This window comes from Leuciscus leuciscus (assembly GCF_965113295.1).
Source record: "Leuciscus leuciscus genome assembly, chromosome: 12".
Taxonomy (NCBI): domain Eukaryota; kingdom Metazoa; phylum Chordata; class Actinopteri; order Cypriniformes; family Leuciscidae; genus Leuciscus; species Leuciscus leuciscus.
Genome location: NC_138736.1, coordinates 27,865,192 through 27,937,280, shown reverse-complemented (window position 1 = coordinate 27,937,280; position 72,089 = coordinate 27,865,192). Strand labels below are relative to the sequence as shown.

Genomic DNA, 72,089 nt, shown 5'->3' with positions numbered 1-72,089 from the left:
TGAGAAGCAACTCTGACAATTAAGAGACATTTGTTAATGAAGAAGATTAAAGGGTGATATTAAAGATTTAGAAAGAAGAAAGAGAACGAGCATTCAGACGTTTCTGAGAGCCGACTGAGGAACGAGTGCACTGTCTTTGCGAGACATATTAGATATACGTTCCACTGAATACGCAGTTTATAAAGACAAAATGAGAATGACCTACGAGAGACGGAGGGCTGAAAACGAGAACAGGCTAGGACATGTTCGACATCAATGCTTCAGAAAAAAAGAGCGATTTCCATTTTAATGTGTCGATGGTCGTGTCCTGAGGAAGACTGGAAGACCTACCACGGGCTATCATTCAGGAACAATCTCCTGCGCTGCTACGCCATGTAAATCATTGCACAGGGCTTAAGGATATCTGCAAATAAAGGCTATCAAAAGAGATTGATAACAGCTAATGTAGCCCTCAGGAATCAAAAGACAAGTCATATGCTATATTTCCTGGCCTGAGGGCCGGGCTATTATTGTACACCCATGCTGCGTATGGAAAAGGCTCAATGCAATTCAACATCCACTTCATTCTCAGTGCCATGTGTTGGTCCAGGCTGTCATAATTGATGTACATTTTATATAAATGCCTTTGGACTACGGTAAAGTGGGGGATGTGTCTTGGGTTTCAAAAGCAGTATTTTTCAGCACTAAAGTCACACAGAGCCGGATTGCATGCGTGCCCACTGATGCCACACATCCTCTTGAAATGGATAGCAGACATGCCCACATAATTAAACGTATCAGATAAGCTGGGCTATTATGGTAATTAGGAGATGTTATTACTGTGGATGTTGATATGAGATTTGCCTTTAGGCCTGAGTTACCCCTCTCCCCCCCTCCCCACCCATGCCCCCCAAATGTGATACACAGACCCGCCCTTTGACCCACTTACAGACACTCACAAACTGACAGCACATTCATTCACATTCACTATTGATTGACTGTATATGTTAAAACGTGTGAAAGTTTTCAATGTTAAAATATATTTTCTCATATCCAAGTTTGTATAATATACAGTAGCCAAAAGATTGAGATTGGAAGCACATTTTTGCCTCAGATTAAGAGAAACAAAAAGGTAATTGTTGGTCATTATGAGAAAATGAAATCACATCTCCCAAATGTGAATTTTTAATCTTATCATATGAATGTGTTTCCATTATTTCAACTTTATAACTTGTCATTAGTGTTGTTATTGTTAACTAAAACTAAAGAAATAAAACTGAAATAAAATATAAATATTAGTATCACGGCTGGCAAAGGATGAAGATGTGGTGAGCCGAAGTGGATCTAAAATAGCAGCATAACTTTATTTAACAAAACAAAAGAGTGAATCCAAAAAAATCCAAAGAGTAGGCAATGCAACAGTGTGCACGATACACAAACAACACCAGACAATGAAGGAAATAAACTGAAGGCATTATTTACACGGGAACTAAATGAGGAACAGGTGTGAGTAATCAATGAAACTATGAGTAAATATGACAACAGAACGAAAACAGAAAGGAAACTCAGGAAATTACGAATATCAAACTAAAAGTCCATGAAAATGAAACGGGATCAACAGACACAACAGATTGTGACAATTAGATGAAAAACATAAATAAAAAATAAATAAAAATAAAAAGTTGCAACTACTGAGAAAAATAAGTTTAGAATGACTGAAACAACAAATAAAAATAAATGAAAGCTAAATAGGAATGTTAAAAATGACAAAACCACCAAAAAATTCTCATTTTTTTACAATTAAAACTGAAAATATAATTTTTTTAAAATTACTCAAAATATTAATGAATACTATAATAGTGCATTCAGTAAATAATACTGATTTGCCATTGTGACTATATATCACAATTGCAGCTTCTTCTTATTTTAAACTTTATCTCAAAATTATCATTTTTTTCCTTTTTTTCCATTTTTGACTTGAAACAGGCTTCCACATGGGAGAGACTACTTGTTGGTTAACCAATGAATGATGGGAAGAGTATTTTCAAATGTTGTTTGGTGCCACAAGTGACACGTGCAGCTTTAAAAACATTCATATATTAAAATGCAAAACGTTTACTGTTTTTAGCTTTGTGAATTAATGACTAGGATGCTGTCGTTTTATTTGATGCATTGATCAACACAAGTTATAGGGCTGAAAGCTACTTTATTTTACATTTGCCAAAGTTTTAAATCCCCCCCACCCCACAGAACTATAACAAATCAGTCCATATGTTAGTTAGCGGCGTTTGCTATGGCACCATCTCCCCTGCATTCTATAAATACCCTGTACTATCTGTGTGCCAGCGTCCCTCCCCTTGTCGCTCGAAAAGGAAGTGCTGTTCTGTCCACCAAGCCTTGCACTGTGTGCCACTTTGCCTTTCCCCGTGAGTCCTGGCTGCTCTCCCGCCTCACCCACTGTGCCCTTCAAAATGCCAACCCTCTCTCACACCTGCAACGCTGTCACACTGGCACTCGTCAGTCCTTGCAGTCGCCCAGAAGCGCCATGCCCAATAAAACTGAGAGGCATGTGATCCACTGTGATTTTTGAGCTAAAACACCATTTTTTTATCAATATTAATTCATAATAATATACATTTTAATATTATTTGTTAAACATGATATATATATTTTCTGATATTTCAGAAACTGCTGATATACTGGGATTTTCACGCACAACCATCTCAAGGGTTTACGAAAAAGAGAAAATGTCCAGTCAGGGCTCGCCAAAATTGGACAATAGAAGATGGGTAAAGTCTCGATTTCTGAAGCAACATTCAGATGGTCGGGTCAGAATTTGGCTTAAACAACATGAAAGCATGGATCCATCTTGCCTTGTATCAACGGTTCAGGCTGCTGCTGCTGGTGGTGTAATGGTGTGGATATTTTCTTGGCACACTTTGAGCCCCTTAGTACCAATTGAGCATTGTTTAAGTCTAACTGAGTATTATAGCTGACCATGTCCATCCCTTTATGACCACTGTGTACCCATCTTCTGATGGCTATTTCCAGCAGGATAACACACCATGTCACAGAGCTCAAATCATCTCAAACTGGTTTCTTGAACATGACAATGAGTTCACTATACTCAACCAGCCTCCATAGTCACCAGATCTCAATCTAATAGAGCACCTTTGGGATGTGATGGAACGGGAGATTCGCATCATGAATGTGCAGCTGACAAATCTGCAGCAACTTCGTGATGCTATCATGTCAATATGGACCAAAATCTCTGAAAAATGATTCTAGCACCTTGTTGAATCTATGCAATTAAGAATTAAGGCAGTTCTGAAGGCAAAAGAGGGTCCTAGCAAGATATACTTAATAAACGTCTACCTATAGTTGTATTATAATATATCATTTATCATTTGATTTATTGATTTATTTTTATTTTTGAATTTATCAAACTGATTTTATCAACATAAAAAATAAAATAAAATAGTTTTGGAAAAAATCATTACATTTTAACCAAAGATAACACCCTTGTTTTTCATTGTTCACAATAGGACCAAGAATGTGTATTTAGAAAGTAAACATCATCATTTTAATTTCATGCTGACTTTGAAAATTGTCATGGCATTAAACAGACAAACACCACGACTCCATATCCAGAGAGCTTTAAAGTCGTCTATGAATGATTCGCTGAAACAAACATCCAGGTAAAAACTATAAAACTGTTATGTTGAATGGCAAGTGGTAAATGCATGTGACATTGCAAGACTATAAGCTCCTTATTGTTAATTCCAGCCTGGGCTCGTATTGTTCATTATCATTATTCGACCAGCTGAGAAAAATGGCAAACAGTAAAAACAGAGGGCTGATAGGAGGAGAGGGTAGAAATAAATAAATATATAACCAACAGGAGACGTAAAGATATCGTATGGGTAGCGAAAAGCGAGAGACAAAGCATGAATGAAAATTGATTTCTGAGTTTTGTTTGTTTCAATAAAGGCAGCATTACCTCAAAGCTCCGTCTTCAGAAAGACTTCTCAGAACAAAATGTGCTATTAAGACAATAATAGGATTATTATTCCTGTTTGTTTGTTATGGTGGATCAACTAAATCAGGGTTAAAAGAGAGGAGATTAACTCGGCCTTGTTATCGTCGCTTCATGAAATTAGCACCAGACGTAAGACTCATCTGCATATTCATTTATTGTTGTGAGAATCTATCCCTTTAATTAGACATTGAGACGAGATAGGCACTTGTTTTCGATAAACACACAGTGAAAAGCACATATCCGAGCCTTGACTACTAGCAGACTTTTTTTCATATTCTCTAATTGCATTAAAAAGTGTTTACACCACCTATATGAAATGGCAAGAGAAAGAAGTGGGAGGTGATTTCTTTTTAAGTTGCATCAAAGTTGAAAAGCAGACGGCATGTAGCGGAATGTGAGCCAGACGCACGAGTGTGTGTGTGTGTCTGTGCACGCATATGCTCATGCAAAACTACTAAGGTACTGTGCCTATATTTGTGTTTACACGCCATTGAATGTAGCTACCTGCGTGCATTTCTGCGAAGTTTGCTCTAAACGAGCAATTAAACAGTCAAATGAAATTGTCATTTGATTTTAATTACCGTGTACAAATTGAGACAGCCCTTGAAGTCAGCTGTGTTTCTTTCCATTTCTGATGATATGTTGTTCAATGTGAGAGGATAATAAGACAGGCTGTTAATTAAAATCCCTCGTTATTGTCAGACGGAGTGACTAAACATTGTCTATACCTTCTCTGAGTAAAGCTGTTGACACACAATATCACGCAGACTAAATGCATTAAATCACACCTGCGGTAATTAGAAGCACTCCACTCATTCACAGCTTAATACATCTGACCTGAGATCAGATTCCTGCTTCTCAAACGCTAATCAGGGCAATACAGGTCACACTGTTTACAAAACACATGTTGATGAGTATTAACCAAAACAAAAGGGATTCAAATAGAAGATATTGAAACATCTGTTTCAGGCTGACCGGTAAGCCAGATGTGAATTGAATATTAATAGTCGATACAAAAACCATAGAATCACATTGAAATCGTGCACCTAACTATTTAGGAGTAAATAAGGTACAAACATTTCTCTTTGAGGGCACTGGCCCAGTTGTACCTCTAAAGATAAAATTTGTGCACTTTTTTTCCCTGAGAATGTATCTTAAAAAGGGTTAGTTCACCCTAAAATAAAAAATTAAGTTAATATTTACTCAGCCTGGTGTTCTAATATCGTATGCCCTTCTTTCTTTTATGGACCACAAAATGTTTTTTTGTTTTTTTTTAAATGTCCCACTCGCGCTCATCCATATCATGGCAGTAAATAGCGATCAGCATCAAGCTTTTTAAAAAAAAAAAAGATGCAAATGCATCTAAGAATGATCCCATGCGACACGTGCCATATATCCCAAGTTTTCGGGGGGTATAAGATAGGGTTTGGTGAAAAACAAAACAATTTTATGTATTATTTAACGAAATTCTTGTGCATGTACATTCGTTAAACTCTATTAGCACCTCAGTTCACTCCGACTCGCCCAGAAAAAGCACACAAGCTGTGAGAAATCAAGATTAACAAAAACATTAAAACACATTAAATACAACACAAATCACAAAATAGTATGCACTTCCTTCACGGAGTCCAATATCACCAGAGCAGAACTCTGTTTGTCTGATGACAGTCAGAATGACAGATGTGAATGTGATAACTTCTTGTTAAGCCGAACACAACGGATATATTCAAGATTAATCTTGATTTCTCACAACTTGTGTGGTTTTTCTGGGCTAGTTGGAGTGAACTGCAGCACTAATAGATTCTCACGAATGCACGCGTTGAGCAGCTGTGCAGAGAAGACCAATGACCAAGTCAAGAATTTTGCTAAATAACATATTCAATTTATTTTATGGCCCATAAAAGAAAGAAGGGCATCCGACATTAGAAAAATACCAGGGTGAGTGAATGATGACTTCATTTTCTGAACTATGCCTTTAATAAATCGGCAACATTTTACAATAAGGTCTCATTTGTTAATATTAGTTAATGTATTTACCAACAAACAATGAGCAATACATTTGTTACAGTATTTATTCAGTATTTATCTGTTAATGTTAGTTAAAGGGATAGTTCACCCAAAAATGAAAATTCTGTCATCATTTACTCACCCTCAAGTTGTATGAGTTTCTTTGTTCTGCTGAACACAAAGGAAGATATTTGGAAGAATGACAGAATCAAACAGATCTCGGTCCCCATTGACTACCATAGTAGGAAAAAATATATACTATGGTAGTCAATGGGGACCGAAATCTGTTTGGTTACAAACATTCTTCCAAATATCTTCCTTTGTGTTCAGCAGAACAAAGAAACTCATACAGGTTTGGAACAACTTGAGGGTGAGTAAACAATGATAGAATTTTCATTTTTGGGTGAACTATCCCTTTAAAGCAGGGCTCAGTAGTTTCGGGATTTCTTCGCTGTATTCTCGCTTTTTGCTCGCAGGTTTCTCTCTAGAGCTCCCCCCACAGCTTCGGAATAGATATTTGACAACACTGTTGTAAAAACTCGTTGGCGATTCTCAGACACCAGAGGCTAGTAGATCAACGACATCAAAGCAGACGGGACGTTCTTTAAAACGTCTTCATTCGGGTTCGAACAGCGTGAGGGAGCGCAATAATGACAGCATTTTAGCAGATTTCTTTTGGCCGTAAAGCAATTGTTTACATCGCGAGACCTGATATCACGCGATACTTCCTGACGCGGCGGCCGGCGGCCCGCCGGCTCAAAGTTGCAAGTGCGGATTTTCCGCTCACGGGCACCAGGGGGGTGCGAAACGACCACCATTCAATCCGAAATAAGTAATATAACCATTCCAATGACTCCGAAGCTGTTCAGTTAAGGTAAAAAAAGTTACTTAGTTCACCTTTAATAAAAATCCAGCTGTTCATTGTTTGTTCATAAGGGTTTCCACGGGTCCTTGAAAGTTTGTGAATCTAAAAAAAAAAGTCAAGGCCCTGGAAAGTTCTTGAAAATAAACACGCATAGATATAGGCCCTTGAAAGTGCTTGAATTTATTTTGTGCAATAAGTTTTCTGGCAAAAAATCCATATTCCCTCCGGTTTGCTAATGTTATTTCGCCAACACTTCGTGGCCTATGCTAGCTTGCTTTATTTACGTTAGTTACGGGTATTTACGCATTACCGGTACGTTAGGTGTTTCCCGCGTGAGGTACTTTGTGTTGTATGTTGCCATGATGTTCACGCACGCAAAACTGTAACAATGTATCTTACAAGATAACACGATGTAACCTTGCTCTCACTTGAAATGTATCCCCACATTAAGTCCTTGAATTTAAGGGTATTGGACCTGGAAAATCCTTGAAAGGTCCTTGAATTTGAAGTTAACCAAGGTGTGGGAACCCTGGTTCATGTTAGTTCACAGTTCGTTAAGTAATGTACAACATTTGTATATAGATGTTGAAATTTTGCATTAACTAAGATTAATAAATGCTGTAGAAGAATTGTTCATTCTTCATGTAAACTAAAGTAGTTAACTAATGTTAACAAATGAAACCTTATTGTAAAGTGTTATCAATAAAATCAATATGGGATCACCTTTAAAGCCGCCATCACACTTTGCGTTCTGTTTACTTCCATTAAAGAAGTCGTTCACCCAAAAATTACAAAATCCCATAAAAAAAATTCTGGGGAACACAAAAGATATTTAGCAAAATGTCTCCGTTTTTTTATCCATTCAATAAAAGCCATTGCAGTCCAAACAACAACATCTTTTGTGTTCCAAGAATTTAAAAAGTCACACGTTTGAACTGCGAGTAAATGATGACAAACATGGAAGTTTGGTGAACTCTGACTGGCTAATTCATATAACACAAAGAGACTGTATGTGAGCAATATAGGATCTCAACACCACAGACTGACCTCTTAAAACTTAAAAGCTGTTGGAGAGAGTGGTTATGTGTATTAGCTGCTGGCTCAAGGGGACCTGAGAAAGATTCTGGACCTCTGCAAGTCATGTCCCAATTTCCTTCTCACATCTCTCTTGTCTGCCTTCCTGTTTCTCCACATGTTTCTGTAAGAAAACAAATGAAACTGAAAAATGAAACCCTATACAGTTTGCAGGTATAGAGGTATACATAACGATCCTGGTTGTGAGTCTTGTGAGGACTTTTATGTTGAGATGTATTCTTAGTTCCCATTGTTTCAGTGCTTCCTTCCTGTGTTTGGTTCCTGTTTCCCTTGTTGTCTTGCCTGCCTTATTTGTCACCATAGTTACCCTCATTAGTTCTCATGACTTCTAATCACTGACACTTGTCCCTCATCAGTCCCTTGTTAACCTGTCTATTTAATCCTCAGTTGTTGTTTGTCGGTCGCTGATCATGTATGTGTGTTCCTGTTGTTGCTCTCCTGCCTTCTCTGTGTGGATTTATACTCTTGTTCTGGAATTATTCTGCATTTGTGTTTCTCTAATAAACTTGTGCTTGCATCTGGATTCTCGCTGTCTGCTTCATCCCTGCTCACACGTTACAAGTGTATGTGAAAATCAGTCTGAATACACAGTATTCATCAAACATTAGTTGAAAAATGACCTGAATGACCTACTGCATTCACTAAGGCGTGCAACCGATGGCCACTTTACTAGAGGCCATGGGAGTTAATGAAAAATAATAAAATGGCATAAAACTGAGACAAACTGTTCTTTTCAAGTCTAAATGTACTTGTTTAACATCTCAAGTAAATCATTTTTGAGTCAAAGGACCAAATGCAGTAAATACAGGATTCACACTACACACTTGCAGACCTAAAGAATTTATAATCATTAATTTATATGCAGATGCTTTCATCCAAAGTGACAAAATGACAAAAAGATCCCAAAAGATTCTAAAGAACACACTTCATTAACACTAATGAGGCAAATCCTTATTTGAAAAAAGGGCAATTACACTATCTCAGACACCACTACTGAGGAAGAACTGTTCCGTCATTTTGTGGTTAATTTTCGATTGGCAGTGATGGCTAACTGTGGCACCTATAGTATTCCGCAGGGAACTTGTCCCAAATAACATGGAATACATTATGCACTTTTCCTATGCACTATTTACTCAACCGTTCAGTATATGAATTTTAGATGGTTATTTTGACATACAGCATGTCTACACTGAAAAATAAATAAACAAATAAATTAATATATATATATACTTTATTCCTCAGTATTGTTGTCTTGTTATCCAGTAAAAATATCTAAACATTCTTAAATCAAGATACAATTATACTTGAGATGCAAAATTACATAAGATAACAAGTCTTGTTTTCTGACTTTATGCTTAAAACAAGAAAAAATGTCTGCCATTGTGGTAAGAAATTTGTTTTCCCTTTAAGTTTTTTTATTTTTTTATTGACACATTTTTAAGCATGAAATGTTAATGTTTTAAGCATAAAATCACTTCATTTTGATCAGTTTTTCAGAAAAATAAAAAAAATAAAAAAAATCATAAATTATTTTCCGCTCAAGTAAATGAACCTTGATTTAAGAATGTTTAGAAAATACTGAGAAAGAACATACATTTTTGCAGTGTAATAGCCCCTGCCCCCAAGGAAAGCTGCATGTGTCAAATGCATGAAGTGTCCAACATTTCACACTTTGTTTTTAATCGGTAAAACATCGTAAGTGCATCATCCAGATATCTCAAGTGCACTTCTTCTTGTTGGACTTTTCAGCATGATCACACTTCTCTCAATATTTATATTATAAAATGGCATAGATTAGTGCATAAGTATGCGAATTGGGACGCACCTTTTGATTACCAAAAGCAAACTGTAAGAGCAATTTGTTAGCAATATTCTCATTGCATATTCTAATAACCCCTGAATTTATTTTCTGAGCACGAGACGCCGGAGAGGTGTGCGTCTACAACCAAACGATTCATTTTTAGCCCTAAAAACTATTTATAAAATGAAGAGTCCTTTTAGCAAGCCTCTAGTGTATGCAGCACTACATTAGATTTGGCTTGTTTCATTCCCACTGCTTTACTGCCGGTCTCTGTGTAATGTAATGACCACTTTAGGCTCATTTTGGGATAGGGCTCTGTTCACATGGCTGCACAGAACGAGCTGGTGCAGCATCCCCCCTTCCCTTCCACCTGCTCTCCAGAGAGAAAAATCACACGCCGACAATCTCACACAACACTCGGCAGACAGAGCGCTGGAACATCAGAAGATGGACAAGATGCCATGCTGTACGTCTTTCTCCCTCTCTATCTCTCTCTCTCGTTACATGCTGTGCCCTGGTGCCGTTGGATGTCTGTCCATCACACAGATCAAAAAGCTGCTCCCCTGCCCCGCAGCTTCATGGGCAGACTGTTCAAATTAACCCTGTCACTGCTGGGGTTAACAACACAGGAATCTTCTCCCACCTTGGTTAAAATTCATGACACAAACTCATATTTCCAGCACTTTGGCTAATGCTAATTCCCAGCAATAGCAACTTGCTAACATGTTTAAGCAACAACGGTGTAACAGAACAACCTTTGCAACTCATCTACAGTCATGACATGTGGTCCACATAAGACATCATTTTCTGATTTTACTAAGCCCTTGGTACAGCCAGCTGTGGTAAATTTGGATTGTAAATCTTGATGGTTTGAATGATGCTTTGAATGATTTATAGACAGATCGGGATACCAATGAGGGCGAGGTCATGTGATCATCACCTGGTCTGAGTTCTCCTGCAGCATCTTTGCTCTGCATAAGACAATTATGATTAGAGAGAGTTCAAATGCAGCTGCCTTGCCTAGCTAAAAAAAAGAAAAGAAAAAAAGACTGTCTTACAGAAACCGGATGCAGACAGGTTTCTGAGGCACATAACATCATGTCTAATGAACTACAATTTAAGTGAATTTTAGACAAAACCAAGCAAATGTTTAATGACTCAATGTTTCTTTTCAGCAAAAATACTAAACTTAATTTAAAAGATAAGAAAAAGCCAGTGAGATTTTTTTTTATTAACTTAAAAATTTTACTTTTTTTAATCAGCAAGGATGCATTGAATTGATCAAAAGTGACACATTAAACAAAAGTGACAGCAATTTTTATAAAATGTATTTAAATCTATTAATACACAGTATAACTAATCAATTAATATATGTACATACATTATTTTATTATTTATATGCTGCTCCTTTGAACTTTCTATCCATCAAAGAATTCTGAGAAAAAATGGATCATGCTTTCTACAAAAATATTAAGCAACATTAATGTTTCTTGAGCTGCAAAACAACATATTAGAATGATTTCTGGAGGATTGTGTGACACTGAAGACTTTGCCTTCACATGAATAAATCACATTCTAAAATACATTAAACAGAAACAGTTCTTTTAAATTAAAACATTTCACAATATTACTGTTTTACTGCATTTTTTATCAAATAAATGCAGCCCTGGTGAGCATCAGAGACTTCTTTCAAAGTCTTTTAAAGTCTTACCGACCCCAAACTTTTGAATATAAAATATTAATAAAATAGTTTTTATATTATAATATTTCACAATATTGCCATTTCTCCAACTTAGCCACTGAATTATCCTCTAAACATGATATTCATTCAGTGTGGCAATTTCATGTACCATACTTTTTTTTTAAATGAATTTATTGCTATTTATTTCTGTGTGGGAGAGTTTTGCAGTTTACTTGAGAGAGTTTTACAGTTCTTTGAGGGGCAAAATTAAAAATGTGCTACACACATTTAAAATACATTGCAAAACTTGCTCAAACAGAAACACGTGTAGCATACAATTCAGAAATTCATTGACATCTGTAGGAACAAAACACTCCTCTAAACTCCCTGCGCCTCGGTACGTCTGTAACACTCACTCTGGGTGGCACATGGCTCTTCTGACATGTTTGATTTGCTGCCTTCCAACACAGCAGTGTGTGTATAAATAACAAAAGTGACTCTCCCGGCAGTGCTGTATGGGGAGGAAGGTGAGGATTGCCAGTCCTCGGCTCATCTCCCAACTGTCTCACCACTGGCAGCTCTGATCACAGAGTGATGACAGCCTATGATTGTCAAAATACGTGTCACTGACTGGCAGCCCCAGCTTTGGCATGTGCTGAAGCTCAATTTTCCCTTTCTTTTTTTATTTTGTCATCTCCCTTTCTGCTTTCTCCACAATCCATGGGTTTGGTTAACACCAGCCGGATGTGGAAGAAGAAACATACGCAGGTGGGAATTAACTCAGTGTGTGTGTGTGGAAGAAGTCGCACTCAGTGTCACATGTTCTGGTTGGTGTGTGTGTGTGTACGTGTGTGAGGTGACAGGGAACAGCATTGGGACGTGTCAGCCCCGGAGTAGAGACCGTGGTGTCTGAGACAGCTTTCAGATAGAGCTAGATCTACCTCTCCAAACTCCAGAGAGCGACGAGAGTGCATGATTGACAACTTGCCTTGTGGTTGTTGTTTTTCAAAGAGTGTCAATAGAAACAGTAGCAGACCACAAAGAGGTGCTATGAAAGAGGCCTCAAAAATGAACATTCTGTCATCATTTAAGGCCCGGTCACACCAAGAACGATAATTAATAACTATATTAGCAACCACGCCAATGCACGATAACGTTCTGTTTATTATAAGCACGTGCTGCAGTTCTGTAATGATCTGCTTTAAAGGCCCACTGAAGTGCCTTGGAACGCACAGCTTTGTATGATGCGTTGACGTCATTTCCACGGAAGCAGGAACATATTGAATGGCTCCTCCCCCTTTTCAAATAGCCAATAGCGTTTAGTTTACCTCACAGACTGCAAGTCGTACCTGACACCATGGAAGCGAATCCAAGCGCTGATGATACGTTGGATTTAACAGTAGAGGTGTGAATAAATTCTAGCCATTTCATTCTTAACCAATGTACAGTTGGAAAACGGATTAAAACTCGAGCGTTTGAGCAACCGAACACACATCTCCAACCCATATTGCTCCGTGACGTGTCAACGGTCGCTTTGGCCGGGTAGTAATTATAGCATAGGGAGCGGGAAGCTTTAGATTCAAGAGAGCATTTGATTGGACAGAAGATGTGATGAGAAGCTGAAGTCTGCGGTGATGTCATAAAAATCCGTGATCCATTTTAGCGGAAGTGAGAGACATTCATCGTCTTGAAAAATAATCACTTTAAAAGCGATTCCAACGATACTGTTCCTCTGTGCCATTGTCATTATAGTTGTGGTGTGGACTCAATTTAGAATGTTTATTTATATCTATATCTTATCTTTATCGTTACAGTTATTGTCCTTTTTGAAAAATGAACATGGACTGAGGTTTCAAACATCTTCAAAAAGGTCACAAAAACACCATCCGCTTGCTAAGCCGTGACGTATCTAAAACTGCTTTCAAGTAAGAATACTATTTCAACAGCCAGTTTTGAGGGCTATTCGTTAATAGCGAAGCTTTTAAAAACTCATGGTGTACACTACAAAGTCTGCGCTCATGGTGTCACAATATTTTAACGATTCATAAACTGTGAATCACTGTCTGGCCAACTAAGATTTCACTATGGAGATAAGGGTTAGAATATAATAAATAGCACCGTCAGTATGACTCATGCGATCGATATAAAAGTGATCAATATGACTCGTGTATTGTATTCCAACCAAGTCTTCTGAAGCCATACAGATGCTTTGTTTGATGAAATTTATTATAACCTGAAAATCTTGACGTCCACACTGGCTCTCAAATGAGTCTTTCCAATAAATCAGTTGACTGAGTTCACAAAAAAACTGTCTGAATGATTTGTTAATGAATCGAGTACAACTCACTGACTCAAAAGATTTACTGTAGTAAATGCCTACTGCCTACAGACTTACTGTAACTTTGACTTTAAATTTGATTCACACACAAAACTATGATTTGGCTTGATGCAATTAGATAAAAATAGCACTTTTTGGGTTCCACAGAAAGTCATACAGGTTTGGAACGACATGAGGGTGAATAAATGATGACAGAATTATCATATTTGGGTGAATTGTTCCTTTAAAGATGACATACTAGCTAACTCTGCTGATGTGCCTGAATAATTATTTATATGCATTGCTCCTCATTTTTCTACACACAATAAGCTTCAACAATTATTATTTTGAGTTACAATGAATTAGGAATCGTTATGTGCTTCACAGTAGGTGCAAACCCTCAGGAGACCACATGCTGAAAAAATCAAAGATAAGACACGTCTTGTAATCGGCCGCCATAGCGTGTTGCAGCTGATACGTCTGTCCCATGAGAATCTCACGAGGGAGATACATTTGATAGGTTGCGTGATAAAAAAACAAACCAAAACAACGCTACTTCCCAAGGTTTGTGTCAAGTCCCACTGACTCGTGTAGCTTGGCAAGGCATGCTTTTAGCGGAGATGATTAGGAAGTTTGAAGTGACAGCCACCCGATCTATCTGCTCTTCAACTTTCCTATTTATATAGCCATTCATATTCATGAAGGATGAAGCGCCAGTGCATTTAACGTTATTGCAAAGATGAACTTCACCCTGGCTGGCAGCTGACGGGGAGAGATTACTCTGGCCGACTGACAGTCAAGTGGCAGGCTAGCGTGCTAAATCAGAGTACGGACAGCGTCCATGAAAGCGAGGCTCATCTACAGACTTGTAAAAACGCCTCTTCACTTCACTTTGGGCATTAAGTGGATTGTTTGCCAGATAATACATCTCATACAGAAGTATACACCCGAGCAGGCCTGTTAAAGCAGCGGAGAGAGACGCGCAGGCCCGATACACCTTTAATGGGCTTTGCTGCTTGACGTGCACGGTGTACTGCGGTAAAACTTGCGATGATGGTAATGTTCTTACGTGTGTTAAGCTTGAGTGTGTGTGAGAAATGTACTCTTCACAAGCAAGAAGGCAGTTAACCTTTAAACAGATGGATAATTCCAAACAGCACTGTAAAATTAATAGACTCTAAACATTGCCGCTCAAAGCAGCCAGCCATGTCATCCAGAGCATTCATACATCATTCCAAGCAAGCATCTGTCTGTGACAGTTATGGGACGTGTGCTTTTGAGGAATAAAAATTGCTAACGGTGAAAATGTTTATGAATCTCAAGTACATGTCGGGCATACCTGAGTGTGAATAAGGCCATCATGGCACTGAGCGATGCTCCGTTCATGAAGGCCTAATGGGGAACGCCAGGAAGAACTCTCAAAGCACAGCACATGGATGACTCTGTGGAGGGGGAAGAGGGCGATTCCTTAGCCAGAAATTAAAAAAAGGTTCATATGCATACAAAAATACACTTATGTCACGTTGCATTAGATACACATATCAAAACAAGTGGCATCAGCAATCAAGGTTTGCAATTCACTAGAAAGAACCAGCTCATAAGCCTCTTTCGCTCAGGAATCACACTTCATTGGTCGCTCAATGTTTGTGATTCACTAAAAAGAACAGGTATGTGTCATGTATCGGACTTCGTTTATGCACTTCACGTTTTTGCTTCACAAAAGCCTACTCGCATATGGGAATATGACTTCATTAAAAAAAGCTTCTTTTTATGAACTGTTTTGATTTAACCCTCTAAAGCACAGCGTTGCCCTAAGGCATCGGAAAGTTTTCTTAAGCCTTGTGTTCAGTAAATGTTTCTTTAAATGATTGCAACCAATTACAATGGTCAAAAAAGTATCAAAGAACAGTCCACTATCAAGGACCATTTGAAAGCAGGACTTTCTTTTCTAAAACATGGTCACAGGAGCAGATGGTGTGAGAAGAAGGTAAGATTATTTGCTTTAGTAATCTTATTTAAAATTACATGAAATGTACAGTACATAAAAATAGGTGTGAGTAAGAAGGTGTAGAGATGCCTTTTGTCAGGTTTTATAAAGTTTTTTTTTTATTATTATTATTATGCATGTTCCAAGGAATTGTGCAATAAGGTGTACTTTCCAAGGATGTCTGCTAACAATGTGACAAACATTATCACATACTATCACATGTATTAGTGCACAATATAAGCTCTACATATAGCTAAATAAGATTTGTAATTTTGTATTGCTCTCTAAGCATTATCTTATGATATGTGAATTAATAATTTTCTCTATGATTCTTTACCATTGTTGCGCAACGTTGCCTTAGAACGAAAATATTTTTTTGGGTGGGGTCAAAATTTTTTTCCCAAATGAAAATAAGTGGAATACTTTTTTATCATGTACTATCAAAATGTGTGGAGTAGGGTTGAATGTGCTATAATTCTTTAAAATAAATGCCACTTGGTTTAATATTTACTGATGCTTCTTTGTGTTTTTAACGAGAGAAAATACTCTCAGCCATGGTCCAAAATTTTGTGCAAATCCTTCCCTTAAAGCTGTTATCGCAGCAAAGAGAAATTGATTCCCATGATTTTAAAATGAAACGTTCAACAAGCACACACGGGTGTAGTCTTCGATTGTCCACATTCTTTTGCCCATATAATGGAGTTCAAATTAATAGGATACTGAAAAACATAGCTGGCGACATTGAACATCCACGGAGGAGAATTATCTTAGGCACCATAAACCTTTATGACTATACCGAGCTGATGTGAGCTGCCTAAAGCATCACTTCTATCCCAGCTTGTCCAAGTAAATTCCACTCAGCACCACTAGCGTGACATTAGCCCATTCCCTGTGAAGCTAACTACCGTTTAACAGATGGACTCCATACACTGCGTCAAACACAACCCCGGGCCAATTTAGTAAGTTAAAGTAATCAATGAGCTCCGTTGGCCCAATATGCAGGATTTCCCCATCGGTTCGGCCTTGTCAACCCCACTGCGGTCAGAGCAGGACCCCCAGCTGCCCCAATAAGCCCCTCGGCCTGCCTAATCTTGTTATTACAGCTAAGATAAGGATTAACGCCTCTGCAGGGGAGGCAGCCGCCAATATGACCTCTGATATGCATAATGCATGGATGGACTGATGGATGAGGCCTGTGAAATACCTACAGAGCAGTACAGCTGCATATATTAGCACTGAGCTGGAAAACAGGAATAGTATCTTTGACCTTTGATCGATTGTGCATAGATGCAACTTGAAAGGTAATGTACTGTTCGTAAAAGCAGGACTCTGGTTTCTTGCGAAGACATGACTCAAGTACAATTGAGTTTGATTGTCGGTAATAGAATTATGGATCACTCATGATGGGTCCCAATCGTGCACCGGAGTGGTTGCTTTTCTGTCTCAATTCTCACTGAGCTTCCACCAGGGGGTCAAGGTTTTGTTGGTTAGCTTCGCTCTGTTAGCCTCTTCTGGTAGATATCGTAACTAAACCTCCCTTATGAAAAATAAGTTTATTCAAGTGTGCTATTATTAGTATTCTTCTTTTAAACTAAAAATAAGATGTTCACTTAAAGAAAACTCACAAGTATACTTGCAGTATAAAACAAGTAGTTTACTGAGTGTATACTTTAAAAAAAAGTCCTATAAGTATTTGACTAGTAAACTATCAGTATACCTTTAAGTTCACATGTAGTTTAGTTGCAGTACAAACGAAAAACTTAGTTTGAAACTAGTTGTGTACTCAGTTTACTACTGTTATATTTAAAGTATACTTAAAAGTTTACTTTTACACACTAAAAAGTGGACCAAGTTAGTCCCAAGTAGTATTAAAACAGTGCACTTAGAAGTATACTACTAGTACATAGATATTAGTATACTTACTACATAAAGTATACTTAAAAATACACTTGAATTTTACTTAAGTATAATGAATAAAATGAACTTTCCAGTCAGTAAACTTATGAATGAAGAATGAAGGATACTTATTTTTCGTAAGCGCTGTCAGCAAAAAAACATCTTTCCCCATTGATGGCCATTCATAATTTCACATGTATTCTGATGAAAAATGTTGTACAACCTGTCACTCACATGAGATCACAGCAATAGCAAACCACAACGATTTAATCAATTCTCGATTAACAAAATCATGTCCCTCCGTAATTTTTTTCTACACCTACTTTTAATTAAAATATACACCAAATATAGTATAAAATGTTGCTGTTCTAAAAGTGCTGATGTTTGGTCCAACAGTGTTGATATAATGGTGGGTATTTTACAGTGACTCATTCTGCATTTTACACTAGTAGGTTAGCCTGGCTAACATCAGACCTCTTCTCATTGAGACGTGGTCTGGGAACCACATGTTCATTTTCTCGTATTTGAGGCGTGGTTTACGAATGCCCAGAGCCGTTTATTGGGCGCTACGGATGTCTATCAAATGCGCCTGTACGTAGCTCATAGCCAATCGTTTCAATTATACCAATTATGACGTGTGTAGAGCGACAAAAATTCGACGAGGAAGAAGACGAAATACTCTTGCGTTCTAAACTACTTATAACACTATCTAAGGCTGCATCGAAAGGTAACTTCGCGTCTGCTGCCATGTTGGATCCATATATATAAACAAACTGCTTCGGTGTGTCGCATAGACGTCGTCATCGTCTTGCTGCTCCCTCCCCGTTCTGTGATTGGTTCCCTTTTTGAGGGGAAAATCTGGTCCATGGTGTCCAGGCTGCCTAGTAGCGTGAATAAAATCGCGCTGCGCGCAAGGCAGCATGGGGAAACCCAGACTACCAGTAGGTGGCAACAAGTGACATTTTCTATGAGTCATCAGATATTCATTCCATTCATTCAAAACATTGAGTCATTAAAAAAACAAAACAAGTGAGAGTCAGTAAATCACTAATTTATGCAGTTCCGAATTCAGCAACTGATCTTCCAGGAATTAAACAATTGGCTGTTTTTATGAGTGAGACATTGAGTCATTCATTCAGTTAATTCTGATTTTTTATTTTTTTATTCTTCACTATTTAGTTGGCAGAGAAAAATAGCCCAAGTAACTACAAACTTTCCACGGAACCCTGAGAACTCTCTTCCGGCCCTTGTTTGAAAAACCCTCATATCATTAATGTTTTACCAGTGTTCCATTTATTTTCAGAGAGCTCATAACAGTGTGAAATAGACGTTTGTTTTTTTGGAGAGCCTTTAATGTCATAACTCAGGATAGCTGCTAGAGAAGCACTTGGAACTGTGCGTATTCTTTTGTGGTGGCATCAGCCAATCAACACTGTCATGATGTCATTTTTTTTAGCTCAGGTGACAACAACCTGGCAGCAGAACTGAGCAAAAGATGGATGACTTCAAATCGCTTACCGAGCAAGCGCTGTAAAGATGATTGGGAATGCTAATGGTTAGCTTTTTATTAACATGGCATTATAGGCTTTCATGGTTCCCATTAACCCCAACTTTAGGATTTCTCATAGAGTGGCATTTAAAAAAGTAGCATATTTGAAAACAATGTCAGTTTATAAAAAATAAGGGAAGAAAGAAAAGAATCAGCTGTGGTTGACATTCGAAACTCTGACTTGTCAGATTGTGAACTATGTTCAAGCCGTGTTAGAAGAAGCAGCGCACAGGTTTTTATCCAGAAGGAGAAGCAAAAATAAGGAAGACCACTACAGCTCTCTGGATACATTTCTTCCCTGTCTCTCCTTGCCTACCCCCCCCCCCCCCACACCCCAGTGTCCCCTGTTCTCCGTGGACCACTGACAGCATGCCTGCACAGAAATGCGGCGTTACCTTCAAATTATGCAGGAGCGACTCGTGCTCGTCCGTGGGTTGGCTGCACGCCGCTCGACATGTGTCAGAGCCGCCACGTCTCCGCTGAGCTAATGATGCTACACCGGACAGCCCACTGTCCTTCTGAGCGTGCATGTGTGTGAACCCAGACGTGACATCGTCAGTAGAGACCCTCCATCTGATTAAAACAAAACAAAACCAAACCAAACCAGAAAAAGCAGGTAGGGAAAAAAACACAGCACAGACGCGTGTCAGGTTAAGCTGGCGATGGGGTGGACATGCTCGCGTTGTTTGTAAAGGTGGGAAGGTGGATGGTGTGGAACACAGTTTTGAGTGTCTGACTTGCAAGGGTGGGGGACACTACTGGACATCTTTTAAGGCAGGACATGTGTAAACTTTTCTGGATTTTGTCAAAAAAAAAAAGAAAAAAGAAGAAGACTGGACTGTATACAGGACTTTTTTTTAAGTCACCATGAAATCAAAATTGACAATTCTTCTTATTTTTTAATGGAATATCGCAGTACTTAAAAATTATTTATCCGTGCACATCATTATTATTAATTTTTTTTTTTTTATGTGCCTTCATCATAAGCCAGCACCTGCATTTTTGATCATTTTCACAAAATTCTCATGACCCCAGACTCTTTTGTTGTATGAATCTCTGAACAAACAATACATCAAAAGAGAGCATCTGCTTTTAAACAAAACAAACAAAAACATTTATTCTAGTTCATGCAGTAGTATTTCATCAACACTTGAATGTAGGTAAGTAGGTAAAAGTAAGGTAAGGTAAAAAGTCTATATTTTGAACAAAAAGCTGAGAAAATCGTGTTTGTGTCAAAGGATACGTCTGGATCGGATTCAGATAATCAAAACCTAGATGGAGTAGAACGTTTTACAGTCCTACAATACCTCTCCCTGGGTTTGACATTTCATTCGGTAACGTTGAATTTTGATGATCAGGAAAGCTTTCATGAGCGTAAGCAATGCTGCCATAGTGCCATCACTCGATTCTGCTTCTTCTTCGCCTGTGTTTTGAACCAGAAATGCTGTACTCTTTCAGAAGATGCGTAATAGCGCCCCGCTACGGTATAATAGGGAAAACATGGATTAGTGGAAAATTCCCGGGGAAGCGTTGTGTCATAAACATGGTCATAAATGACAGAAAATTCCGTCAATGGCAGGACAACCTGTCACTCACATGAGTTCTGGAACGGTCAAAGCCGGTGAGTCCGTTAACATTCGAGAGCAAGTTGATGCGTCTTGCAACCTTAGTTACATGCATTTATGAATATACAGGATTTCTGTGCAATAGACTTCCACATATTTTTTTGCTATATAAAATACAACAAGAAAAAGGTGTTAGAGATAAAACAACATTTAAACATTACCATAGTTTTAAAACATATAATATTGAGTTTATACATATAAAAACACAAACCAACACATTCTCACCTGTGAAGTTATCCCATTTCTTCAGGAATTAAAATCTGTGTGTGTGTGTGTGTGTGTGTGTGTGTGTGTGAAGCATAGACTGTAAAAAAAAGATGGACGACGCCCCTTCGCTCTCTTCCATTGATGAGAACTGAAGCCACCAGCGTCCATAGACAGTGCCAGCGTCCCGATATGGCGCTGACATATTGGAACTTGAGTCTGCGCAGTAGCGATCTCGGGACCAGACCTGCGCAGTAGTGAGCAGGAAGTAAAGCCGCGAAATCAGCGCTCCTGCACACTTTTTTAAAAATTGATTGCAGTACAAGAGGCTTGTTAAAATAAAGTAAATACAATCTCCTCAGTCCTCCGAAGATCCCGAAAAAAATGTCCGTTGGTGCTTCAGTGACTACTTCGCTCAGAGAACCTGTCAATCACAGCTGTCAATCATGACGTTACACCACCGCATCACGTAACTAACTAAAAAAAAAAAACTTATTTTTGAAACAGACACTTGAACTTACATCAGCATGATAAAAACGACAGCAAATGAAAGAAACCACCTTTGGAAAAAAAGATATTTGAAGTGTAATTTAATTGTTTAGTTGGTCTCACGTCCCGTTGAATAACACGGGGAGGCGGGACTTATGACCTATACTAGGACCAGTCACCGGGGGGCGATCGAGACGTTTTGGCTTCACTTTTCAGGGCTTGTGCGGCACGCTTGGTGTGAAGCCACTAGCCACAGTTGGTTACAGGTTACAATTTTCACACATTCTGCTTTGGCCAAAGTAGCTAACAGCTGAAGTTGGACAATAGCCTAACTAACTAAAAGTAACCACTACTACCATTTAAATGTCAAAGCTTTTCCAGCTACAAGCAATTTTTTCTAACAATTAGCTTAGAAATGAGACGTAACTCTAGATGTCAACCTATATTCATGATTCCTTTCATTCTATTGAATTGGTTTGTTTAAACCAAAATGTCTGTTTAGAGAAAGACAAATAGACCACTACCATTTAAAAGTTTGGGGCCGGAAAAAATACAGTAAAAATACAGTAACATTTTTTAATTTAAATAAACTTTTTTCTATTTTTAATATATTTTAAAATGTCATTTTATCCTGTGATGGTAAAGCTGAATTTTCAGCAGCCATTACGCCTGTCTAATAAGCTGATTTTGTGCAGTTGGAAAGTACCTTCGCACATTGAAAACGTAGTAGATATATTTGTTGTGCAGTTAATTTTACTAAATCAAAGGTGCAAACATGACAAGTCATTTCAGAAATAGTAGTACCCATCTGTCATTTGTCTTTCATTTGTTGTTGATGAATACCGTGTAGTAAAGTAAAAAGAAGAAACACTTTACACTTTCTGTACCTGTACAGTGCAAAGATAAACAAATGCGTTCAGCCAGTCTAAAGCCTTTGAGAGGAAACTCAGCTGAATCTCAAAAAACAATCACAGAAATGCAACAACAAAGTCAGTTACTTTCTCTCAGCTGCTCGGGCCGTCAGGGAGTAAGAATACACATTTTTCACCAACGAATAATGGCACGGAAGCATATTTGTGCTCATTAATTCACACAGATCTTTCTCGTTCCCTGCCTTCTTTTTCTCACTCACTCGCTGACTTTTCCCTACATCAATTTAATCTGAAATTGCATACAAATCCCACCGCAACATTTGCAGAAGCTTGTGTCTCACAAAGCAGTCTAGCAAAGATTCAAAATTCAATCATTCACTGTTGAGTGAATGGCAAAAAATCACTTCCAGCTGCATATAGACATCTTAGTAGTAGGTAATACATTTTCAAAACTTTTAAATATAAACTCTACAACAGAATGAAAACATTCTTCATGAGGGCTTTTCACACATGAGATAATTAATCCTGGGTCATTCTAAACCCTGGGTAAACTGAATCCTGGGTTATCTTGCTGCACGTTTCACACTGCTCATAATTTACCTGGGGTTAACAATTAATCCTAAGTATTCATAAACTGACATTTAACATGGTACATTTCTAAACCCTGGATTAACATTCTTATTTGCATATTTGCCGTGCCACTGATTGGATGAACGCAGAATGAGACCTGTTTACGTAAAAGCTCTAGCATTGCACATCCTCGTATTGCCGACTGAACTATCGCGTTTATACTGAATGGATACTTCGGACTATAAATGTAAGAATGAAACGGTCTCTTCTTCACTCAAATTGTGTGTTTTCTGTCATCATTTGCCATTTTTCCTTTCAAACGCTGAATTTACTGTTTATATACTATGTTTATCATATGTGCTGTGTTTCTGTGACTGTCCAAAGCATGTGAATACGAGGCACGCTATTGGTAGTCCAAAGCTAAGCATCTAGCTTTAACATTCTAACACTGCATCATTGCATACTGTACAAATTTGGGACCGCAATACGGGGTTAACACTGCAAAAGCGGGGCCAACATAACCCCAGGTAAAAAGCAGTGCTAACCCCGCTTCTAAATTACAAGTGTGAAATGTTCCTTTACCCGGTGTTAAAAGCGGTGTGTAAAGCCTAACAATCACTATGATGAATCCAATTTAAAGGTAGGGTAGGCAATTTTGGAGTGGCTAGCAATAATTTCGGAGTGGCTCCAAAGAAAGCCTCCTCCAAAACACATGAACGCGCACAGCAGAGTCTGCAAAGTGTCACAAGACGAGAGACGACGTAAAACTACTTCATGTCTCAAAACACATAACATTACAATAATAATGAACGTAAACAACTTACAGAGCTCTTACTTGTACCACTGCTGGACTGCTGCAGATTCACTTCAGTGTTGATACTGTTGACATAGAAATGCATAAATCCAAGTCTGAGGACGTGAACAGCTCCGGGTAGAACGTCACAGGTTGCCATCTTGTAATTGCGGTTAGGAAATGGTGTGAACACAGCATAAGCTCGTTGTTTTGGTTCAGGAGGAACTGTAAAAGATGACTGCTGTTTGTTTACGGCAACACGCTGATGACGTGTGATGTCTGCGCAAGCAGGGTGCACGGAGGCATGGAAATACCTATGTTGACAGACAGGCAAGTAGGACATACTTTCATTGCATTTGGACCGAATGCAATGATTGGACGAACTTGTTTGATCCTGAAACTTCCACAGAAGATAATGCACACATGTTTTAATATTTAGACCACTTCTATTATTGATTGCTATCAGGATGTGAAGAGAATTTCAACCAGTATAACAAAAAGTGTTTAACAAAACAAATTGCCTACCCTACCTTTAAGGTCTTAATTATGGTATTTTCCCTATTATTTTTCAATATTCCCAATATGAGAGAAAAACATGACAAACTCCATTACATACTGTAGAATGGGTCATTATAAAATATTTTAAAGGGGTGGTATAATGCATTCCTGAAACTGGGCGTTGTTACACCTACATCCTTATGCATCGCTTTCTGCCAGGATATTTACGGGCTTTTCCCAAATCACTGAAGTGACCTCAACGTCCGGGTTAGCGGTAGCATAAGCCGTCAGGCAAGTGTTATTTAAATAAACTCCTGATGTACTTACAAACTTTCCAATGCCTCGTTTTATGAGTACAGAACCTATTTGCACTACTGTAGAAGTTGGGTACCATTCTGGGCATTATTAGTGGGGTAATTTACGAGATACAACCTTGGATCCATTAGCTCCTACACTAAGCCATTCGGCTGATATCTCTAAACAAGCTCTAACTTTAATAATGTTCGACCAAGGGGAAAAAAAACTGTTTTTCGAGCCAAAATTTTGGCTCGAGGTCATGGTCCAAAGAACCCTAGGTTGAAATTACTCCGAACCATCCCTTTAAATGAAAATCTTTCACACAAACATTAAACCATGTAACAGCAATGAGATATTCAAATGAACTATTTAAAGGGGAACTGAAACGAAATAGGAAGTAAAGGTGATATAACAGATGTGTTATCATTGTTATTTGTGGTAGGACACTTAAAACTGCTGAAGTAGTTACAAGGGGGGAAAACAGTGATGTTAGTTTGTTGTTTTGTTACTAGGACGCAGCCATCTTGAGCTTCAACGGTCCGTGACGTCACTGGCATGGTAGGCTACCTTGACAGCTCAAGCAAAATGGCATATCAAGAGCATAACAGATCGAGAGGGGGGTCTTATTGCATTGTAAAAATAAAAAAATAAAAAAATTGTGATCTGTCCAACAAGCGAATATAACACCTCCAATGCCATCAAGGACTGAATAACCTGTTTGCAAAATTACTGTGCCATAAATGTGACCACAGCGGGTCCCGTAAACAAGTTCCACTCACCCCTTTGTTATCGTGATGTTCACCTTCATCGTAGATCACCTTGCTAAATGAATCCGACATCGAGGATGCTATCCAATATAAGCGATATCAGTGCAAGATATGTTACTGTGATTTCAGCCGCTTTCAAACTGTGTATGAGAGACGTGGTGGCGCGCCTTGCCAGTTTAAATTTGACTAGCGCACACACCTAAATGCACAGCCAGCCAGCTGTCACAGCGCGTGCACTAAACTAAATTCTCTTTATTGTCTTATTGCATTTAAAGTGTCAAAAACACAAGGTTCTATGTGTATCAGTATATTCTAGATCCCTGCATTACTGTAGTTCTTAAAGTGACAGCAGTCTATATAAGAATCAGTATACGTTTCATTCATACATGAAGAATATGCAGTTTTATTATTTCATTTGATGATTCAATTTCTTACTTAAATGCTGTTTTTAGTGTTAACTTGTACAGTTAAAAAAAGGTGTACAGTCAAAATCAGTCAGTTCAGTCAGAGTAGCAGTAAAGTAGCCTGTCATAATGTTATAGCCTACAGTGGTACCATGCCAGTGACGTCATCGAACACGGCTGCGCTCTGATAACAACAAATGTATATTTCAGTATTGGGAAAAACTTCATATATGTTTTGTTTTTAATATTCTTTTTGAATTAATTTGTTTACGATTTTAATAACCAACATGTTATCGAATTATATTTTGTTCGTTTAAGTTCCCCTTTAAAAATCTGCTTAAAATCAATCAAATTACCAACTTTTTCAACAATAAAGGTGTAGGAAAACAGAATTTGAACAGTATTTTCTTACTCGGAACATTGAGAAATAATTGAAAAACAAAAACACACATAGAAGTATATGCATTTATCCTATGTAAAAGTAATAAAAGTGATGAAGGGGACAAGGGCCACTTGACAAATGTGGAAAAAAAAGCTAAATTATTTTATACTGTTTTTACGTAGAACTATTTAACCCAGACTATGGCTGTATTTACAATTCCGATGTTTTCCTCCCATCTGGCACAGATCAGATATGACCAGTGGTGTAAAGTATTGGAGTAAATGTAATTCATTACTGTACTTAAGTATCTTTTTGGCTACTTTGTAGTTTTACTGAGTATCAAATATATTGGCAACTTTTACTCTCTACTTGACTACATTTTTGAAGAAGTAAATGTACTTTTTACTCCAATACATTTGTGATGAGCAATGCAATTACACATTACATTTAGCATGGCACTTAACTTTTTCTGCAGTAGTTTGTTTCTGCTATAAAGAAGCAATATAGCCATCTAAGGGCATTGAAGGTACTATATCTTGTGCATTTTGCCTTTATTCACCCAAACTTGTCAACAAGGCTACTTTACGTGAGTGCATTACCAGGTAGTTGCTGAATCGCAGGTGTTTGATTTAGGAGATGAGGCCGAAACCAACACATCCAGTGCAAGTAGACTTTGACTAGTTCATTTTACTTAACATTATTTTATTTATCCACTATATTGATGAGACCTTTTTGAAGGATATTGGTTTACTTATGGCCTTTTTGTGCACTTGAACTTAACTGAGACTTGAGAGTTTGTAGACATTTAAGAGGCTGTTGTGTTAACCTTTATTTGTAATTTAATATATTAATATTTAGGTGTTCAGTTTTATTTTGATTTTAGAAAATAAACATGATTTCTCATATTACAAATCAATTGTTTCTTATTTTCACTGGCATGTCTTTCAGGTGTCCTAGGTCTTCCCCGGGGTCTCCTCCCGGTGGGACGTGCATCAAGGAGGCATCCAGAACAGATGCCCGAGCCACCTCAGCTGACCCCTCTCGATGTGGAGGAGCAGCGGCTGTACTCTGAGCTCCTCCCGAGTGACCGAGCTCCTCACCCTATCTCTAAGGGAGTGCCCAGCTACTCTGCAGAGAAAGCTCATTTCGGCCGCTTGTATCCGGGATCTTGTCCTTTCGGTCATGACCCACAGCTCATGACCATAGGTGAGAGTAGGAACGTAGATCGACCGGTAAATCGAGAGCTTCACCTTGCAGCTCAGCTCTTTCTTCACCACGACAGACCGGTACATCGACCGCATTACTGCAGAAGCTGCACTGATCCGTCTGTCGATCTCCCGCTCCATCCTTCCCTCACTCGTGAACAAGACCCCAAGATACTTGAACTCCTCCACTTGAGGCAGGAACTCTCCACCAACCTGAAACGAGCAAGCCACCCTTTTCCGACTGAGAACCTTGGCCTCGGACTTGGAGGTGCTGATTCTCATTCCAGCCGATTCACACTCGGTTGCAAACCGTCCCAGTGCACGCTGAAGGTCCTGGTCTGATGAGGCCAACATGACAACATCATCCGCAAAAAGCAGAGACAAAATCGTGTGGTCCCCAAACCGGACACCCTCCGGCCCCTGGCTGCGCCTAGAACTTCTGTCCATAAAAATCATGAACAGAACCGGTGACAAAGGGCAAAATACTTAAGTACTGTTAAAATCAGATACCAAGAATTTTACTTAGGTCGTATTGGAATTGGTGACTTGTAAAGGAGTCATTTTTGCTGTAAGGTAACTGTACTTTTACTCAAGTATGGTTTTCAGGTACTCTTTACACCTCTGGATATGACCCACGAACGTGTAAGCAGGAAAAAAGCACATGGATTCCGATATTCTCAGATCTGTTTCAGGCCTCATTCATATGTGGAAATAAATCTGATATGAATCGGATACATGCATTTGTATCTGCCACGTAAGATCGGACAGATCGGATATTCCCCTGTCAATCTGAGTCGTATGTGATTGAAAAAGAGATAGTGGCAAATGACATGACTTTTTTAAACGGCCCAATGGAGGACGAAGGCTCAACCCAATGTTGTGCTGACCTTTAAAGATGGTGTGGAAAGCTGGTCGGTGTCCATTGCAAATAGTGCCGTTTTTACTTCCTTTTCGGCCTAAGCTTATCGGGTCAGTATGTCTACCTTTGTTTGTTTTGCTATGCTTGTAGTGTAAATGCAGATATTGGATAGGGGTCACTTTTAAAAGAAGATGCAAGCTGGTCAAATCGGATAGTCAACAAATAGGAATTGGGCATCAAGACCTGCAGTGTAAAAGAGGCCTTAATGAAATTATTTTATTTTTTATCTAAATGTCTTTTCTCAGGTATCCAGTGTTTTATCTACAGTTTGCATGTGTAGAAAGTGTGTCTGAATAAGCTGAACTTATTCTTCTTCCCATCATACCCAACTTGACGTATCCTGTGCAACATTGGACTTGACTCTCTTAACCTCTACATAAAGAAGCCAGAGAACTTGTGGGCGGGTTTCGGCTTGGATTACGGTGCCACCCCCCACCGCTTTGCTTTCGAATGCAATACAGCGACTGAGCGGATTGGGCTGAAATGTAGCTGGTCGTCTTTGCTCTGCGTGAGTGATGAGCAGTAGAATAGACAGGCTGTCACAGCACACCTGTAGGCCTGGCAGCCGAGTCCATCACCGGGCTGAGCCTTCACAGAGATTAAAAACACTGCATCCATTAGGCCCCGTGTCAGCCGTCATTATTCTATAAAGAAGCGATTTTGTCACATCTCCATTCTTCAGGCCGCTATCCACACGCAGATGAATAAGCAGGACGCTCCATCTCCAAACACGGCTCACTTTTGACAGGAACACAACCATTTGTGATGCCGTCTCCCCAACACTTCACACATCCGTTGGGAAGGAAGCATCAAATAAGTCTTAATGCAATGATCCCGCAGTCCATCACCTGATGGGACTCAAAGTTTTCCAGCCATATTTATTCTCGGAAATGTACGTTTTGTCCTAGAGCTGCCAATCAAACGGGCTCACAATTTATTCTGCCATGTGCATTTATCTGACAGCCCTTTGTTTTCTACAGTGTTCAACTGTGATTCAATTTTACACATTCTGCCTTGTAGTTTGACAGCTGTCGTTTGACAGGAACACAGGCCTCATTGCGGACAGCTTAAGAATAACAGATTCAGTCTGGAAATAGTCAGCGCACAGAGTGTCAAATGAGTTTTTAAAGGCTTAAAACGTTTTAAATTGATGGAGGAACACTTTAAGGTGTCACTGTTGGTGCATTTCAAACTGCATGTGTTTTTAAAGTTGTGTATTTGACTCAAGGAAGCCAGGCTTTGGGGTGAAGGTGAACGCAATAATGAAAATTATGTCGTCATTTATTCGCTCTCATGTCTTCTGTTTCATGTTTCATCTGTAGAAGACAAAAGAAGCCGTTTAGCAGAAGGGGTTTTAAACTGAATGGTGACAGTGACCAAAAATGACAAAAAGCGGGAACATTCTACTAAACATCTCCTTTTTTTTTTAAGATACCCATGAATGTTTTTGGCCAAACAAACTCATCCATTAGGATGAATATTGGCTTGGTTGAAAGTTTTCTTTTTCCATTTTATATTCAAAAATACTGTCATTCACCAACCACAATGTGTCATTTTCCAGATTTCATTATTTTCAATCTTATTCCTTTCAGGAGAAAGTGTGCAATTTTGATAGGGAACGCTTAAATTACCTTGATGTCTCGCCGCTTTGCCTTTTGAAAACGACAAATTGTAACCAGTTAAAATTCATCATTGTCCCACTATCAATGAATTCTTTTGTGTGGCATCATATTTATGCTTCACCGTCTGTCTGTGAGAAAGAAACAGACTGAGATTATTTATTTCCTGTTTGTTTGAAGTGAAATAACAAAACATGAGACAAGGTTAAGCTGATGAATTCACAGTGACGAGTTGCATCAGTGATGACACTGATGTTTGACTTGTACAAAAACTTTCAAAATTCTGTTCTCCTTCAAACCTTCGTAGTATTTTAGACTGGTGACAGCGCGAATGAAAGTGGAGATCTGTTTTGACGTCTAAAAACAACATTTGTTTGATTAATCAATCATTTTTGTTTATTAATCAATAATCACCTTTGTCAGTGGACTCAAGAATTTAATTCCAAATGCATTCTTTCACAAACAGAAATGATTCATAGAAAGAAAGTACTTGCCAGCAACATGTACAAACAGATAAAACATGAAAAAAATGTTTGCCACTTCTTGCACACAAAGTTGCAGGGCATTCAAAACCTTATGTCTTCAACATTGTCTCACCTTTGTGTTTGCACTTTAATTCAACTGGAGCTTTAAGACACAAACGTACGCTTTGAAACCTTTTGTTTCTCATAACGTGAAATCTGCGCATAGGTAGCAAGTCAATTCTTTGAGAGAGTCCTGGCACAACCCCTTTATCTTCATGTGCGTCAGGACCCCAGATGTGGAAGGAAATGGAAGGCTTAATTTTATAATACACTTAAATCTGCTCCATACTCAAAAGGTTTGATTTCAATAACAATAATGCTTTCAGACTATTATATTGAGGATATTTCAAGATGTGGAAAAGTTATGCCAAAATCATGACTTGAATAAATGAATAGTTTTAAATCTACTCCAGAACATACTCAATGCCTAAACCTGCTTCCTTAATGTGTAAAAATAATTTGTCTGGATGACAAATTTGACTATTTATACAAAAGTAGTAGGATACTCTTGGATTTATATGGCTTAATATTTCTGATAGTTTGCACAGATATGCTGCATTCCGAATAAAAATGAAAACGAATTACAGTAATTGAGGAAAGCAAAACTAGCAGATGGAGGCTCAGAATATTCAGTATGGGACTACTGGGAAATCAAAACATGCCAATTTGAGTGAGAGGATACTCTCAAATAGGGCAACTAACAAGGGGTTTGATACTGCAACTCCCTAAAGCGGCTTCAAATGGAGATTGAGATTATTGTGCAAACACTGCATATTTCAGTCCTTTCCCCTTCTTGTTTCGTTTCCCCTCAAGCCCCCTGTGTCCACACGTATAATCACTCAGTAATTGAGCTGAAAAGAGTAAATCTTTGATTCCCACTAGAAATTGGGCATTTATTTCTAAGTCTGAAAACCCCGTGAAATGCTTGGAGAGTGCTTGTGTGAACAGGAAAAAATGCAAATCTGCTTAAACTGTGTCTATCTGCCGATGTTTCACTCCGCTCTGCAGGTACTCACAATGTCGCAGTTGTCATGATTGCTATAATTTACATAGAATACGTACAGGGACTGCACTAAGATCCTCTGGGGAAAAAAAGAGAGGAAGAGCTGGATCAATGCTACAGAATCAGTCCTGAGAAGCCAGATATACAGGCTTTACGGGAAAAGCGTTAAATCCACAAGTTCTTTGCCCATTTTGGCTCCAGTGAGAGCTTCCTGTTTACTGGCAGGTTTTGTGTCTGGAAACATCTCTCATTTACATACAGCACATAAAAGGTGCTGCATTCAAAGAATAACAAAAGCAAACACGGACAATGAACTTCAGAATATTTCAACTCTGAAGAAAGCTAAAAAAAAAAAAAGTCCACAAAGTGGACTTCATTTCAAGTTAATTGCTGATTGTAGGAAAAGAGAAAAACACACGAATGACCAAATGGAGAACAACATTAATCAAGAAATGCTTCAGTTTTTATTTTACAATTAAGGGACAAAAACATTTTTTTTCTTTTTTAATTAAGGGAATTGATGGGACTTTTCACAATGGCATGATAAAACATTGAAATGTACTGTATTTCATGTTTTGCATTGCTTGGTTCCCTCTTATACACCATGCATCAACAGCGATGCAACTCCTTCAGTCAATTCATATTTACCACATCAGAGAACTTAGTTCAACTAAAGGATGAATCGTGGTTCTACAGCACATATACTGCATATACATCTCTGTACATATTATTTCCTTTTTGTTTACTATATATAAAATGACAATATAAAAGAATGCACACCATACAAACAATGTTGAGCTGCGGCAATTGGCAAGATATGATGATGGAAATTTACACATCTTCGCTGATCATTTAAATATATGTGCTGTATATAAGATTTCAATTAAGTCTTTACAGGTTGAAACCAAAGCGAAACCATAGAAAGAGAAATAGTGGTACCAAAGCATACGTTTCAAATTGCTACTGTATAAAATGATACTTAACAAAAAAAACAAAAAAAAAGATTATTAAAAACAAAGAAATGCCTTTGAAAAACCAAAGTTTATAATCATAGGCAGCCTGTCAAAATCTTCAATATCCTTCAAGGTTTAGAAGACTCAACAAAATCTACAATTCATTGTTTTCACTTCAAAGGGTTGCAGTTTGATTTATGTCAAGCCAATATCTGAAAATCTGAGCTCAAATTAACAAAATAGCTCTGTCTCATTTTATACATATTCTCATAACATTCAACACCACAGAGTGCTTTAAATGAAGTCAGTCTTTTTTGATGTATAGTAAGTGTACAACGCGACTCATTCTATTCAGAAGTTCTTTTGCCATTTTGTTTTAGACCATGCCCATGGATACCATGTTTGTTTCATTCCCAATTCAACAGAGTACAAATTGTAAATTCTGTTTGAATATGAAGTCACTCAGAGATAAAATAAAGTTAAAAAAACATGCACATAACCGACACATATCAGATAAATACAGTACAAAGCAAGAGATAGAAATCAAGAGACTGAAAAACGAGGAAAAAAAACGAAAACAAAATAGACCATGGTCCAATCAGGCAGTTTCACGACAGAATTTGGACTGATTTTGAAGGCTCAGTTCAGGCGCAGTGCAGTACAGTGATGTAGTGCAATGATTCTCAATCCAGTCACTTCACTGCCACCAGCCTGCTTTCCTTAGGCTTTTTCTAACTTTTCCAGCTCAGTAACAAAGATCAGATGGTCCTCCGGTGACTTTCCGTGCGTTTTGCTGAGGTGCAGTTTCACTGCATGCTTGCTGACAAAAGTCCTATTGCACAGTTTGCACTGAAATATGGAATTAGAGTCCTCCTCAGTTAAGCCAAGGGCACTGAATGTCTTGTCTGTGATCATTTTTGTGACTGCTTGCTGGTCTCTTATGAGGTCTATTGATAATTTTGAGAGGTCTTTCAAGCTAAAGCCCAAGTGGGACTCTAAGTGGTTAATGTATGCGGAGGGAGTTCTGAACTGGGAGGCACAGTCACTACACAGGAACAGTGGCTGGCCTGAGTCTATGTTCTTCAGAAACTTGGTTCCACCTGTCCGCCTGAGTTGGTACTTGACGTTTGCCAACCAGTGGGAGATGGTGGTCATGGAGAGACCTGTAAACTTACAAATATGTACACGCTCCTGAGGACCTAGGTCTGTAATGATGTACTTTCCATCAGGGGTTTCTCGAAGGCTGGACGCAAACTGAGCCTGAAGAATCAACAGATGCTGAGGGTTCCAGTTTGATTGCCTGCCTTTTCTCTTCTGAATGGGTGAAAGATCCTCCAGCCCATCCTCAAAAGCACAGCCATCTGCATCTGACTTTTCAGATATAGAGGAAGGGGTTGACGACTTTGGCGTCAGGCGACCCGTGAGGTTCTTCACCATGTCAGAGATGTCCATTAGAGCATTCTCCCGAAGAGGAGATGAGACTGATTCAGTCAACGTTGACAAGATGGGTCGGGTGCTGTTTGTGATGCTGCTGTTGCTGATAACAGTGGATGAACAATTGTTTGTGGGCCCATTGCCACTTTTGGACTTCGTCAAGTCCATGGGTTGATCATCATTATTGTCATAATATCTGTTGATGGACTCGACTTGCTTGACCTGAGCTGGATTGTACATGGGCTTTTCCATCATGTTGTTACTGATCTTGTACAGCATTGCTAGTGGGTCCAGGAGTGGACTGACCGTTTTGGAGGCCTTACCCAAATGAGTGTTCATGATAGACTGCAATGCACTAAGAGGGTTGACTAAAGGCTGTTCTGGTGAGTGGTCAGTGATGATTCCTAAATTATCGCAACCATTGCTGACTTGTGTTTTGAGGACATCCGTTCCGTTCTTTACAAGATTATCTGCATGGCTTTCCTTGTATTCTCCTTCCCGAACCAGAACGTGGTCTAGGTCTTTATCTACCATTCCATTCTTTGTTGGCTTGCTAAGGTCACCTGATCTTGGCAGGTCCTCTGATCTTGGCATGTCCTTTCGGTCTTTGAGGACCGGAGAGGGTAATTCAGCTGTGAGATGTTTGGAAACACGTTCAATTGCTTTTTCATCCCGATCTTTCTTTGAAGGGATTTTTCCTGTTACTTTCTCCACTAACTCTTCCATTGCTAGGACGTTGCTTTTATGGTTTGGAGGTGGTGATGGGCTGCTTGGAGAATGGATTAGAGTGCTGGAGTCAGAGGTCAAAGATTTCAAGCTGCTGGCATTGAATGTTGGTTGAATCTGGACACTCTGGACAGCAGGTATAGATGATTTCAAAGACCCTTGGAGCTGGTAAGCGGCATGAATGCTGGGATATCCACCCCAAGTGGGCGTACCGGTCTGAGCCTTACTGATTGCACTGGAGACTGTATTTTCTAATGACTTGAGAATATCTAGTCCACCTTTAGGAGACTCTTCAAGATCCTCTTCTCTTAGATATTTGTAATGGCTGTGTTTTTCCGTTTTTTCCACCTTCTCAACAGGATCCTCTTTCTCTTGCTTGATTTTTTTCTCCTCAGGTTCCTCCCATTTGTCCTCTTCAAGCTCCTTTCTTTCATCCATGGTGGATGGGTGTATTGGTGAATCAGGTTGGGACTTGATAGTGGGAGCTGGTAGTCGTGTTGTTGTGGGTGGAAGAGGAATGGATTGGATTTTCTCTTCCACCACAGGGTCAAACACCAATTGTTTTCCTTTTTTAGAGGCGGAGTTTGTGACTTTGAGAAAATGTCCGGTCACCATCATATGGGCTGTCAACTGTTGCAAGGTGTCATGGGAACTCCCGCACTCCATACACTTAAGAATTTGAGCTTTTCGGGCCTCAAACTGCCAGGTATAACTTGCACCGTTTTGGTAGCCATAACGGTTATTAGCTGTGACATATGGGTTGGAAATCTTCTGATCTTTGGTGGGCGCAGTCTCTGCCAATGGAATGCCAGGGGTGCTGGAGATTGACTCAGGTGAGCAAGGAGACAACAGGTCTTGGAACGCTCTCTTTTTGGTGGAGTGGACCAGCTTTGAGGCAAGAGCTGGCATTGGTTCTTTGAGAGGCACTTTCTGGTAATGTTTAGTTTTGATCATGTGGACACTCAAGTCCTGTAGGGATTCAAATGAGTGACCACAATACATGCATTTCAGAACTTTCTGAGCATCTTCTTTGCCCTCCATCTCCATTAAGGATCGCTTCCGTGGCTTGGACCATTTCTTGCCCCTGTCCTCCTCTTTGTCCTTGTTATCATCACGGTAATGGCCTGTTTCATTCATGTGCACTGTGAGACCTACAAGCGTGTCGTAGGCTGCACTACAGTCCTTGCATCTGAACTTGCTGGCACCCGTAAACACAGGCCCGTACAGCTTATTGTTTTGCCGGTACAGCTGCACTGTGCTGAAGAGACTTGGTTCAGGCATGAGGTGGTAGGGTGTATGCTGTAAGGTTTTAGCAAGTGCTGCTTGATGCCAGTCATATGCAACACCCCCACTGTTAGCACCATTGATGTTTCCATTGTTGGCATTGTTTAATGTGGTGGCTTTTGTAGAATTGCTGCTCGGCGTCACATTTGTCTTTGTGCTAGCACTAGCATTGCTGCTGCTGCTAGCTCCACTGCTTGTAATATTACTTGCATGGCTATTCACAATGCTGTTGTTCCCCTTGTGGCTGCTTGGGGTACTGTTAGTGCTACTAGCACTAACCTGCTTGCTTTTCATAATGTCCTTTGTAATACTCGACCAGGAAGCATCTGAAATCAGGTTTGCATAGACGGCTTTCATCTGCGCCAGGCTGTCCTGCAATGATAGTCCGGCATCTGTCTCCAAGTCTTCAACCTCCTCTTTATCCTGGCCCTCTTTGGAGGAGGTGCTTTTGAAGTCAGCCAGGTGATCACTGGTGTCGCTGAGGGGCGAGGCGTACCCGGCATCTGGGTTGGTGCCATTGCTGAGTGGAGAATTCTGGTAGCTTAGCTGTTCACGCCCATCATCTTCTTCATTGCACAGGTACTCTGCGTCCTGACCGTCTAAGGAGAGCCCGTCGTCCTGCAGGTGCTCCTCATCGATCTTAGCTGCCTTAAGCTCGTCTTCCGGCACATAGGCTGAGAAAACAAAAGAAGGTGGGGAGAGAGATGAGTCAAGAGCCCCCAAAATGTGCATCTTTAACATGGATTGTTGAATAAGTAAATTCACTTTTACATTTTAGTTGCTTCAAATGAAATAGGTGTGGGAAAATGTATCATTGCATGTGCACGTGTGTGTGTGTGCATGCCTACATGATGAACTTAAAGAGATTTTTTTTGTCAATAGTCCTGGCAGAGGACGCAGGTTTGCAATTATAAAGTGGCAAACATCCATATCTTGACTATGATAGATAGCCCCCTTCACTGCTGAGACTAACAAAGCTATCCTGTGTAACAGCTCAGCAAGGGTAAAGAGGGCAGAGGAGAGTCCTCTAAAGAAAAAATTTGGTATCTAGAAAGAAAAAAATCTTTAAAACAGATTAATATACTGAAAAGAAACATGGTAATATCATGGATTTATGCATGGAATTAAAAACTGTATTCTATTATGAATATTGTAATGAAAGCAAAATATATTCAAATTGTAAAAAAAGACGCAGCCTCAATTACCTCAATTACGCATTACCTCAAACCCCACCCCTTTGTTTACAAAAATGTCATTCTTAAATATTAACCCCATTTAGACTACTCTCTCTTGCTCTTTCTTGTCCTCCTTTCCCCTGTAGTTAGAGGGCACAGACTGTGTGTGACATTGATCCAGTTCTCTAATGCACTAGCCAAGCTAGACTCCTCTGAGTGTGAGATTGCGTCTAAGTTATTGCCAGGGATGCAGCGCGGGGTGCAGCTTGCCTCAATGCTGTTGGCAGAGGCGATGGAAGTTCTCGCAGCGAGTCATGCTAAAATGCAAGTGGAAATGGCATGTCATGTTGTCATGGTCCATGCTGTACTAACTCTCAGGGAGTCAAGAGTGTGTGCAGCCACAGGGGAAAAAGAGGGAGTGAAATAAAAGACAAGAGGAACAAGAGAAATAAAATACATAACCATCTTTAGTGCACCTTCTTTCTAGTGATAAATATATTATATTTCAGCAATATTTTAGCATTGACTGATAACCATGTCTGGTTGGGTGATTAGCAGGATTAGTTTTTGTGTTAGTTTCAATTTTGTCAAGATTTTTTGTTTGCAAATGTTAAATATTAAAAATAAGTGTGTTTAATTAGAGCAATTTTGAGTCCAATTTATGTTGTAGGTAATGAAGCAAAAAACAATGCCTAAATAACTGCATGAAATGTGCATTTAAGAGATATTTCATCCAAAAATAAATTATTTAAAAGCATCTACATGTTGCTCCAAATCTGTATGACTTTGTTGCAGAACGCAAAAGATGATTTTGAAAATGCCTCTATTTTTATTTTTTTACCATGCAATGAAAGTCAAAGTGGCCCAGCTTTGTTTTGGAGCCCACTGGCTTTCATTATTTGGACAACAACAGTTGAATCATTCTTCAAAATATTTTCTTTTGCATGTAAGTCACATAGGTTTAAAACAACATGAGGTTGAGTAAATTGTGAAAGACTTGTAATTTTTGGGTGAACTATCATTTTAGGAAAAGTAAATAGTGTCATTTTGGATTTCATATGTATAGGTTGATTTGTACTTTATTGGCCACCCTGGCCTCTAAACATTGGCATTGATGTCTTCCTCCCTTGTCGATATTTTGACCAAAAGGGATTGATAAGAACCAGTTAATGCATTGATTTTAGTGAAAACAGCATCGGGCCACGAGAGCATGTTTCAGAAATACACATTCATGCTTATTTGTGAAAACACAGCTATTTTTGCTCTGCGTATAACTGCTAAGTGCACATTTATTTCTAAAGGTAAAAAGAGGATACTGAAAAATGTTGCCTACGCAACACACTAGAAAATGCTTATTTTCCTCGGCTAAATGTGTGGTAATAAGATGTACTGTCAGATGTATTACATTAGGGGAAAGGAACAGAACAATAATGTTCACAAATGTAAGGTTTCATGTTTCAGCCACAAAAAGCTCCTTCACTCTATTGTGTGCCGACAGAGCTATGACAGAAAAAAACAGAGTGATAGCCCACTGTCGGCACCCACAGCTGCAAGACAAAAAGAGCGAGAGAGGGAGAGAGAGAATGCTACTCGTTTAATTCGCTTAATGAAAAGAGAATAAAGGTCCATGAGACCAAGTGCTTAATGAGGAGCGGTAGGATTAAATTCCTGTTTCATCAGCTGGTTTCGATCTGCAGTGGGAGATAAACAAAATGAGCTCTCCGTCATCGAAACACATCAAAGTACCTCTTTCGAGCGTGCTTGTGTGTGTGTGTGTGTGTGTGTGTGTGTGTGTGTGTGCGCATGCATGCATCTTCACAGCATGTCCAGCTACAAAAAAGCCTCCTGTTCACTTTGTGAGTGGTATTGTTACTATCAGCCATTTTGAACACAACACGAGGAGAAAAGCCACAACAACAGCCCGCACAACTGTGAAGGCAATGGGAAGAGACAGAGCAGGAAAAGAGGGGAGCAGTAGAGGAGATGGGAGTAAAGAGAAGAAAAAGAGACAGGCAGCGCTTGAAGAGTTGTTCCTTTATCTCAGCGAGCCACCAGGAGATGTCTGTCCGAGATGCCAAGATCCGTCTCGGTGGTTGAAGCAGATGTGCTGTCAGCTTCAAACGGCGTGCAGCTGAGCACACGTAATCAGAACGGACTCCGTACCTGATGTTTGTAAGGTGCCATTTACAGCTGCGTGGAGGAAGCTGTAGGGGCGTGAACAGCTGGGAACGTGGTGTATGTGGTGTTCCCGTTACTGGGAAATTCTTAAACGACGCCTTCTGATCCGGAGGAATCACTGATTCCACCTCAAACTCTCCGATGGATTTCAATCCGTCAATTCCTTGGAGAAATCAAGTAGGCGGCGTAAAGCGAAAGGGATTTGGTGAAATAAACATTACGAACTGTCAAATAAATCACTTATCCAAATATCGCTTTAAAAAGAAATGTTCAAGCCGCAACACGGTTCAATGGATTGAAGCCCTGATAATTCCCTCAAGTCACTGCAGCATTTAAGACAGCTTATCACGTTAAAACAAAGAGAGAAGTTTTTCATCTTTGCTGTAATTACAGAGAGAGTGATAGAGGGGCAGAGAGAGAGAGAGAGACAGAAAAGTGAGACGGGGGGCGAAGAAGAAAGCCAGAACGAGAGGGCTTTTTTCGCAAAGAGATGGGCAGAACCTGACACTAAATCGAGCGCGTCTTCTCAGCCCCTGACACCGCGTGGCATCTGACAGGCATGCGCGTTGGCATGTCACTGTCCTCGCATCAAGCCGTCAAACACGACTTGGCAATTTTTTGCCATCTGCGTCAAAAAAAAAAGGAACCCGCCAGACGACGGCAACGACAGCTCACACTTAATAACCCAATCAGAAGTTTGACTGCTGACATCTCTTATCGGGGGCCTGCTTTTAAACATCACGCCGAACAATAAGAGAGGGATTAAGAGGAGAGGAGGGGGGGAGGGGCTTGTTGTGTTTGTCAGTCAAAAATAAGCCTGCATTGTACTGTCGGGAGAAAACGACACAGATAAGTTGTTAAGAATACACACAATTAAGCGAATCAATAGTTTCTATAAAAAGAAGATGCTTTTGATGCGGAGGAGAACGAGAAAGAGTTTGATTTACTGAGTGAAGCAGGCACTTTCCACGGATACCGTACAAAACAAGGCTTGAAACTCTTCACATTTCGTTTTCTGAGGTTTGAAATCTTACACAAGCACGCATTTACATACACACATAGATGCATGTATATAAAAACACAATTAATTTACAATTATTTAGATATAAATTATAAACATACATGTCTATTTACATTTACATATTATATTACATATTATTTACACTGTAAGTTGAGACACCAGCTCTGTTTCAGCAAATCATTTAAAACTATGACAAGAATGATCCCATCTAATTAATATTCATGAGCCAAGCAGGCTGATAAAATGTAGAATGTGCACCCTTTCCCACCCCAAACAGTTTTAAGATCGGTCTTACGCCCATGTGCTTGCGTGTGTTCTTTCAAACACAACACACCAGAATGGAGACTCGAGAACAAAGGTGTGTATGTTCTTGAGTGCCCACCAACATCTAAAACGATCAGCCAGAGCACCAGGGCATTGTGCTTGTGTGCATGTATGAGGTGTGCGATATGTGAGGTGTGTGTGTGTATGTGTGTTGTGCAAGAGAGCGTGGCCATCTGTGTCCAGAGTGGAGCTGTCACTGTGGCTGCTGAGATCTCACTGATTTTAGACAGGTGACACAGCAACGGGACATGAGCAGGGCATACACACACATACTCACACGAGCAGAGCTCACCGTCTCAGCCAACAAAGATCAGCCGGAGAGTGAACCTTCTTGCTATAGACACCCATGACACCACACATACAAACACAGCCAGTGCCAGCTCTTAGAAACACCACCCACATACGAGCACTCGAGCGTTAAGATTCACATACAGTTGCCCAACAAACAGCAGAGAATTAGCAAGCCGTGACTCTAGACAAGATTGAATTGTTTCTACAAGCGAAACTCTGAAAATGCACATTACACCTCTATTTATTATTTATTTAGAGTTGAAATAACAGGAAATGAGATGCAGACAAGATTCGAATCCACATTTCCCAGATGTGCCCCAGAGAACAATGCTAACCACTAAATGAGAACCGGCCCCCAGACTGAGCCTGTTTTCTCCCATGTTTTTTTTTTTTTTTCTCGATTTCTATTCCTGAGAACCATACTTGAACCGAATTTTGCAGAGCTGCTCTATAGCTGAATCAACTTGGCCTCGTATTTGACGAATTTTTGCAACATATACGGTTATTGAATTTAATCGACACTGAACTCACTATTGACTTCTGTTGAGCTGATTATAGTTCAATTGAACTTTTTTCATAATTGATGGAACTTTACAGTTATTGAACTGAACAGATTTGAGCTGAAAAGGGCACTTTTTTTCTTTTTAGATCTGCTTTACAGCAGAATTTGAATGTCTTGTATTTGATTACTTTCGCATTACTGTTATTTTCCTGTTTATTACTGTAAAGCTGCTTTTAAAATCTGAATAGAGTAAAGTACTTATGTTGCCTTAAAACACTATGGATGCAGCTTGCTATGTTTTAGAACAGAGTGATTTTGGCGGCCAAAAACATCTGCTGTTCTTCAAAAACCCATCCTTTCCGCCGCTTCCAAGCAGTCCGCTTGACAAAACCAGGTCTGTTTGATTGGGCTGGCTGGTGCACTTGAGAAGTGTCAGGCCTAAGTGTTCAAACTTGAAGAGGGGAACGAGAATGCTCGCAGACAGAGCGCAGATGCCGATGGCCTCTACTTCCTCGACTGTCACTGTGCGGGCCCACCGTCGCCTCCTTCTCTCCCCCGCCTCCTCCTCCTTATTTATTTATTTTATCGAGGAGGAGAGGGGGCAATCACTACAGTCATTTGCACTACTAATGTCCAATTCTGCCTTCCCTCAGTCGGCTGATTTAGCCGGTCAGAGTGGTTTTGGAGTGTGCAGAGGAAAGCCGTGCCGTTTACCCGACATTTTAATGGGAAAACTGGCAAGTCTTATTTGGCTGGCCGATGTGGTTTGTCACTGGGTCTCCATTACATGCCACTCAACTTTGATGCCTTTGGACAGGGCTGATCAAACCATGTCTTTTGACCTACGCAGCACGCTGAAGGCAGACAGGGAGAGAGATGGAGAGAGAAAGAGAAAAGGAGGAGGGAGAGGGGGGCAGGACACTGAAGGCTGTAAATAAAATGACATTATTATTTCCTCTGTCCTATCATGTAGAAAAGCCAATTATGGTAATGCTCTGCATGTCAGTGAGAATGCAGCAATCTCTCTCTCTTTCCCACTCCCCCTTTTCCAGGGCAGTTAAAACAAGGCTTCGGTAGCATGATGCTGTCTGCCCCAGTCCACTTATGGCCTGCTGCAATCTGGCAGGGCTGTCTGCGGAACTGGCAACGGAAACTGCACTGTTTCTAGAAATGAATGCAAAGTGTGTGTGTTACAACATATCACATCTACTGGGTGAAAAGCAAAAAAACAAACAAAAAAAAACTGTTTACCAAAGTAAACAGTAGACAATATGCTATGTAGCGATTTGTGGTTTCTCAGACAAGAGTCCAAAATGAACATTTCGTTATTGCGATGTAAATTTTAAAAAATATATGTATAATACATTTCTTACCAGTGATGAAACGGCATATTACATATATTTACCACAATAGGGTTTAGTGTTTTTTCTTACATATCTACACAGGTCAATACATACCTGCATCCTCATACATTTGTAATATATTCCTTGGGTGGCATAATGTAGAAATTATTGCACATTAATGACAAACTACGCAGGTCATTATGTAACTTACATCCTCATACAGGTTTCTAATATTATTATTTGGTGGCATAATGTAGAAATTTTTCAACAGAGTAAAACATTTTAGGCATCTTAAGACTAATAGTAAATTAGTAAATTATTAACTGAGGTAAAGGTCAGGAGTCACAACAGATGTTTTCATTGGTTAGGGAGTTGATCAATCACATCACTTCTTCAGTGAAGGTCAGACTATCATTTTTACAATTCAATTTAAACCATGTATTATGTTGCCGTTCCATGCAAGTAACTTTGTTTTAATTCATCTTCAATGCCAATTCTTACTCCCATTTATCGCTTGGCAGTTGTTCATTTTGGACCCTGCCTGTAAACCCTTTTTGCATTCACTTTCTTCATTCCGTTTATTCAGAACTGTGAATAATGATCGTTGTTTCTATTCTGTGGACACACGTTGATTGATGGCTGCTGTTCAAAGTAATAAGGGCACCGTGGAGATGGACAGGTTTCTGAGGGGGCTTTGGCTTGTAGATCTGACCCCCACCCTCTCTCTCTCTCCCTCTAGCCCAATGTGAACCTACGAGAGGAGAAAAGCCTTCACATTTTTCACCATCTTCCACACAATCGTCCTCTTTGAGGACTTCCTTTGTGCTCTGTCTCTGGGCTTTTTTTGGCCCTTTTCTCAGCGAGACACATCTAACTTTATTACAGACTAAACAAAAGAAGGCTTTGAAGTGCAGACGGGCGTTTTACACGGACCCTGCCCACCTCTCCGTATCCGCTGACAGTGATTTGTGCTCCTGCGGACACTCTAGAGTAGGCTCTCTGAATTAATATCTGCTTTGCCTCTTTAAGCATCTCTTGTAAAGGCTGGCCCAGCCCCCTCCCACCATCCTCCGTGTGGAATAGGCCACCATATGGCGGAATAGCTTCAGGCCCCTGAAGAACTGGTGTGGCATTCCATTCTGCGCTCCAAATTCATCTTTTTGCTTTAGATGCTTCTGGACGAGTATGGATGGAGGTATACAAGTAGGGCAACAGACCGTTCCATTAAAAATATTGAGAATTACATTAAATAATCAGATAACTGTGCACTGATGACAACTGTGATTTTAATGACTGATATATATATCATTACTTCAGATTACATTAAATTCCTAGATAATTACTTTTTCTTTTTTTTTAACAGTTATTTAGATCTGTAAGATGCATTTAATGCTTGGAATTTCAATATTTTAGAATACTTGGGCATGAAGTATATTTAAAACACTGTTGTTCATAAGCCCATGGACTATTAAAAATGATCAAATCTAGTTTTACTAATGCTTTCTGTATCCCTTTCAATAAAAAAAAAAAAAAAACGTTTTTGTTAAGTAAATGAACAAACTAAAATACTACTGTGTAAATGCTTTCACCTCACCTTGCACTGACACACTATATCACCACTCACGCGCTAACACACACAGACGCGCACACACGCTCCAATGTCAAGTCCATACTTATGCAAAGTGCGGCCTACTTTGTCATTTAATTTTTAAAAACCCTAAGGTCGTATAACACACTTTCCCTGTCATTTGCAAGTACATTAACTCGGTGGCCATACGACAGCCAAATTATGCTAATGGGCTGCTAAAATGGGTCATATAGACAGTGCGTTTTACATTAGCTTCAAACAATAGGGAGGGAAGAGCAAAGCAGAGGTGACAGCAGCACCGGGGGAGTGAGACGGGGTCTGTCTCCTTTAGCCGCCGTTACGTCCTCATTCAGAGCAGCCTGTAAATGGACATCTCACGGCTGCACAAACCACAACAAGGCGCTCACGTCCTGTCATCCCCAAAGACTGCTGAACGGCGATATCAAAATGCTTGCTGAATAATGAAAGGGCTCAATTAACGAATTATTAACAGCAATTTACTTTACTTAGGTAATACACCCTGCAAGAGTATGCAGAGGTCAGACTTATTTTAAGGAGAGGAAGCGCAAGTGCAAAGCTAACGTTCGCTCAGCTACTTAAATATAACATGAATAGCTGTGCTGCTTGTAGAATAAAAGGAAGAGAAACAGAAAAGAAATATGCAGTTTACGTTTATATAACACTTGACCCTTATCTCAAGATAAAACACAATTACAACTGCCTGAAAAAGCAGGTAGCAAAAATTAGCATACATGCTACTATAACACCTCCGCTAGGCCAGAGATATAAAAAATAAAATTAAAAAAAATTCTCACTTTAGTTAAAGCAATCCAAGTGCATTATTGGATAAAATTGTCAATAAAACGAAATACACTTTTATAATGCATTTAAAATGCAAAAAAAAATCGCCACGCCAAGGTGCGCCTTGGTGTGCCAATTATTCTTATTATTTTCTTTGTCAAGCACTTTGGTGATTTGTGTGCTTTGGTCCCATTTTTGCAAAGAACAAAATGTGGGAACTGAATGAAAAAATCTTTGGTTCAAAAAAAGAAAGAAAGAAAATCATCTTTTATTACTGGATATTTGTCAAGATAAAAAGGTTGAAACTTTTTCCAAACCATTTCATTTATGCTAAATCATTTATCACATCTACAAAAATAATTCGAAATTGACTTTCTCAAAAACTAGAATTTTTCAAATAATGACTTATTTGGTATTTACACCTTATAAAGCTACTTATAGATTAAAAACAAAAAAAACATTAATATTCACAAGAAATAAGACATAACATGTCAGACATGCACAGTGATATCTTCCCGATTGAATCACTAAACTTATTGTTGTGGAAGTTAGAACATTGTTGAAATTGAAAAATTGCATTTAAATAAAGTGCTAAAAAAGCCCAAAATAATGAAATGACTTTTTGAATTCCCAAAAACAAGGAAGAAGCAATTAAACACAAAAGATGAACAAAAAAAGTTAAGCTACTCTAACATATCCTTTTCCCATTACTTTAAATTCATCCTAGGGGTCAAAAAAGTTCCCCTAAGTGAAGAATCATCCCAAGATGTTTCCAGTCAGACTGAAGCAGCTGTGCTGCGTGTTATTGCGCGAGCTCCACACAGTAAATTACGGAGAGCCGAGTAAACAAGGAGAGGCTAAACGAGTGCATGTTAGCTAATTAAACAGCACTCATGATTGCTGAGTAATTGAAGGTGCCTCAATCTTCACCTGAATACTTCCACAAATAATTACCTTCTTGTAATTAGCGTTGTTCATAGAGTGTTTGCGTGCGACACGCATCTGATACACACGTGTGTTTCAGATGGAATTTAAGGAAGATATCATATCAAATATTTGAGTGGCTTGGAAAATTAATGACATTGAGGTAAATTAATGTTTGTAAACAGACATTTTGTTTTATTGTAAATATATTTAATTCATGAACAAATGTGAAAGGCTACGCTAGCATTCTGACGAGAGAAGAACGAATATAACAGGCCTGATTTCCAAGCTTTTTTGCTTGATCCTGAAATCTGAGGGGTGAGAAGAAGAAAAAAAACCTGCATGTGCATCGCAATCAATAATGACTTCAATAAGTGATTTTCCAACCTTCCATGAAGTGGTTTCTAATAATCTCCTCAGCTATAAAATAAACAAATATTTCATATTGTTTGTTTATCCTCAATCTCCGGCTGCTTGTTCCTGCATTGCAGTGCTTTTTTCCCGTTTTTATATATTTCTTGCTTTGTCTGTCTTTTTTTCCTAATCCAGGTTTGGTCATAGAGGTTGGCGAGCCGTCGTGCCGTCAGGCGCAGTCAATAAATCACCTTTTGCCGTTGTCATAGAGGAGCAGCCCAGCCGTGAGACAATGGCCATTATATCCTAAGCACTGCAGTCTCGTCCCCATCTGGCCCTTTATGGGGGAAACCACTCTTTCGGTAAAAAAAAACAAAAAACGCTTACGTTCGGTCATGCAGGTTCAAAAGCTTCACTAATCCTGAGCTAAACCTGAAGGTTTGGAGTCCAAACACACGCCGCCTGTATTTTGTGCCTCCGCTACGCCGTGCCCTCGCCGAGAAACAGATAACACGCCATCCACCCTGGTGCTCAGAGACACAACAATGTCAGAACAGACAGAGAACCCCCATGCGGAGGGAGCTATGAAGGAAATGGAGAGAGAGAGAAAGAGAGAGCAAGAAAATGAGGATGAAGGAAAGAATTGTTTTTTTTTTTGTCTCTTTAAATCCCCCAGCACAGTCTCTCCACTAGGCCATCACCTGAGCCGAGTACCTGACAGAAAACTCGCCAGCCCAAACACACACAGCAGCTGCTCCCATTGCCTAGCAACTACCAGTTGATAGATGATCCTAAATATGGATAATTACCATAAATCAGGCTGCTCGGAAAGAGAAAAGATGAAAAACAGTAGAGCCTGCAGTACGAACGCTGTGCGACCCTCATCAACACGCTGCTGTCTTTCTCGGCTCTTCTCTCATACTCTTCCTCCCTCATTCCGCCGAGAGATTTGGTTCTAAAAGACAACTTTACCCCTCGAAGGCCTCAGACGTCAACACCAATCACCGTTGAAGAAACATGAGCATTTAAACACAAACTTTACATTGGAGCCGTGGCCAAGTGGTTTGCGACACACTGATCCTTGGTTCTCATGTCAGACAGTAATTTGAATTTGAATCTTACTTGTGATGTTTCTAACCCTGTTACCCTATTATTTATCAAAGTCGCAAAACATATATATTTTTTAGCAGGAATGCGATACACGTGTTTGTTGGTGTTGTGCTATTTATCATGAGCTAAAGACTTCCTGTCAAATCTGTGACTGAAATGCAGCTGTTTGGTGAGAGGTGGGTTGTTTGTAATCTAATCTGGAGTGAATCAGAGGAAAACCAGCCGTGAAGCAAGGCTTCGTTCAGCACCTGGGAGTGCGGCGAGGAGAGCGTCCAGCAATCGCTCAGTGTGATAGGTTCCTAACTCTGAGGAGTAAAATATGACTGCAGCAAAGTACAAACAGGGTTTGATAGCAGATCATAGATTAAGGTCTAAACCATAACAAAAGTGATTGCGATGAGAGCACTTTGTCGAAAAAGTTTCTTGAAAGAGGACACTTCTGATGAATGGCCGTAATCAACATGCGACTACAGAAAATAATTCACGTTTAAAAAAAAAAAACCTACAGGCTGAATCCTGGGAAGCAGGACAAAGAAAACAGTGAATGAGGGAGGGAAAAGAAGATGGTCAGCTGAAAGAAAGACAGAAAGAAATAAAATAGAGCAATAAAGAGAAAGAGAATGGCAAGACGTCACACAGAGGGACAAGAAAAAGTGAAAAGGACAAAAAGCACCTCCTCTCTCAGGCCGTGACCTCACCAGTTCAGTCTAGCTGAGTCTGGTTGCACAATTACCCATCAATCAAATGTGCCAGTGCCGTCATCCCACCCCTCAGCTAACGCACACATACATACCCAGAGCTTGACCCTTCCCTGACCGGGAAACCCTGCACATGCGAGAGACAAATATGGGCACCAGCCATTCGGCGGACATCCCCGGACGCACACGTATATATACATACAGCGAAACCACAGAGATCCTGTAGGATACAGGCAAATATGGGCAGTTAATGTTCATTGGAGAGCCCCTTCACACAAATAACACTCTGGAACATTGCCTTTCAACATCCTGTAATGCTATACGAGTACAGAATTAAAAACATTATTCCTGATTTCCTTTTTTATATGATCTGTGATGGAAGCCCCTGAGGGTCAGCTCACTGTAAACTTTAGCAGCTCTCTGAAGACCAGACTGTTACTACTAGATATCAGGTTGCGCTCCAAAGAGCATCTCTACGCTGGGGAAAAAAGGGGCCGGCGTCATAAATAATCCTCCATACCGTCTCATAAAACAGACGGCTCTGCTCTTCTCTCTACAGTCTACCCTTCGCTCCCTAAACGACTAAAAAAAAAATAAGTGTCTGATGTCATCCGTATTGGCTTGCTTGTTCGATTCATGCCTGCTCCAAGAGGAGATTGTTGGTGTTGCGTTTGCCCTTGGTCTGCTCGGGGGCAACTGTTGGCTCAATGACATCAGTGAGGTAGGCAGAAAAAAATTATAATAATCAAACAGATGAGCCAGAGGTAACGTCACAGTATTTGTTGTGCCAAAATGCTACAAAAATATTATTTTAAATAAATAGAAAATAGTAAATGCCAATAATAGCTCAACTGGCAGAGAGCATGGAGCTAGCAACGACAAGGTTACTAGCTTTGATTACCAGGGAACAAACATACTGTTAAAATGATTATCTTTAAAGCACTGTAAATCACTTTTAAAAATAAATAAATAGAAATAAATAAACTAATGATAATACAATTAATTTGTTTATTAAAATTTTGTAAAATCAAACCGCAGCTAGAGATTGGACTGAAAACAACGGTTAGAAAGGATTAGGAACGAAATTTGAACCCACATTGCCCACATGAGCACCATAGCACATCTGCTGCAACTGCTCTATATTGTGAACATTTCACAATAAGAAAGTTATATCTTATAGAATATCCGACCTTCCTAACGAGAGATGAAAGGTAACTAGATAAAAGCAGCAGGGAAAACATGTTGCTGTATCTAACAATAAGCCTCACCTCAGCGTGGACACATTGAGAGACTGAAGCTGAGGGATGGAAAATGATAAATTTGTTGCTTGGTGTCCCGAACACTCTTCTCTGACCCTGGGCCCAGCCACACAAAGAGCTGGAGACTCTTTCTTTTTTTCCAGAAGCTTCTGTGACGGGCGTGAAAGTGGGCTGAGAAAAGAGCGGAGTGTATGGAGGGTCCTGAGAGGAGCACTAAATCACGCAGAGGCCCACATCACACACAATCAATAACAACACATCAGAGAAAGAGAGAGAGAGAGAGAGAGAGGGAGAGAGAGAGAGAGAGAGAAAGAAAGAAAAAAGTGCAAAAAGCTCATCCCTCAACACAACATGATATTCCCAGGCAGAAGCGAAAGCATAGCAAAACTCGCTAAACCTTCCAGAAACAAACGACCTCTCCTTCCGCTCACACACACACACAATTAAACTTTCACAGCCTTCCAATTGCCCTCTAACAATACGCCTTCCCCCCATCTCCGCTCTCTTGTTCTTCCCCTGCACCTAAATAATATTCACCATGATAAATGATGCCATAACTCCGATATCCACAATCAATCTGGCCTTTAAAGACACATCCATCTTGTGTAATGTTGATGGGGGACTCAGTCAAACGGAGAGACGTGACTGCTTTGCTGACCTGAGAATGGTGGGGGTGGGTGGAGGGGGGGGACCAGTGGCCCCACTGACTGATGCCTGTCAGCTCACATCTGGCTGCAAAAATAAATTAGGCTTATGAAGACAAATGAAAAGGCCTGCCCCGCCACCGCGAGGGAGGGAGGGAGGGAGGGAGGGAGGGGAAAGTGAGGAGAAGTGAAGGGGAGAGAGAAAAGAGAATTTGTGAAAGGAAGAGCAGCAACCTGCTGAGAGAGAGAATTCCTCCTAAAGGGAAGATGACGTCGTACGGCACCACGCACAAATGCAGATTTTTATTAATTTAATCTTGTTCTTTCCCATCTTTTATTCATGGTTTTCATATCCTGAGGAAACGAGCTTACAAACGACCTGCGAATAAAGAACAAACTAATTAGTTCTAACTAATTCGGAATGGAATGAAGATTCCACTAACTTGGAATGAAGATTCGTACTCTGGACAGATGGGAAGAAGGGAATGGAATCGGCCATATTTCTTTTTGCACTATGACAATGTATAATGTAAAAGATTTGCACACTGAGTAAAAGATTCACATTCAAAGCAAAAGAATGGTACTCAGAACAGTGGTCCTTGGAGTATGAATCTTTTGCTCAGACCACGATTCTTTCTCTCAACACACGAATCATTTGCTCAGAACATCACCCACATGGCTCAATGTTTAAAAAAAATTGTACTCTAAACAAAAGCTTCACATTTAGAGCAAAACAATTAAAAATAAAAATGGTACTCTGATTATGACTCTTTTGCTCAGAGGACAATCTTTTATTTGTCTAAGCAAATTATTCGTGCTCCGAGGAAAAGATTCATATAAATAGTTTGCATGAATAGTTTGCTCTGAGCAGAAGATTCTTATTGAGATGGAGCCAGATTCAACTCAAAGCAGAAGATTCATACTTGAAATAGAAGACTGGTACTATGAGTACAATTCTTTTCTTTAGACCACAAAGATTCGTACAGAGAGCGGGCCAGCTTCAACTTAACATCACCCACATAAGCAACATGGCTCAATGTATCAAAAGATTCACACTCAAGAGGAGAAGACTGGAGCCCAAAGTACAAACTTTTGATCAGAGCATGAATCATCTGTCCAGAGCAGATTTGTTCTGAGAGAGTAGACTTCGCATCTCAATAATCTCTATTTGCCAACTGCCATTACTCTACTTTGTTGTTTTGTGGATCTTTACATTTAATAATAAGGATGTTATGCATCTCATGCAGAGCATATGATTGGCAGAAAGATTCATGCTCAGAACAAAGATCTGTACAAAGTCTCATACTTCGCAAACAAACTCGCAAACAGAATCTTTCCTTCGACGTTCTCTCTGGGTGGGGAATGCAAAAATTCCCATGACAGTCTCTGCGTCATTAAATGTTTACAGCGCGAGGATCATTACACACCACATATTCAGAGCTCGTTTAAGGGGTCTAAGGTCGGCCGCGCAGCGCTGGAACCTGGAGCTCAGAGTCTGTGGAATTCATCTATTCCCGCCCCTCAGAGTGAGAGACAGAAAGCACATTTTGAGTGATGGTTGAATGTGCCCTGTAGAGTAGTACACAGCGGTGTGAACTATATTTGACCCCTCTCCTTCCCGCTCTCTCTCCTTCTCAGCTGGTGCAAGTAGACTTAAGAATGAAGTTTGCTCGAAATGATGAATGGATTCCAGCAGAGCAACGCTCGTGCAATATAGGATATCTGAGATCTTCAGCTTCATTACGCCGGGTTTAATCACTTCGAATACACACGATTCCGTAATTAACGCAGGAATTATGCGGTTGAAGAGTAACTACTGCAAAACAGCTTTTGGGAAGAATAGTACACAGTAAAAACTTTGAAACGAGAGCAAGAGAGAAAACGGGAAAAAGAACAGCAAGTTGGTGTGTAGATGACAGAAATATTACAGACCCATTTTTTGGCAACAGGCGAGCGGCGAAAAGGTGGGAGGGAATTGTGTGAGAGAGAGTGAAAGAACGAGAGAGATGGATTATGTGTGTGTGTATGTGTGTGTGTGTGTGTGTGTGTTGTGGATAAGGGGGAATGAACTCTCCCAGGCTTTGTCATATGAGTTTTCCCAAGCTCTGGCCCCTTTGATAAATGACACATGTCATTCTGTCAGAGTGTGACAGTCCAGCTGGGAGGGCCTCTGATGTATGGCCGCACTGCAAAAGGAAATCAAGCTTTTCTGGCATGGACACAGACCATGCCCTTTATATAAGGTCCCTGCTTTCCTACATGGCTGTTTTTTCTTCTCCCATTCTTTTCTCTTCTTTTTTTTTTTTTTTGAATGTGAAAAGAGAGCCTTTTATGAGCAAGGACATATAGCTGAATTTGTAGATTGATTTAAGGTTTGTGGTGGGGGAATAACAAACCCAGGTCAGATGGATTATGGGTAAAAGGCTTTAATTCCACAGCTCTGGGTTTTCTCTTTACCTGAGAGGATACAAACAGACACAATATCACTACTAGTACTACTACTAAAAAACAACCGAACTGTACTTGGAGAACGACACGCATGATAAAAACATCAAATGGAAATGTGTCTATTCTAGTCTTCGTTGACAAAAACCAAACATCAGAGGAAGTACTAGATAAATACTCAAATCAGCTTCATTGTCTTTACAGCTGTGACCTAAATTTAGTGTGAGAAAAGAGGATACTGTGGAAAGGAAGACGGAGAGAGTAAGGGAGGGAGAGAGGTTTCATTTAGTATTTTGTTAGTTGACAGTTAGCAGGAAAAGCTCAAGGATGGACGTAGGCAAGCCACACAAAAATCGTTTGCACAGACTAATGTTTTGTCCAATGCCAAAATTAATTTGATGACAATTTTCTCATTTTCAACGCTGATTTGACAGAAATCGGGATATTAAATGGTTTTAAACACATGGTAAAAAAAAAAGTATTATGTTACTGGTGGCTGAACGCATAAATTAGACAAAACATCCAATAAGCACACACAAGGGGCGGAGCTTATGTAGAACTTTCAAACAACGTTAAATTCTGCTGAAATACAATTACAAACAACAAAACATCATCTGCAATCCTGAACTTTATACAGCCGGTAGATTACAATCAACAGACACCTTAAAAAGACAGAGGAAAAACTTCTGACATATTTTAGTGGCAGGAACAGACAGACACTTTTCAGCTCTTACACCACAATAACAGCACCGAGGCAATAAATCTGCCACCGGGCTCAAAAAACACCTCACGCGCACACACGCCGTGAGACTGACACTAGACAAACAGGCGGTGAGACAAAAAACAGAACAGCGGCGATGAAGTTGTGGAGAAATCGGCACCTGGACAACAGTTTAGGGAAAAACATACACACAGACACACGCAGTCAAACGGACCCTCGAGGGCGTGGTAGCGCTTTCCTGACCACCTGGGGACCGTGAACTGTGGATGACCCCACGTTTGATTTGTGAAGGGTTAAAAGAAGGAGGGAATGGGAGAATGGTGTGGCTAAATGAGAGAAGAGTATCATTAACCAATGAGTGATGGGTTTTAGACAGTGCTAGCCCCTCCTCCCCGCACTATCTGTCTCACAACATTGTCCTAACATTCAGCCTGAGAGCTGCTATTCATTTAAACATCAAAACGCCGCCATTTTGAATGCAAATGGATGGAAACATCACACTCAACCTACAAAGGTAGCTCTGGTTCCTCGCCGTCTGGTACTGAAAACTAACTAGGTACAAGGTACAGTGATTTTAAGGGGGCATATCAAGGGAAGCTTAAACTTTCCCTCCTTTGTCTATTTAGTATGCAAAACTCTTCAAAAAAAAATGTATACTGTAACTACCTTCCATGTCCACGCAACATCCATTAGAGAAACTAAGTAGAAAAAAAACAGGTCATTCAGAAATCATCATGGATATGATATCACAACCACTGATGTATGACTGATGACGCAGCAATGACAATTCAGTGAATTGTCAATTAAAAGTGAAAAATGAGCAAAGAGATAAGACAATAATAACAGAGGTCAATTACATACACTACTATTCAAAAGTTTAATACTTTCATTCAGCAAGGATGCATTAAATTAATAAAGTTACAGTAAAGATTTCTATTTCAAATAAATGCTGTTCTTTTGAACGATGTATCAAAGAATCCCCAAAAAAGTGTTTTCAACATTGACGATAATAAGAAAGGCTTCTTGAGCACCAAATCAGTTTTGTTTTTTTTCTGAAGGATCATGTGACACTGTAACAGTAATGACTTTGCCATGACAGGAATAAATAACATTTTAATACGATAGAAAACAATTAGCCTAGTTTACACTTTAATAATATTTCACAATATTACTGTTTTTAGTGTATATTTAAAAGTAAATTAGTTTAATAATTCAATATTATTTATACAATTATTTATCAATTAAATGCAGCCTTGAGCGTAAAAGACTTTAAAAATCGCAAACTTTTGAACAGTAGTGTAAATCTCTCTGTTGCTCTTCAGTAATTTTTTACCGAAACTAAAGGTTTTGGCACTTGTTACGTGAACACACAAAAAATATGGACATAATTCAAAAAGGTTAAATGGTCCTTAAAAAAAAAATAAAAAATGTAAAAAAAAATTAAAAAAAAGTTACAAATTATCACATTAGAAATGAATGAGATTAATTACATCTAGTGGAAGCGTTTGGTACTGTTACAAAATCTTACTGAAAGCAAATTTTTTTAGATATCAACCTCAAATTCGGAGCAAAAGCTTAGATTAATGGCTTTAATTTTCTCACAACTCTAGAGTAAAACATGGTTTGGAACATATATATATTTCATATAAAATGTTAAAAAATTATAGTATTAGTATTTTTGTGCATTTTTCATTACATTTTTTTTTTACATTCCATCATGTATTTTTGTTTCACGTTAACTTTTTTTTCACTTCAGCAAAAATCTGCTAAGTGTTTTTTTTTTTTTTAAAGAGACCAAACTTAAGTCTGTCCTCCAAGGCATTCAAGATTTACGGCAGTTTAAGTTGGAAATTTCATTTTCAGGTCTATGCTCAAAAAGGTTAACAGGTAATAAATGGATCATAACTTTTCCATAAATATAATTTAGCATCATTAAATCCCCTAAAAATACAAAATATTAAATAAATAATTTTCGAACTAAAATATAGTACATTCATTTAAAAAAAAGGTACTGAAGAAAAAACATGAAATCAAAATTATTATGAACAATTCTTCAGTGCATGTAATGTAACATTAAAGTAGAGTCCAGGGGGAAATAAAAAAAATAAAAAAATCTTAAAATAAATAAATATACCCCATGAAAAAATTAGACCTAATAGGAGCCGCTACAGTTTTCCAGAGCACACACTTTGTGCAGCAGCTAGATACACAACCCCCTCCCCGTGTGCAGTATTGATGGACGATACTTGAAACAGAGGTATATTTACATGAAAGAAACGACACCTCAGTATTTATGACACGTCCTTGCTGAGGCTCGTCACACGGCGGCTGCTCTGACGGCTCTAAGTAGGGCTGAATTGCGCTGCCATAACCAATTTAACATGGAGAAGGTGCGCTAGTGAAGAAGAGCTACACACACACACACACACACACATGCACATACAAAAACACAGCGACACACCAACATATGTCAACACTATGTTTTAGCAGAACATGGAAACTGCTTGTCTCCTATTGTTGGTCAATGAAAAAAAAATTCCCTGGCACATTTCTTATGCTTTTACTAAATATGATTGACACATCGTAATGTTTTGGTTTAGAACCAGTTTCGGCTTGAGACACAGAGTCGTGACATGTCGGCTCACAAACTCAATCTATAGTAAGATCTAGAATGTCTTGTTGATTTAATTCTTCCAGAGATAGTTTGTCTTGCTTTTATAAAGCTCAGATCTGTTAATGGAAGAGTAAATGTTTGCGTTCCTTGTTTTGAGTCACCTGACTTTTCTTCTTTACAGCACATCTGTTCATCTCAAGTTCCCAAGCTCACAGACTTTAGGGGCCGAGCAGAACAAGTCAATGATCAATGATGCGTCCCTCAGTTAAAGTTCCACCAACCGTATGGCTTTCAGTCAGCTGGACAAGGTTAATAGTTGATCCTCATGTGTGTCGCAGCCTCTGTGTGTGTGTGTGTGTATGTGTGCACATGCTGAAGTCTAACTGGGAAGCATATGGCTTTTTAAAGAAAGAAGTGGCCAGTAGAGAAGAGGGCAAAAACAGAAAGGGGAGGGGAGGTGGAGACAGATTTGAAGGGGGCGCCCCCCACTGATTTCTCAGACAGAAGATTCAGAGCAAAGCTTAGCACTATGATTGACACTGTCTGGGAGAGTCCGTCTCCAAACAAGCTTTAGGCCTCTTAGAACATGTGGCATTTGGCATTTGAATGTGATTGTGTCCAAATCACTATAAATACCTATAAAGTTGAGTCTGGGAGACTAGTCACGACATGTTCGCCTGTCTATTAAATGATATGAGGAGGATTTGAATACAGTTCACGTCCCTCAAGGCTTCTGTGCGTGAATGAAATGAAAACCAGACGTTATTTTAGTCGCATAAGTTATTTTTAAACTGATATAAACTCTGCATGTGTTTATCAAACATCCTGAAATATGAATGCCAGTGATTCATACTTCAGAGGATGATTCTAAGACTGACTATATAAATCAAAGATTGGAAATAAAATGATATACAGTGAGAAGGATATGTCCTGTATGTTGTCCATCTAAAAAAGAAACTACCATTTGCTATATACTTCCCATCAGCCTTATCAGCACCATAAAACTGGGGACAAAAAAAGGAAACATGATATTCATTACTTTCCAATGTCCTATCGGTAAAATAAAACACTTTTCAACACAGGGAAAAAATACAGCCACTTGGAGGACCTACCAGCTACTGTCTATGTGTGCAGGCAGGCTTTTATCAATGAAGCTAATAAAAGTGACCCTCAGCAGGAGATGAGGGTGACACGCGGCTCTTTACCTAGCTTTAGGGGTGATGGACTGCAAATGTGGTCTTAAACACACCACGAAAAACGAGCAATGAAAGTGTCAGGGTAAAAACACAGAAAATCAAGGCATTTTGTGCGACCGTTCGAAGACGGCTCGTAAAAAAAGGGAGCCAAGTCTTTATGAGTGCGATCCGGAGCAGTGCATTATGGGGCTCAATGAGAGTGTCAACACAAGCTGGAGGCTTATCTTTATCCACTCATTGTGTGTCCAGTGGCTTAGCGCTCATAGAGGAGAATCGTAACGCCTCTGATCAAGAGTGGAGGGAGAGGGATCTCCATTCTTACATCGGCACATCAGGGGAACCCAGGGATTAGGTTCACTCTTTAGTTCCTGTAGGTCAAAGGTCGCACTCGAGCAAACACAAATCCCATTCTCTAGTCTGAAGAACATAATCCACGACGATTTCAGACTTGAGAGTTTGTTGCACTCCCCTCAACCTAGCACATACGCAAGCTTTGTTTTCACAGGTGACACGATAACCCAGTTACCTTACAGCTTGTGAAAGTACAGTATTTACAGGAATAGTTCACGCAAAAATAAATACTCTGACATAATTTACTCAGCTCCAAAGCCATATGACTTTCTATGGAAAAGAAAAAGGTTTTGAAGACTGCAAATCAATCTTTTCCAATTAATTACAATAAATGATGGCTGATGGCAATTTAAAATGTCTTCTATTTTCATACATTTTAAAATCCAGTTTATTCTTATATTTTTGTAGAAACTGACACTTTTTTCAGGATACTTTGATGAATAGAAGGTTCAAAAGAACAGCATTTATTTTGAAACAGAAATCTTTAGTAACACTATAAACACCATCTGTCATTTCTGATCAATTTAATGTGTCTGAATAAAAAACAAACAAAAAACTGACATTGACCCCAAACTTTTGAACAGAAGTAAATCAATTAAAAGCTTGTAAGCTTCAGTTCCTGTTCATTGTAACTATATGGAAAAAGGGCATAGAAACCTATTTTTCATTTCAGGTTCTACAGAAGAACAAAAGTAAGTTTGGAATGACCCGAGTGCGAGTAAATGACAGAACGTTATTTTATGGGTGAAATAACCTTTTAACAACTAATCAATCCAAAAAAAAAAAAAAAAAATAATAATTCAGATCTCGCACTGCCACACTTGTTGCAGAGACATGAAGACACCTACGAAGCTCTTGACGATGGCTTTAAAGTTGACTATTAAATAACCGCAGGCATGAAAATAAATGTAGCGAAGGTTCGGTGCTCCTTCACACAGACATTACCCAGAAGCCCCCTATCTGGTCAGCCATAACTCTTGGTAACCAGGAGCACCTTCTGCAGCAAAGGGCCATTCATTTAGCTGAAACAGACCACGACATCGCACTAATACTCTTGCCTTTTACAAGCCCCTCTCTCACACACACATACTCAAACCCTATCAGCGTTCATCCAGGGCCGGCCTGAAATGGGGCTGTATTTCAACCCCCACAGAGGTGTTGTACATGTTTGTGTGTGTGGGTGCATGTGGGGCCTAAGAGGGGCCTGTCTCTGTAACGGCCACGAGTGATGGAAGGCCCAACAGGGCCACTAAGACTGTGCACTAAGATTGTTCTAGACCTCAGGGCCTCAGAGGAAACATATATCCACCTGGCAACAGGGCAGCATGCTATGAATGCGTGTGTGAGTGTGTGTGTTCACGTGTGCGGGCAGATCTAATCAAGGGCTAATAACAGCACAGAAGAAGTCGTTGGCCCTCGTAAATCAATGTGCAAAATAATTGCTAATACACTGGTTATCGATTAGTGTTGGGGCGACTCATTTTCGGAGGCTATGGCTACGAACTAACAAAGTGACAAGGGTAAAGTGTTATTTCTCTGCTGCGCAGACAGCTGGGCTGCGCAGAGGACTGAGGCAGGCAGTAATTCTTAATTGACACCTGTCAGGATAATGACTGCAGTCCCAGCTGCTGCGGGAGAATTTCTCCCCACTCCTGTTCATCTGTCAGCTCTAATACCTTTCTGAGCACCACTCCTTTCTTCTATCGCTCGCTCCCTTCTTTTTATTTTTTACTTCCCCCTCCCCAGTTTCTGCATTTTTAAACATAACAGTTTACCCACTAAACCCTCGGTTTCCTGTTCGCAGTGTTCTTCCCATAGCCCTTTCTTGACTATCCGAGAGATAAACGTGCAATTTTTTATCTAAAATTACATATGCGAGTAATTTTATATAACATTGGGTCTCATTTGCCAAGCGTGCATGAAATATGTGTATGGTGTAACGATACAATCGTGTCACGATTCGATACTGAACTCGCGATACTTATCGCAATATTTTAAGCCAAAATAAAGAGTTTTTTTTTATTATCATTAAAATATTATTTATTGTTATTTTATTATTATCAGGACTTACAAATTACAGATGCACAGACTCCCGGTGCTCGCTATGTCCCGCCTCTCCCGCTATTAATGCTCTATAAGTATATAAGTATAAGTTTACTATAAGTAAGGTTTATGTAAGAATAAACCATCTAAAACTCTTTGAATAATAATACTACTAAAAATAAATGTGATATGGTGATCTAAATGATGTTTGCGTTTTACACTCCCAAATCTTTGGCATTATATCGTCGCGATATAAAAATGCGACGATATAATGCCAAAAATGTAGGAGTTTGGGGGCGGGACTTACGTTTTTCTGACCAATGACAGACAAGGGAAGTGTTTTGTAAACTTGTTTGAAAACAGTATAAAAAAAAATGATTGCAATATTGTTTATTGCAGACATTATTTGACATTAAACAATACAGCGTACAACTTTGGTTTAAGAAAATAATGCAAAGGGACCTGCAGCCAAAAAGATTTAAATAGTTTTTTTCTCTCTTTCATGTCTTTAGCTGGTCTTTTGTGTTCATGCAGGCAGGATATTTTGAGTTGAGAATACAGTGGTTGATGGGAGGAGGAACAGCGAGTCCCAGGACGTGACTTCCCCGAGTTTGAGGGGGCTTTATGGGTGTTTACTTAACATCATCAAAGAGCTTCCTTTCGTTTCATGCTCATCTGTCAAAATGAATGTTACTAAATATGAACGCATGACCGCAAGGCTTAAACCTTAGTACGCTTGGCCGTCCGTGATAAAATGATGTCAACCATTGAAATATTACATTAAATAAGCTATCTATAAAAATATGCAAATAATCAGACAATGTCACAAAGAGCATTATCCTGTTGAGACGCCAAACACTCCTTAGATCCTACAACACAAACATCAAAGCTCAATCTCCTGCTGGCCCGTTATAAACATCGGCACGGTTCTGTTGGCCGAGCCGTTTGTGTTTTATCTGATGAGGATGTATAAGGCGCACCATGAGGAAAACGGCAAACTGGGATGAGAAAACTCCGCCGAGCCTCTAAAAACACCCCATCCTTCCTGTGAGCCAGGAAAAAAAAGCAAGGTAAAGCAGCAACAGATGAGTGCAGGGCAGGACAGAGAGAAGGCAGACGTGGGCTCCCCTGGGTACAAGTTGACCTCCGTGTACTCCTCAAGCTTGGAGACTCCCGTTGCTGGGTCATGACTTGAGCTTTTCTCTCTTTTGTCTTTCTTCCCCCTCCCTCTCATCTTTCTGACTCACTGTGGACTAAATTAGCTGAGAAATGAAACATGGGGGATCAAAACAGACAGAAAGAAAAAGAGAGAGAGAGCGAGAGAGAGAGAAAGAAAGAGTAAGAAAAAACACAGCTGGCCCTTTTGATAGTTTTGAGTTCCCATAATGCTACAGTACCTCTAATCCAAACCTCCTCTGGTGACACGCTAGCTTTTTGTGGTCCTCTGTGTGCTCATTTTTCAGCAACTATCAGCAGACGCACAAACACACGTCTGGAAGTATTCTTAATTTTAGACTTTACGAAACTTGAGGAAACCAGATAACTCCCAAATGTGTCGAAGCTCATTAAAACCGCAGAGCGGTGTTTACCGCAGACTGTGTGTACCATCACACTTGGCTCATACAAAGTCCCAACATATTTTCATTTTGATCCACTCTTCCCATAAAACCTGTCATCGATCTTCATTAATCAAACTCAACCTCCACGATCTCGGACAAGGGGAACGGCAAGCTCGGGACTCAGAATAACTGGATACGCTTTGATTTCCTATAGGCCACTGGCTTGATCCCCAAATGCAAATTAAACTATTAGTTGTAAGTGGTGGGTCCCAACATGAATATTGACTAAACGGGTCAATGTCACCTGTTAATGACACGAGAGGGGATGAGTCTACCCTCCAGCGAAGCCAACACAAGGTGAGCCCAGATGTCACGCTGCATTCTCACGTCTTTCGGGAAGATTTATTTTCTTTGCTAGCATGAAAATAGGCATTAAAGAAAGAGAGACAGATAAAACATGACATCTAAATGTCCCCCTATAGATTTATTTCTATAATTTGCTAAACAAATGGAGACAGTCAACTCCTATCTTTTAATACAAATACATCACAAATTGAGAAATGATAATCCAGTATATTTCACATTTCTCACCCGATATGAAAATGAATATGAAGAGGCACCAGGCTGTTTAACAGACTACAACAAAACCTCCACATCTTTAATGCAACATAATAAATCTTTGTTAGAGAATAAAAGGTATTAACCTCATACTCGTGCTACAAAAAACACATAAATCACAACTGAGTTGTAACAGCACTGCACATTATATATCTGTAAATGCAAGCTGATTTGTATGTAATGTTGCACTGAGAGACTTAGCAAAGTGAGGCGCTCAACAGCACTCAAATTCTGACAGTATTTTCATATTTCGAGAGCATGGTGGTGCGATTATTGTCAGCAGGAGCACGGTGTGTCAGTACACTCAGAGCTTGAACGGTAGTGCGACCAATGACACAGAACAGTGGTACGTCCATCAACATGGAGACGGAACGATGGCGTGTTTGCAGAGCACCAGGCCCGATTGGCTAACGCAGGGGCATTCTGATTGGCTGCCTCAAATGCTTTCTGGGCCCAGCGGTGCGGTTAAGAGCCTGGATTACTGAGGTCATTAGGCAGCATTGCCACGGTGACGTGATTAGTCAGGTAGCAAAGTCCATTTGTCACCTGCACCAGAAAATTGAGTTAATTCAGCACTACAGGCTAAAGGGACTGTATAATATCAACTTGATTACATCAAGGCAGCTGCAGACCTGACACTTCGCTGAATTTGTCAGCTTTAATCGTTAGAGCCTGTCACAAATCCATCAGGAGCTCAGATAATTAGGGTTCCTCCCTAATGAAGCCAGCAGAGGAACCTTTACCTTTATGTCGGATAATTAAGAAGCCTCTGGTGCTGAGGACAGAATGCGTTTTAATGACTCCCCATGCTGGTTCCTTCCTCCTCGCGTTTTGTTTTTCTTCTTTCGAGTGTGTTTGTGTGCGCTTTTGTTTTTTTTCCCCAATTTGAATCTTGTCTCAAATGTTTGTCTAAAAGGAATTCAATTTAATTGTCACGCTTACATTTAGAAAAAAAAGAAGAAGAAAAAAAAAAGTAAAAAGGGGCAGGTGTAAAATCAAATTAAGTTAAACTAAAGGAAAAGGAAAAGCAGCAAAAATATTGCAAACCACCTCACGGCAATGTTTACGCCGCGGCTATCCAGAGGACTGAGGTGCGTGGAATGGATGCAAACCGAGCGGGTCTCTGTCTGCGTGGGAGGTTGTGAAAACACAAAACCAAATGAAACCTGGAGCAGCGGAGAGATACCGCATTCATCGCCGAGTCCTCCCCTGGCTCCTCTCCTCTCTGCTAGAGCTCAAACTCACAGACACAGTCTGTGCTCTACGTGGGAGGCCCGTGTCTGTTTCAGAGAAAAGCCAGCAAATAAATACAAATGACTGCAGCAGCCCAACACAGAGAGGGCCACTCTGATCCCACTGCACCAAAACGACCTAAGCCCACAGCCGACGCATGTAAATCACTCAGAGCAAACAATGGCAATGATAGCAACCAAATCGAGGCAAACTCATCCGTTAAAAGAGGTGGAGCATAACAGAGAAGTGGAGCGGCAGTAGAAAGTGCTTTTAGTGCACAGCGCAAAATTTAGAAAAAATAATCAGACGGCTCCAGTGATTTCAAAGTTTAAGTAAAAACAAATCACCTTGTCACGCTAAGCGGCTTTTCTTTTTATACCCTCAATCAATAATTCCTAACGTTATATTTTGATGGAGAGGGGGAAAAAGTGTCAGGCTCTGGGAAAAACGGAAACAATGTGCCTGCCAACTTTTGAATGTCCATTAAAGCAAATGATGAACATGCCTGTCAGAATAGAGAAAATTAAATCAATATTCAACTGAGGTGGAGGGGGCTGATGGCTTGTTTTTGTGGAGGAGCTGCCAGGTCAGATTACCAGGCGCCATCTCACCTCTGTGAGCTTTCGAACTCCCCACGTCAGTCTCGCCATACAGCCAGGGAGACGAAATAATCCCTAAAAATGCCATTTCCCTCCACTGAGCAGAAAGGTAAACGTAAAAAAAACCAAGGAACAATAAATGTTAGTCAGTTGAAACGAATGAAACGTCAGCTATGTATCGCACTTGTTAGCCCTTATAAAGTCGACCTCGGTTACAGCAGTGTGTCTGGTATGTCGGCTGTTCCCTCATCAGTCAAATATCAGGGCCTAATTCTGCAGATCAGTAACTCTGCTGATGCTTGAACTTGAAAGAGAGCCTTCATTCAGTAGAGAATGGACCTGTTAGTCACAGAGATTAAATGGGAGAAGAAGAAAAAAACGAAGGAACAGAAAAAAAAAAGAGAATGCCAAAAGGACAAAGTGGAACTCCCTACGTATAATACAACAAAATGGTTTAAAATATAATGGCTAGTTTGTGTTTAATCGCCCCAAAATGAAATCCAACAGCATTCAAAACAAATCAGAGATCCGCTCTCTTGATCTTCATAGAAGATTCATTAAAAACAGAAATCAGCTCTGTCTTGTAACATCAAAGAGCACAGGTACATTTCACATGAATAAATTGAGCTAAGAGGAAAACAGATCTTAGTGCAGAGGCCTTGCTCAGTGACATCTATCAGGGAAGAGATGTTCTCTCTGCTACATTTTGTGCTCTCGACACGCCCCAGCAATCCCTTATCCCCCTCTTCTCTCCCTCTCTTTGAATGACGAAAAAAAAGTAGTGTATAACCCTGCCGAAAACTTCTTTCCTTTCTCTATTTTCCCGCACGACGGGGGCAAAAGTTGTCCTTTGAGTGGCTGCGGCCGCACGGCGCATGCGTGTTTCCATGGTGAATGATTTACTGATGTTTATCAGGAATGAATAGATCAAAGGCGGCCACATGACAGGCGATCAATCAAGCATCAAATCAAGGATGGCAATCCGCATCTAAATAGACGAACTGGAGCACTTTGAAACTACATTTTTACTCGACTACATAGGCCACGGTGGAGTGGGAAGTTTTAATTTGGCACAAAAAAAAAAAAAAAACCTACGAAGGCTTTTTAAAATAAATTAATGCATTCTGCTAAATGAATTAATGCATTCTGATGAAACTACCGGTGTTTTTAACATTCTTTAAAAGTTAAAGACTAACATAAAACAAATCAAAAAGTCAAAAAATGCAGTCATTATTTGGATTAAGCATTTCAACCCACATAATAACGAAGTGTGAGTGGTTGTATGTCTTTTCCCCCCCATACCTACTAATATTAGTAAACAAAACATGCATGCACCGCTTACCTGAAGATCGCCTCGGCGCTTGCTGCTTTCTCCGCGGCATGCTGTCGTCCCACCCTCCACTTGACTTCTCATACAGAATCAAAATGCCAGTGACGGGGGACAAGAATTAATTTAAAAAAAATGTAATACACAGCATGTATTAACGCGTTCCTCTTCTCTTCGGAGTCTGTCTTTTTATTCCACCTCTTTAAAAAGTCACTTTGAGCCGATGCAAAGTCTTAGAGGGGTCAATAGGTCTTGAGAGGTTGTAGTGTTTTTTTTTTACAGACTAAAATGTCTGTAAAAATAAAAAATGAAGGTGTATCTGGCCGACAGGTTTAATAATTAGCTATAAGTCATAGCATGATTGCCAAGAGCTCAAGATATATCTCCCGTCCATGTCTAACGGCGCATAAACACAGAAAAAAAACCGCTTCCTTAGGTTCTCCTTGGATTATGGCAATAGTTTGTAGCAAAACGGAAGAAACTTCCAGTTATGGAGAGCCCGTCCAACTGTATTTCCGTCCTCTCGCTCGGTGGAAAGCCTAAAACCGGGACAAAACCAAGGGAAAAGACAGGCAGACAGGAGACAGTTAATGTCAGTCACAAATGGGGCTCGAGCTCAGTGCGCATTTTCAACGGACTAAATTCCCCACGCGCGCAGTGGAGAGTCTCTGCTCGTGCTCCTCCCGATATTCACCAAACACACTGTCCGTCCATGCTCAAGGAAACATGTGGACAGTTGATTCGGGCGAGCGTGACGCGTTTACTACAGAGCGATATATAAACAAAAAACACACTCTCTCGCAACGAACGTAAACTAATTACTCTTTTTAAAAAAACAAAAACTCCAGGGAGCGAAACGGCGTTCTTGGTCTCGCGGCTCTTCGCTGAAATATGTATCGCGCGTTCAGGATGCGTGAGCGGTTCAGACAGTCTCAACTGATAGACAGACACATCGAGTTGCCTTTCCTGCCTCTCTCTCTATACTCCACCCCTCCGGAGCGTCACTCTGACAGTGAAAACCCACCTGTCAATCTTTTTAATTGTTCTGTTTTTTCCCTCCCCACAAAACAGGATCGTTTGAAAGACAACGAACTGCCTTTTTGGAGAAGACATCACTTATTTGTATGTTGTCCATTCAAACAAATACACACAGTATACGGTTTTATTTTTATTTTTTTATAAAATAGTGCTATTCAAAAATGAACTATGATTGTAGACTACTACAGTTTTCACAGTTATGCACTGTTCTCGGCGTTATCGTGAAAACAAGTTTCACGTCACGCGCAAACATGAACGCATAAAGCAGGGGTGTCCGCTGTAAACATTTCATTTATTTAGTCTGATATTTTAGCACAGTTTTTCATGCACGTAACAACATTTCTTTGATCCTTTCACTGTCTTTTATTCTTTTTGCCAGTTTTCTTCATCTGTCTCGATGACGTTTGCCGAACTATTCCAGACATTCAAGCGCTAAAAGGAAATTATTTGCGACCTTTTTCCATCCCCGTAAAAAAAAAAAAAAAAAAAAAAGGACAGTTGGAAGTTACAGATTGATTCGTTACACCTTACTAGGAAGTGAACACTTTGCACGGGAAGGGGAGGGACTCCTGGAACAAGTTGAGTATGACCGTAACAAGCCTCTCTACAACGCTTACACATTACTTATTCATCAATTGCAAAACATCCACAAATTAAATAACGAGGCCACGGTGTTAGACATTTCGGATCCTATTAGGCTAATAACCGTAAAAAAAAAGTCCACAGCATATCTGCTCTTCAGTACTTTGTTGACACGGTGTACCTGGCACCCCCCAAAATCACACTTAAATCTCAACTTTGTTTTTGTCTTTAAACCAGCGTTGACGCAATGTCCACTCTTTCTGTAAGTTGGCGAGTGGGTGGGTGTGTTTTTAAATCGCTCGGAAGGGGAACGCGAGAAATCCGAGTGAATTTTTTGAGGTGGCCTTAGCTCGCTCCGGTCGCCTGATGTTTCTAACGGATTTTGAATGTTCTTCGACCACCGCGCGGGGATTCTGCTGCGATTTTAGCGGATAATTCAGCCTGTGGACCGACGCGAGAGGTTCGCCTTGCACACCGCATACCGGTGAGTGTACACATTTGTTAGTATAGAGTAAATGTATGAATAAGCCAGGCTAGGATATTCTACATCAACCACCACCGAAGCGATATATCCCTGTACGCGACGTTTAAATCATGTTCTTACCTTTGACGGTGCTGCGCATCCTTGAGCTATTGCCAGTTGCAATATAACTGTTCATTTATGCTGTACGCCTGTCGGTAGGGGCTAATAATGTGAAAATATGTCCAAGTTCCGCCCCAACATCTGTCCATCTATCCATCCTCGCGACTGCCTCGATCAGCCTGTCGCTGTTGATGGCTCTTACGTCACCAATCTCCCATCAGAAACTCATCGGGCTCAAAGAAGCCAAGATTCCTCCCGCTGTAAGGCAGGAGCATCGCTGGGCAAAAATACGACGGGTTTCCGAGATTATAGCGTGTTAACAACAGACATCTCTCTGTCTCAGTGCAAGACAAAGGTACAATGATAATTAGCTTGTCATTTTCAAATAAACGTTTGTTATAAAGAGATTTCTGTGTATTTTCTAACAGTTGACTAAAATGTTAACTTTTATAAAACTGTATTTTTATTATAATAATTATTATTACTATTCTTATTCTTATTGATTTATCTTATTCTTATTATTGCTGCCGTGAAAATCACATTTAAAAAACATATACATTTAGCTCATTTTAGCTGTTCTTCCACTTTTCTTTAACAGTTTCTTACTGTAACTGTATGACTGAAATTCACTTCCATTCCCTAGAAATTAATGCTTTGTGCTGTTTTGTCGTGGTATTATATCATTGTGCATTATTCGCTCTATCCTAATAGACTTACAAATCGGTGATCTTTCTTTCTTTCTTTCTTTCTTTCTTGTTTGAAACAGTTCTTGCGGCATTGTCCTCCAGAATTAATGTTTGGTTTTCAGCATTGTGATGAAATTCCCTTCAAGGTGTTGTTAGTGTGCACTTAAAAGGGATTTAATGCTTTATATAACAGTGCCTGTGCTAAACATATATTAATATAAGTGATTACAAGCAACAGCAATAATAATGTGTATTTATAAGTAAATAAATGCGCAAATAAATTTACAAAATAAGTACATATTAGATATATGTTGTTCATTACACTGTAATGTAAAGTGTAAATAAAAAAATAATGCAGTAGACAAAAATATCCATGCTGATCATGCTGGCTTCCTCCAAACCCAAACTAGAGTGTGTCTTGGCATAGTGAATTACCCAGCTGTGCTCATTCTATGCTGATGAACTGAAATAATTTTAGATAATTAGATATACAAACAGTTACAGTATTTTCAATTGATGTGTTAAAGAAATTAAATTGTTATTCCATCTTTTTCCATCCAGTGAAAAATAAGTAAAACTATTTATTTATGCATTTTGTATTTTATTAACATGTGGCAGAAGATTTTGGTAGTGAACATTAGTGTTGACAGGTCGGCATATGCTTTTGTGTGTGTGTGTGTGTGTGTGTGTGTGTGTTTTATGTGTGTTTATTGTGTGTTTTGGGAATAGTTATCTACATATAATGTATAAATGTTTGTGTGTACCTATCATCTTATTCAGTGTAGGACATTTTATTCTTTTGTAAAAGGCCATGCCTGAAGGAATGCCATGCAAGCATAAGCGTAAGCTCAAGATGCAATGCCAACGCACTTTGAACAGTTCGTGTGGAGTCTGAACTCTGTCATTTTCAGCCTTATAGTGCTGGTTAAAGCTCCTGCAATAGGAGAAATGTTCATTTTTGCCTTTCCTACACACGTTCTGTGGTTCTCTTATTAAATTAATGACTGGAAATGATTGGAAAACATGAGCATTAAAGCATAAGTGAGTAACACATGAGCTGTGTAAAAAAATAAAATATGTATGTTCTCACCCACTACATGCAGTGTTAAGAAATATATATTTACATTTTTAATTTATTAACTTAATGTATTTTAAGAGAGCAGCATCAGACTAATTATAGATGTTATGCCTTTTATGGTGTTATAGTGTTTTAAACTGATTCTCTATCACTGCTTTTATGTGTTTATACTTTATAGAAACTGGAGCAAATGGATTTGGTTCATCATCTCTCTTATGTTATGAAAAATAACCTCAGATTTATACGCATTTCAGTCTGATCTGCTATTTACTGTAGCTGGCCCTATTTGCATTAAAATGCCAGGACATGCTATAATGCACATTATACGTTGAAGAAATTCTTCACGTCTCAATATTACGCTGTCTGCTTAAGGGATCGCAGACGGATGGTACAAGACTGAAACTGAAAAACCGAGGGAGATTCGAGGTGATAGTCTTTGAAGTATTTTTCTTTATTTTTTTTATGTAGCATGTCACATCACATCAACAAATTATGATCCAAATTGCCCGCACGCTACAAGAGGCGGGATGCCGTCATATGTGTCCAAAGATCTGTATGGCGAGATCTGAAGGTTTTTAAACAAAAACATAGCTAGCTGTCACTGATGTATTTTTGAGCAGAGGAACTCTATAGACTGTCACAATGACAAAAAAAAAGGTATATTTTCTTATTTAAAAAAGGACTTGATCATACATTTGTCATGCGTGTTGGAAATGCACATACTTACTAATTCTGGACTGTGGCTTTCAACGGTTATGTAAATAATCTGTGGAGAAACATAAGAGAAGCAATCATACAATTCTCCTAAAACTTTAACACATTATGCAAATATGTGTGTCAAGTGATCTTTTTTTAATAATCATGTATTTCACAAAATCAGCTGGCAAGATCAATACCAATTACACGATACAGCATTATTTTTCAGCAGCATATCTCCCCCATGGGGTTACAGAAATAGCTTTGTTTTGTGAATCTTGCGAGAAAGTACCCTAACCTCGCATGTGACTCAGATGTATTGATATGCTTCCAAAATGTTGTTCTTGTCTTGCAGGTGTTGCTGCCGTTCTTCAAAAAGGACCGTCTTGCAGTCCACAGGTCAGAGGTCAGCAACACTTGCATATTTAAATATGTTCCTGTCTATTATTTTTTTAATAATTAATTATTTTTTTTGTAAAGCTGTTCACAATTGCACATGAAGCCACCCAGCTATTAAAGGCGATGATCGCTTGGGTATTAACGTCAGTACTGCTAAAATTAGTAGTGCACTTAAACACGGCAACCCAAATAGTGGTAATAATACTCCAGAACGGCGCAGTGGTGTAACCTTACGTCCGTGATCATGATCAAAGCCATTTACATGCCAACACTGCAATTATGTTTATTAAAACTAATATTGCTACATCTCTACAATCACTTTTAAGTTGAAATATATACAGTATTACAATTACAGTTCTGTATCGCTGGAACAGCTGTTGTTGCCACTGATTCTTGAGCTTTTGTAATATTACTATACTATAAAAGTATATATTTTTTTACATTTTAATGTATTAAGCCAGTACATATATTTGTGTTTTTCACTGTTTAAGTAATTACTGTGTTTTTTTTTAAAGCTAATTCTTACTCTAATATTTGAAATAAAATACAATTTGCTGATTCATTAATTTGCTGTTTTTTTATTTATATAATCATGCAAATAAAGGACAATGAACAAAGTTATGGTGTCTTTTGTTATCATTTGAAAAGTCTTTTTAAATTATTAATAGGATGATTGCATGTGTAAAAAAGAAAGGAATAGTTAAAAAAAAAAGCGAGTGAGCAAGTTTTTTATTACTCAAGTCAAAAATCTATTTTATCACAATTATTCCTTCATAAGGATTTTTTTTTCTTTTGTCATAAAAGCAGGAGACACTTCTCACACTGACGAGATTTTTGATAAAACTATTTTATGCCATATAAAAACTTTCAGCTTCAATCAACGACTGGGTCAAATGAATTTTGTACAGTCATTGACAGGCGAAAGCTAAGAATTTATAATACAAAAAATAATAAAGAGAAGGCTTTTACTGGGAAGAATATCTTGAAACCCATCAGATAAGGCAGGGTAATTAAAATGTCACCTTTCTCTGGAGGAAGGAGGCCCATCACACAGCTTTACATAACTCATTACTTTTCTACTTTCAACTAAATGCTGATCACAAAACTTCTTTGACTTGAGAATCTGACATGTGGTGGAATCCCTCTATTTTAGTCTTTTTATTCCCTTCAAATAATAGAGAAAAGGTTGTTTTATAGCATGATTGTTGATTTATAACAAATAAGACTGTATTAGTGCAACACATGAGATGGGATTTCGAGACATGTTTTTGTTGTTATTGTTTGATTCATTGTAAACAACGTGATTGAAATGCAGCTAAAAGTAAGTGTTTTAAAGTCCAGATGCTGTCAAAACAGATTTCTATACGATTAGTTGCACAATAGACGTCTTCAATTAAAACAATCCTAAATATTGGATGTTTTATTTCGATATTTGCATATATGCAACAAGTCATGCTTATGACAATCAGTGACCGAGACGTTTCAGGAATCAGTTTGTAGTTGCCTATCCGGATCTTTCAGGTTTCTTCAACCAGATTTTAATTCTCTGTGTGACTGTATCTGGTTATTACCTCATAAACGTCTCTTCCTGCTCCGCTGCACCTCCGCGTTCAGGAGGGGCTTCCATTCCTCGATCCTTCCCACCAAACCCCGTGCGTTTCAGCAGGATTTAAGTGACACATTTCACATTTCAAAATACCATCCTCCAACATGAGTCCCGCTGCCTGCCATACCACCTCTTTTGTTTTCTTTGACGCATGCGGTCTTCTTCCAATTAGCATTTTTCAGCCATTAAAGAGGAGAGAGGAGTGCTGAAATGTTTTCCTGTTTCATTACCACTGACTGCACCTCTTTGATTGGTTGCAAAGGGAAATGTTCTGTAAAAACATCATTTTCCGCAGAAGCTCGGGAAGAGAGTGGCCAGAAAACGCGGTGCAGATAAAACTCCTGGAGTCATATTTAAGAATGCAGGATTACTGGAAACGTCTCTCTCAGCGTTTTATTGACTGGATGAATTTAAAAAGTGAAAGAAACATTGCAAAGATCAAGATGAGACACGAGTGATTTATATTCCTTTTTAAAAAGGATACTTCCCCTCTTTCTAGATCTTGTCATTAAATATATAGCAGCGCAGTTCTGTCCGTTTTTATTTATCTGTTGGTTTGTTTCTTTGCTCCCCAGGTCTTATTTTTTAACGCAGGGAAAGGCGAAGATGGTGAACAATGTCGAAACATTTGATTCTTTCATACTTCTGAACCATAATTATTAAGATGTAACCATTTTAGATCAAAGATATGCATGAGACTCCTTTGATAATGTATGGTT

The 72,089-nt window shown here is 39.4% G+C and overlaps 1 protein-coding gene and 1 long non-coding RNA gene across 2 annotated transcripts; both read right to left on the bottom strand.

Moving 5' to 3' along the window:
• Window positions 1–7,943: 7,943 nt before the first annotated feature.
• On the bottom strand, window positions 7,944–20,224 carry LOC309510810. The gene is made up of 3 exons (XR_014210441.1): window positions 19,612–20,224; window positions 15,124–15,226; window positions 7,944–8,088 (listed from the first exon to the last, which is right to left on the bottom strand). It is a non-coding gene; the product is annotated as an uncharacterized lncRNA (long non-coding RNA).
• Window positions 20,225–31,828: 11,604 nt separating this feature from the next.
• On the bottom strand, window positions 31,829–64,859 carry tshz1 (teashirt zinc finger homeobox 1). Its single transcript, XM_082185680.1, has 2 exons — window positions 64,718–64,859; window positions 31,829–36,458 (listed from the first exon to the last, which is right to left on the bottom strand). Exons 1-2 carry the CDS (start codon window positions 64,755–64,757, stop codon window positions 33,061–33,063), a joined length of 3,438 nt encoding a protein of 1,145 aa, XP_082041806.1. The 5' UTR covers window positions 64,758–64,859; the 3' UTR covers window positions 31,829–33,060.
• Between the last annotated feature and the right edge of the window lie 7,230 nt (window positions 64,860–72,089).

Coding starts and splice junctions, on each gene's coding strand:
- tshz1 (XM_082185680.1), bottom strand. CDS start 64,757: ATGCCGCGGAGAAAGCAGCAAGCGCCGAGGCGATCTTCAG. Junction 36,459..64,717: donor AGCGCCGAGGCGATCTTCAG/GTAAGCGGTGCA, acceptor TTGTTTTCTCAG/CCTATGTGCCGGAAGACGAG.